This window comes from Martes martes, assembly GCF_963455335.1.
Source record: "Martes martes genome assembly, chromosome: 1".
Lineage (NCBI taxonomy): Eukaryota > Metazoa > Chordata > Mammalia > Carnivora > Mustelidae > Martes > Martes martes.
Window position 1 is genome coordinate 215,094,053 of NC_137888.1, and position 56,476 is coordinate 215,150,528.

The 56,476-nt window shown below is 58.7% G+C and overlaps 1 protein-coding gene across 3 annotated transcripts; it reads right to left on the reverse strand.

The window, feature by feature from the left end:
* Positions 1-1,687: 1,687 nt before the first annotated feature.
* CELF5 (CUGBP Elav-like family member 5) lies at positions 1,688-47,564 on the reverse strand (the record flags this gene model as incomplete). 3 transcript variants are annotated; one of them, XM_080818576.1, is made up of 13 exons in its annotated part: positions 1,688-1,870; positions 2,404-2,410; positions 3,911-4,058; positions 6,955-7,038; positions 7,615-7,677; positions 9,122-9,268; positions 9,364-9,505; positions 10,132-10,278; positions 12,294-12,373; positions 14,944-15,072; positions 16,962-17,013; positions 27,224-27,306; positions 47,306-47,564. In XM_080818576.1, 13 exons carry the CDS (start codon positions 47,562-47,564, stop codon positions 1,688-1,690), a joined length of 1,524 nt encoding a protein of 507 aa, XP_080674702.1. The 3 variants fall into 3 exon arrangements, with proteins under 3 accessions (XP_080674702.1, XP_080674703.1, XP_080674701.1); XM_080818577.1 differs by lacking the exon at positions 2,404-2,410 and having other exon boundaries at positions 1,688-1,815; positions 3,915-4,058; XM_080818575.1 differs by lacking the exon at positions 2,404-2,410 and having other exon boundaries at positions 1,688-1,898.
* Between the last annotated feature and the right edge of the window lie 8,912 nt (positions 47,565-56,476).

Consider the following 56,476-nt stretch of genomic DNA (forward strand, 5'->3'; position numbering starts at 1 on the left):
CACCTTCTCTTGGATGGAAGGAAGTCGGAAAAGTTTGGTCCCATGATCTATACTCAAAAAATATATATACTGTCTATAGCTCTATATATATATGCATATATATATATAGGAAAAGTTGTGATTTAGTTTGGGGAGCCATCAAGGAGGGGGCGGTGAACCTCCTGGCCCCCAACTCAGAAGCCCCTTCCCCCCAGCGCTGGGGCTGATCACAAAGCCCCCTCCCCGCTCCATGTGGCCTTCGGTAGTGTTTCACATTAAGGGGGGTGGGCAAAGGGAGATGGGAGAGGAGAGGGAGGGCTGGTGTCCAAACTCGGTTGTAATTTACGGAAAAGTCCGGGATCGGTTGGAAGCGGGAAGCCCTCCTGGGGTGGGAAGGCCCCTCACCTGGCGGAGAAGGGAGGGGCGTTAGGGTGCGGTGATGGGGGGGCCTCTGACATCGCCTCCCACCTACACCCCCTGCCCTGGCCAGGCTGGGTTCTGGGAACCCAAGGGCCCCTGTCCTTTCACAGACAGTCCATTTCCAGATCCGGAGGCCAACAAACCGCCTGGCAAGGGACCTGGGGCCGCTGAGCCCTTTCCTCCCGCAACCTGGGGCCAAGCGTCGCGTGTACTCTTGCCGAGCTCCCTGCCTCTGAAGCTCCCCGGGGGGCAGCTCCGCCCCCCAAGCCCCGCCCTGTGTCCGGTCGTGGGGCGTGGCCCCAAGCGCGGGGAAGAGTGCTTGGCGCTTAGTAGGTGCTCAGTAAGGACTTGCTGTCCCAGAGCGTTCAGGTGCCTGGGGCATTAGTCGCCTGATCCCGTGGCCGGATACCCGCGAATCTGGGGGTGCTGACTGGACAGTCGGAAAAGCACGCCCAGCCCGTAACTGAGCACCTACTCGGCGCCAGACCCCAGGCGCGGCGCTTTGATGACGACGGCGCTCGTGATGGAAAAAACAAAACCGAAATAAATGATCAAGAGCTTTCCAGGTGGCGGGTCCTGGGCTTGGTGGGGAAGACACCGCGTGCCCAAGCGGATCCTCCCGGCCTTGGGAGGCGACTTTCACGAACCCATTCCACAGAGGAGGCTCGTCAAGGCCTGCGGTCAGTTACGTTTCCCCACTGGCCCCTTAGGCTCACTGTTCCTTCCCCAGAGAAGGTGCTTAGTTGTTGATAAAGTTGTTCTCTCTGATGGCAAAATCCACTCTTGGGGGTGTGTCTGAGGGTACCTTTTTGGGGGGGGGGGCGGGCCAGTGAGCAGGGCAAACATTCCGCTTTCTCACCAGCCCGCAGAGCAGGAATTACACCAGAGAAGAGTTACGACCCCGGCCCAGCTGCGAGATTCACAGGACAGGACAGAAGCCCCTCCCCACAGCCCACCCCACCCCAGACCAAACCTGGCCTCTCAGGCGAACTTCTACTCATCCTTCAAAGCCTTCTTCTGGAAGGATTCCCCAACCACCCCCGGACCCTAGTTCCACCTTCCGTCCCAGCCCCGACCGAAGGGGGGACGGGGGTGCTCTAGTCTAGCTCTGGCCACAGCGACCCAAGCTGGGGACCCCTCATGGCCTCCAGCAGCACCCCCGGGGGCTGGCGAGGGTTCGGAGAATGAGGGGGGGTTTGGCCAAAGCGGGGAGGGGGTGGGGGTGGGTGGGGCCGCCTGGCGGCTCACCTGGGCCAGGCCCGCAGCCTCCGGGCGGCTGTGGGCGCGGTCAGTAGGGGTGTCCCGGGGCTTTGGGCCGCTTCAGCTGCACCTTGAGCCTCTTCGTGCCGATCTGGAAGCCGTTCATGGCCTGGATGGCGGTCTGCGCGCTGGCCGGGTTGTCAAAGCTCACGAAGCCTGCGGAGACCGGGGCGGACCCGCGATGGTGGGCAACGTGGGCGTCCTCCGCTTCCTGCAGTGCGGCGGCCCCGGCATCCCGGCTCGCGGGGTCCTGGGGGCGGGGCGTGTGCGCTCGCGGGGGCAAGTGGGCCCGGGGAGGCAGGAGGGCGCGCCAGGGCACACACAGCAGCCCGGCGCCTGGTTCCGACGCCCTCTGGACTTGCGCGCCGCCGGGGACCGGGTGCTTCCTTCCTTACCTGGGGTCTGCTCTGCTGAGACTTCCCACAGGTGGAGGGAACAGGTGAGGCCCATGGGGGTCCCATGAGGCCACATTCTCCCTCCCTCCCCATCCTGCCTGCCTGCCTCCTTCCAGGCCCTGGATGCTAACCCTTTGCCTGGACACTGCTGTCCATCTGGGATCCTGACTGTGGATCAGAGACTGTCTCTGTGTGAGTGTCCTTGTGTCCACAGAGTGTCCTTGTGTCGCTTCTCTCTGTCCTTCTCGCCCTCGTCCTCTCTCTGCCTTTTATCTCTGTCTCTGTCTCTCTACCCCATCTCCACCCCCCACCCCGCCTCGCTCCCCCCAGGCCGTCAGAAACATCCTACTCTGCCACTCCTCAACCTTCTACCAGCCCCGACTCCCTCCCCCTGCCGCCCCGGGCCACCCTGCCCCACTCCTGCCCCTCACCTCTAGGTCCTCACAGGCTTCCCGGGAGGGTGTGGAGGCCACAGGGGCCTGGAGCCCTCTGGGGTGAGGGACTGCATGCCCAAGCATTTGAGGTGGGGATCCCTGAGCTCTGGGTGAGAGGCTGGGTTGGGGGTCAGGTGGAGAGACAGTGGGGGCAGGGCTGAGCGGTCCTGCAGAGGCCCACTGGGGAGCCATGGGGGAATGTGGAGCTGGGGGGATAAGGTCTTCACATCTATCAGTTGCCCTAACACCTGGCCCCCTGCTACACTGATCAGGAAACCGAGGCTCAGGGAAGGCACAGGACTCCTCACTGTTGAGAGGGATTGAGTGGGTTTTCCCCCACACGCCGCCTTCTTCGTCCTGCAAGTGGGATGCTGAGGAGGGGCCTGGGCACTGGCAGAGGACCCTGATCCGAGTGACCTCGAGTGTGCTGTTTGACCACCCTGTGCCTCTCCTTCCTCCCTGGGTAAAATGGGGCCGCTCTTCCCTTTCATGGTTGGACACTGAGTATATACAGAAGGCGCCGGCTAAACAGGCAAGACTTGGCCTTTGGAATACAACAGGGTGAGATTAAGAGTCCCCATTTCAGAGTCAAACGGACTGGTTCCAATCTAGGTTCTGCCTCTTTGCTGCTGTGTGAACTTGGAGGCCAAGGCCCTGTAGGACCCGCCCCGTCCCCTCCCTGGCCTTCCCTCCTCCCACTTTCCCCCTCACTCTGCTCCAGCCACATGGGCCTCCTGGCTGGCCCTCCAACACACCAGGCATAGCTCTGCCCCAGGACCTTTGCACGTGTCGCTCCCTCTGCCCGGAACCCTGTACCCCAGACATCCTGGGGCTGGGAAATCTCATCGTTTGGGTCTCAGCTGAAACATTACCTCCTGCACACCGGCTTCTGGGTCCTTAGGAGCAGATGGTGATGGTGTTCTTCCTGCCATTCATAACCCCTGACCTACGCCCTGCCTTGTTTATTTCCACCTCCCACCCGTAAACCTGCGCTTTTCAACTCCGCAGTCGCTGGCCACGGGTGGGCATTTAGATCTGGATTCCTTAAAACTAAAACTTTGGTTCTGTGGTTGAACCGCCCCTCTCGAGGTGCCTGGCAGCCACGCGGTGCTCATAGCTCAGACAGCAGGGGGAGGAGAACATCTCCGCCAGTGGAGAAAACTCTGTTGAGCAGTGCGGCAAGACTGCAAGCTTTGGAGGGCAGGAATTTTGTTGGCTTCTTTCGCTGCCCTGTACCAGCACCCAGCAGCGTGCCTGGCACACAGCAGGTGCTTCATAAGTGCTCACTCTCACTTCTAAATGTGATTCTCTCGGACCACACCGGACCATGCCAACCACGCCCTCCCACGTCCGTGTTCCTGGCAGCACGCGGAGTCAGGGGGACAGGGCTGGCCAGCAGGAAGGGGTGCCCGCAGCAGGTACTCACCAAAACATTTGCTCTGGTTGGTGGCCCGATCCATAAACACCTTGGAGGAGATGATATTGCCGAAGGGCAGGAACATCTGCGTCAGCTCCGTGTCTCCAAACTCCTGGGGGAGGTGGTAGATAAACAGGTTACAGCCTTCGGGACCTGCAGGTGGGGGAGAGAAAGACATAAAGCCCCCAAGGAGAGGAGGCGGACCCCCCCCCGGGGGGGAGGGGCGCGGGACCGGAGCCCACCTCTGGCATCTCCAGCTGTTGGGGGAGGGTGCCCATGACACCAGGAAGCAGGGCGTGGAGACGGCTGGGGGAGGGGAGGCAGGGCGTGCTTACCCTGCCTTTCTGATCCCGCACTTGGGTACCCTGAACCTCTGATTATCCTCATGCCCCAGATAATTTACAAAACTCAGATGGTCCCTCCCCGCAAAACTGACATAAACCCCTCAATGCCAGACCCTGGGTAGTCCCCAAATTCCAGACACCAGGAAACCCCGGAAAAAATCCCTAAACCCGGAAACGCCAGACCATTTACGACAGTAGATGAATTGTATGTGGGGTATGTGGACACTCTGTATATCTCTGCACTAATTCTGTAAATCTACAACTGGTTTTAAAATAAGATGTTCATGTCTTACAAGTCCGATGATCACAGAATAAGGTCATTCCCCGGTCCCAAACCCCAAACATCGAGATAGTCTTCAAAACCGTGGATAATCCTCCAAGTCTTGAATAATTTTCAAGACTCAGATGGCACACACACACAAAAAAACTCAATTAAGATAAAAAAAAAGTTCTGTAGTCCCCAAGCCACCTGGTAATTTTATTACATTTTTATTTATTTTTAAGTAGGCTCCACGCCCAATGTGGAGCTTCAATTCAGGACTCCGAGATGGAGAGTTGTGTCCTCCACTGACTGAGCCGGCCAGGCACCCCTCCCCGTCCACGTCCCCTCCACGTCCCCTCCACGCCCCCTCCACGTCCCCACCAGGGAATTTTAAAATGATATACTATACCAACCAAGAATAACTTCTTAAAAGCACAGCTAAGTCTCAAAACCATCCCTTCCCCAAAGAATCCCCAATGGAGAGGTCACATAACAGCTACAAATAACAATCAAATTTTAAAACCTTCATTATTTGAAGCGATGAACAGTCACCAAACCTGCCCCTCATCCCAAACCAACAGATGACCTTCTCCCATGCCCCCCAAAACACGAACCCCCAAACCACCAAAAATCCCCCTTAGTCCGGAAGTGAGTATTCTCCATCCCAGGAAATAAAGATCCGGGATTACCCATTGACATCCAACCCTTATCTTCCTGGTTAGGACCACAGTTCTAAGCATGCTTGTTTTTAAAATGCAAGCGAGTTGCAACGTGATCGTCGCGATTGATGTGGATGGCGTGATCTTGACCTCGGGACAAACGTTACAGAGGCCAGAGCGCGATCCCATCTCCCAAGAAACATGGGGTGAAGGCGGAAAGCCGCACCCAGCTGAGTGGGACCCCATGAGAAGACAACGCATGCGCACACACTCCCCACAGCACACACACAGCGGGACCACCTACCACTCCCTCGGCTCCCCGCGTGTGTCGTGAGCCACGCGCATCCCCGTCTGGGGTTACGACTCCCCGTCTGACTTCAGACACGTCTCTTTCCGCCGCGTGACAGCAGCCACACCCACAACCCTTCCCATCAGTGCCACGTCCACGTGCAAGCTTGAGGTCTTTGCCGGGATAAAGGGCCACGCTGACCGTATTTTTTTAACCTGCTCGTGGGCTTGGCGCTGTCTACCATTTTTATCAGGGCTCTATCTTTTCTTTTGCTTTGACGTGTCGCGGACAAAGGTCTGGAATGGTGCGAGCGGGAGTCTTGTAGATTGTCCCTCGAGGTGGGGACTCTCCAAAATGCTCATGGCGAGTGACAGCAGGGCCCATCACCACTGCACTAGCTCTGACCGCCTCAGTCCTGGTGAAGGGAAGTTGGAGCAGGGACCGGGGAGGGAAACACCCAGGTCTGAGCCATCCATGAAACAGTGACCTGAGGCAGCTGGGCCCTCTCGGAAGCTCTCGCTGGCCCGGCCGGGGTGGGGTGGGGGTGCAGGGGGTGTTGGGAGGTCGCTGAAAGTCGCACTGGAGCCGCCAGCACCGTCAAATCCTCATGCCTGCCGTCTGTGACGATACCCACTGAGCCCCCAGAGGAATAAGACGGGGGACAGAGCAGCGGCTGGCTGGCCCGGCTGGGGACCCCCTAGCCTAGAGTTCGTCTCCAAAGCTCAGCTCCTGTTTTCTGGTGGCGGCCCCCTGCCAAGGGCCAAGGGCAAGGGCCAAGTGGGGCAGAGCCTCAAAGAACTCGGTCTGCAGGCCAGGACATCCACAGAGCTCCTGGCCATGGGGCCGTGGGTCACCTCTCCCCGACCCCCACTAGCTGGATGGACAAGGGAAAGGGCCCTCCTGGTGCTGAGCCACACTGTGGGTCAGGAACGGCCTTGCCTCCTTCCCAGTAACGCCTCTTGACCCAGACGGTCGCCCCTGTTGCCGAGGAGGAAACTGAGGCACGGGCAGTGAGTGCTTTCCTTACCGCGCACAGCCAGACCTGGGTGGATCTAAATCCTGGTCTGTCCGATCCCAGAATCCAACCCCTCCCTCCCTCCACTTTACTGGGGAGCCTCAGTTTACCCGAGATATCCCACCACCACCCGCCGCCCGCGCCCGACCTCAAGATGAGCGTCCTTTCCAAAAATTCAGAGGCTCGTCGGGTCCTGGGGAGGGCGGCTGGTGGTGGCAGGGTCACCCCTAGTCCCGCTAGTCCTATGGTTCCAACTTTCCAGAGGAGCGAGCCGAGGCTCAGAGAGGGTGATGCGGTTCCCCCAGAGCACCCAGGGGCCGCGTCAGAACTCGAACCCAGGTCTGTCCGGCCCGCAGGCCGCGCTCTTGGCCGCGGTTCCCCGAGGTCCCGCGCCAGGCCAGGCCAGGCCAGGGGTCCTGGAGGTCGAGGGGGCGGTCAGAGGGCGGGGCTGGCGCCCAGGGGAGGTCGCGGCCCCCTCACCTTCTCGCTGCTGCTGCTGCAGGAGGGGCGGCGGCTGGGGGACGCTGTGCGCGATGGGCGTGATGGCCGCGGTGGGGTACATGGCTGCGGAGACCGGGAGCGAGACAGGGCGGAGGCGGGTGTGAGGCCGGTGGGCGGCGCGGGGAGGGCGGGGGCGGGGCCACGGCGGTCTTGGGAGGGAGGCGGGGCGTGCCCGCGGCGGGGGGCGGGCCGAGAGGAGGGGCCAAGGCACGGGGAAGAGTGGGGCGGAGCCATGGCTCGAGGGGGTGGGGCCAACGTCTGGTATCAGGGAGGGGGCGTGACCACAGCCGAGGGCGGGCCTGAAGGCGGGGCCAAGGCCGCACAGGCTCAGAGTGAGCGGGGCCAGGGTTTGAGGGGCAGGGCCTCGGCTGAGAGCAGGGCCCTGACGGACAGGGGACAGGATATGAGGGGCGGGACCAGACGCTGCGAGGGCCTAGGAGGGGTGGGGCCAAAATCTGGGACAGGGCAGGGCCAGAAGTAGGAGGCGTGGCTAGGTACAGGAGAGAAGGCCAAAGGGCGTCCCCCTGGGAGGCGGGGCCAGAGTCGGGGTGTGGCCAAGGGGGGCGTGGCCAGACAGGAAGGAAGCCGGGGCCGAGGGGGCGGGGCCACGCCCGAGAGGGGGCCGGACTGCCCGCGTACCTGTGTACTGCTGGACTCCGGAGAAGGCGGGATGGAGGGTCTCGGCTACGGTCGGGCTCTGAGCTGCGGGGCAGACGGAAGGGCTGAGTGGGACGGGGGCGGCAGATCGTCCATCCACCCCCGATCCTTAGCGCCCGGAAGGAGAGCAACAAACATCCGCCCAGCTTCACCTCTGCATAAACGTTTTACAGGTATGGTCCCCATTTTACAGGTAGGAAAACTGAGCTTTAGAGAGGTGAAGCAACCGGCGCAGGGCCACTCAGATAGGAAATGGCAGAAGTCGAACGGGGCTCCAGAGAGGTTTAACCTTCACTCCCATCTCTCTGTCCCCATCCGGACCCCCTCGCTCTTCCCCTTTATTCTCCGGATTCTCCAGGATTTCAGACCTCTGCTCCTGACCACCCCCCTCCCCCATCCATTTCCCTCTCTCCCACCCCAAGCCCCCATGGATCTCCCATGTGGCTGTGACCTCCTGACTGCTCTCAGGGCAGGAGGTAAGGGGAGGGGAGAGGTTGTCCAGACCACTAGAGCTGCTGCATCAGGGGGAAATTTCAGCCAAAAGATTGGGCTCGAACGAAGAGAGGTTACTACAGGATGGGTGTGTTGGGGGGGGGTGACCATAAAGGGGTCACATGAATGAATCACCCCGTGGAGATGGAGCATTGTGGTGGCGGTTACACAAATCTCTGCCTGTGATCACATGGCACAGACCCCACACACACGCATGAGTGCACACACAATGTGGCACAGCGTCCATAAGGTGTCCAGGTCCTGTCGAGGTCATTGTACTGTACCAGTGTCAGCCTCCTGGTTTCGACAATGTGCTCCGTCATATAAACTGTTAGCATGGGTGGCGGGCCCGGCTGGAGGGACCAGGACCTCTCCGTACTACTTTTGAAACTCTCCGTGAGTTCCAGTCATTTCAAAATAAAACAAATTCTCCTCAATGGTGGATATGCAGATGACTTACTTCACCTAAGCAAGGCATTGGAGGAGGCTCGCCTGGGGATTGTGGTACAGGGTGGGGAGAGGTGGGAGCTCGGCTCCACGAAGGCAGGGCCCAGCCTAATTCGGTGCATGGCTGGATGCAGGAATGGATATGGGTCCTGATCTCTTCCTCAATAGTGACGGTTAATAATTAACATTGATGGTGCTGTTCTTGGTACAGACAGTGTGCTAAGCATTCAATATGCTAATTTAGTCAGTGCAACCTCATGAGATGATGGCATCAGCCCCATTTCCCAGGTGAGGAAACTGAGGCCCAGGGACTCACAGAGACCACCCAGGACCACCGAACTGAAATTTGACCCCAGATATGTCTGGATATAAAGTTCCTGTGTTTTGACCACTCTGCTATAGTCTCGTTCTCTTTGCCCACAGCTCATGTCTGTTGAGCTGACACTCGCTCTGGTTCCCAGGGACCATGGCATGGGAACTCCTGCTTGTCCCAGAGACACCCTCCCCACCCTCCCACCCCCCATAGGTCCCAGGGGACCACTCCAGTTACCTGGGTAGGGCACAAGGCCATTGGCATACACGGTCTCTAGGGCAGGGTGTCCCCCAGGGAAGGGTACAACCCCTGCGAAGCCATTGGTGATGGGAGCCACGAGCCCGGGCACGGCAGTGGTGCCAAGCAGCGGGGGTGAGTGCAGTCCTGTAGAACGGAGGAGCACCATGGGGAGCCTGAGCCTGGCCCTGGCCCTGGCCCTGCCCTGCCCACCCATCCTTAGGCCCCTGGCGGACTCTCACCAGAGGCAGGGGCGATGGGCGTGGCAGGCAGCCCGTTAAGGCTGACGGCGCCAATCTGCTGGATGTGGCAGGGTGAGAAGGCCACGCCAGGGCTCAGGTAGCTGCCCGACGTGGACAGGACCGTTGTCTGCTGCTGCATGAGCTGGGGGTGGAAAGGGAGTCAGTGTGCACAATGGGGGTGGCACCTGCCCTGAGGTCATGACTCATGGGAGGAGGCCTGGTCCTTAAGTGACTTGAGTGGGGGAGGGGGTCAGCCTGGCTCTCTTGGCTCAGGTTGGGGTCAGGGCTTAGCTAGGAATTGGGGCTCAGTGTGGGATCAAGGCTCTGTCTAGGATCAGGGCTGAGTCAGGAATTTGGACTCGGTCTGGGATTGGGGATCAGCCAACACTGAGCTCATCCAGGACTGGGTCTCAGTGTGAAGTCAGCCTTGATTTAGAGGCTCCTTTTGGCTTGGAGGCCCCGCCTAGATTTAGTGCCTAAGCATGGAGTCGTGTCAGTCCAGAGTTGGGGTTCAGCTTGGGCCTCAGTTCATGGCTGGGGGCTCAGCTGGGGTGGGGAGGGCTCAGGAATTAGCCTGATTTGGGGACTCAACCATGACCAGGATAGGACCGTGAGTCAGAGAGTAGGAAGAGACAGAAAGATGAGCTGAGAGGCAGAACCCCCAACAGATCATGCATGGAGAGAGAGAGAGAGAGACTGAGCCGGACCCCCCCGAGTGGTGTGGGGAGCCCCGCTGGAGGCGGAAGTACAGCCGCTGGGGTCACTCACAGCCTGGGCGTAGGCACTGTAGGGGCTGAAGGGCAGGGTGAGGGACGGCGTCAGGATGCCCAGCTGCCCCACCATCTGCTGCATGCGCCGCAGGGTCCGCTCCTTGTCCGTGTCGGCGAACTTGACCACCAGGCTGGAGGAGGCACCCTGCAGGGGCAGCGGCCAGCAAGGAGAGAAAGAAGGAGGGAGGTAGCCGGGACTTTGGGGTTCGTGGAACCACACCAGCTCTGGCCCTTGGGGGAGCACTGTACATGCCGGCAGCGGCCCGTCCTGCCCATGGGCCCCAAGCTGCAGGACGCGGACGTCACAGCGAGAACAGCTCGGAGATCAGCATCCTGGGTCTTGTACTTGACTGTGTGCAGCTGCCTGTGGGCACAGGTGGGGCCTCCCCGCCCAGGGGACCGCGTCTGGGGCCCAGTAGAGGACCCTGACTATCAGCCACGCTCTCAAAAATGGAGAGTCCAACTGGTGGGACCCGGGTGGAGGACCCTAGAGCTGTCACTCACACCTGAGGACAGGTGAGGCCCCAACCAGAGAAGGGACATGCCCCCTTTGCTGGAGAGCTCGCTCCCCGATGCGCCCCATCGCTGGTCAGCTGCGTGCGTGGGAGAAAGCCTGACCTCCTGGTGAGCCCGAATCCTGCCTCCAGGGGCTACAACTGAGGCCCGAGGGCCCAGCGTGCGAGGGCTGGAGGCTCTGACGCTGCCCTGCTCCTCACACCCATTTGAGAACAGCTGAGAGGGGAGATGGTTCTCTAGGGCCTGTTCCCCCTGTGGCAGATTCTGCGTTTTCTGTACCGCGACTGTGGCTCCTGGCCCCTCCCCCAGGGGGAGGGGCTACTCCCAGTGCTGAGCCTGTCCTCCTCCGCCTCTCCCCGCCTCTCCCCGCCTCTCCCCGCCGCAGGTCTGCCCCCTACCCATCCCCACTCTGGCCCAAGGGACATTTCCAACCGACCTGGCCCCTTCCTTGCCTTGTCAAAACCTTCCATGGCTCCTCATGACCCCAAGAACCCCGTGCTCCTCGGCCGAGGGCTGCAGCCCCTCCAGCCCTCTCCCCTGCTCCTCTGCGCGCCCCACCCCCATCCTTGTTGTCATGGCCCCCGCCCCACGTTCCCCTGCTGGCCTCCACAAAGCCACACCACCCCTCAGGTCCCGCCCCTCCAGGACACCCTCTTGTACCCTCATACACACATGCACACACACTCACACACGTTCCCCACACATGCGCACACTTAGCACACGCACATTCATACAGTCACACACACACAGTCACACATTCATGCGTCTAAAAACATAACCACACACACCACACCCCCCATGTTCATACACTCACACACGTACACACACTATGCATGCTCACATACCCATGTGCAGACTCACTATGCACACTCACACATACTTGCACACACACAAACACCCACACAAACTCACTCAGACACGAATAGTCACAAATGTGTGCACACATTTGCACGCACCATGCACGTCACACAGAGTTGCACACATGCACTCACACGGTACGTTCAGAGGCCCATATCACACGTGTACACAGGCAATCACATACACGCATATTCACACACACCGTCGCCCATCCACACACACTCACATACGTGCCCTCACAGATGCCCACAGAAGCGTGCTGCGCTCGTTCCCCCCACATCAGCCAGGCAGACCCACACACTCACGTGCACTCAGTACACACATGTACAAACACACATGTGCACACACCTACATGCACGCTGCACAAGCCACTCACACAAACACACCCGTTCGACACACTTACACATGTGCAGCAGCACACACGTATCCATATTCTCACATACACACCCCTCATTTGCACGTTAAGTCACCTACTAACAACCACACACACTCACATATCCTCTCTTACACACACACGCAGCCACACACTGGCAGTACCTCCAGGCGCACTCCCACACGTACCTGCATGCTCACACACGCGTATGCTCCACACATGCACAATCGCACACTCACCTGCATACCTGTGCCCACACCACCATCAGGGACTCCGCCTCTCTCTCCGCCTGTGCCTTACTGATGAACAGCAAGTGGCTACGGGATGGCGGGAATGGTAGGGAGAGGTTTTGTCCCTGTCCCCTCCCCGCTTCCGCACGCCCAGCTCCGTGGCCCAGGGCGGTCCCTACTCACCGGCATGGTCTGGCTGCCGTGCAGGGCATGGATGGCTGCCTGGGCCTCGGTGTGGGAGGAGAACTTCACAAAGGCACAGCCTGCCCCAAGAGAAGGAGAACGCGTGAGGGGTAATCGGGTCTTTCTGGGTGGGGAAGGGCCACCGGAGAGGGGGCTGGGAGCCCCGGGGGGCGGGTCAGATGGTCAGAACAGACAGACAGCCGGTCATGTGTTCAGACAGACAGCTGGACAATAAAGGGTCAGGCTATAAGAAGAGCACACAGAGTATGATGTCAGCCCGGTGGCCTCTCGTTCGCTCAGAGAGCCACCAGCTACACAGGTGTTGGTGGCTCGCGTGGTCGGACAGGCACCATGAGGCAGTGTGCGGTCTGGGGGAGGGGCAGGTCCTGCACTCTGGAACAACTGAAGGGCACGGGCTTAGGGAACACCCACCAGCCACCAGCCGCTGACACCGTGAGATCGAGTTGTAATCAGATATGCAGAGAGAAGGTGACAAACGTTCAGACAGAGGCACTGAGATACAGTCCTGTGGGCACACTCAGGCACACAGATACATTCAGACCTAGACACATAGGCCCATGTGACCAGAGTTGGAAAGATGGGGACAGAAAATAAATAAATAAATACCAGGCAGCTCAGACCCAGCCGGCTGGCCACACAGGAAGAAATCAGAAATCAGGCAGCCAAGGCAGCCAGGGACCACGAGACACAGGCAAATTCGGACACAGAGTCATAGGAGAGACTACTAGACGTAGTTCCAGACGGGCAGACTATTGTGGAAGAGCCAGGCAGACTGGGGGTGGGGTAGGACAATGGAATGTTCTAGAATTAGAGAGTGGCAATGGTTGCACAATTTCTTGAACATACTGGAAAGCACTTAACTGTACACTTTCAAAAGGTGGATTTTACAGTATGTAAATATCAATTAAAAAAGCAAAGAGGGGTTCCTGGCTGGCTCAGTCAGTAGAGTATGCTACTCTTGATCTTGGAGTCGTGAGTTTGAGCCCCACATTTGGTGTAGAGATGATTAAATAAACTTTAAAAAACATTTAGAAATAAAAATAATTAGAGAGACAGACAAGCAAATAGGGACCACGGGATACATTCTGTCCTAGAAGATAAAAAGTTTCCAGGGCCAGAGACAGGCAGGGCAACAGCTGGTGCCTGACAGGTGAACCCCAAAAGGTAGAACAGGTAGACAGACAAAGACCTCCAGACACACGAAGAGCTAGGCAGAAATAGTCATTTAGACACTAAGGCAGAAAAAGTCAGAGACTAAAGACGCAGGTGGAGTGATGCCCTTCGCAGTCACAGTCACGTGGGCAGACAGGGAAACAGGTCTCTGCGGACCATGAAAGTCTTTCCCAGATGCTCAGCCAGGATCACGCAGACGGTCCACAGGAAACTGTCCCACAGGTAGGTGGGCACAGGCGGCGCGCGGGTAGGACCAGGAGGGACTGGACAGTCTCCGCCCACACAGCCCACGCCTCCAGGAGCTAACCCCGCCTTCTCAAGTGCCCCGGCCCGCCCCCAGAAGCCAAGCCCCGCCCCGACGTGCCCCGCCCCTCCCCAGAAGCTAGTCCCCCCTTCTCAAGCGCCTGGCCCCGCCCCGGGAGCCGGCCCCGCCCCGTCCTCGCCCCGCCCCAGAAGCAAACCCCACGTCTCAAGGGCCCTGCCGGGTCCCCAGGAGCCAAACCCGCTTGCTTGCTTGCTTGCTTGCTTGTTTTTTAAAAAATATTTTATTGGGGCGCCTGGGTGGCTCAGTGGGTTAAAGCCTCTGCCTTCGGCTCAGGTCGTGATCCCAGGGTCCTGGGATCAAGCCCCTCATTGGGCTCTCTGCTCAGCAGGGAGCCTGCTTTTCCCTCTCTCTGTGCCTGCCTCTCTGCCTGCTTGTGATCTCCGTCTGTCAAATAAATAAATAAAATCTAAAAAATATATATTTTATTTATTTATTTGAGACAGAGACAGAGTGAGAAAGAGCATGAAAGGGGAGGTCAGAGGGAGAAGCTGACTCCCCATGGAGCTGGGAGCCCGATGCGGGACTCGATCCCAGGACTCCGGGATCATGACCTGAGAAAAGGCAGGCGGCCAACCAACTGAGCCACCCAGGCGCCCCCCGAACCCACTTTCTAAAGTGCTCGGCCCCACCCCCAGGAGCCAAACCCACCCTCCCACGTGCCCCGCCCCGCCCCAGAAGCCAACCTCACCTCAAGTCTGGCCCCACCCCCAGGAGCCAGCCCCGCCCTCCCACGTGCCAGGCCCCACCCCCAGGAGCCAGCCCCGCCCTCCACATGCCCCGCCCCGCCGCAGAAGCCCACCTGGTTTGCTCAAGAGCCAAACCCGCCCTCCCACATCCCCAGGCCGCCCCAGAAGCCAACCCCACCTTCTCGAGGGCCCGGCCCCGCCCCCAGAAGCCGAACCCCGAGTCCCACGTGCCCCGCCCCGCCCCGGAAGGCAGCCCCGCCTTCCCAAGCGCCGGGCCCCGCCCCGGGACCCAACCCCGCCCCGCCCCGTGCCGGGCCCCGCCCCCAGGAGCCAAACCCCTCCCGCCCCGCGCCCAGCCCCGCCCCCGGCCGAGCCCCGCCCCCCGGCCGAGCCCCGCCCCCGGCCGAGCCCCGCCCCCGGCCGAGCCCCGCCCCCGGCCGGTCACCTTTGCTGCTGCCGTCAGGCCCGCGCAGCACGGTGCATTCGTCGATGACCCCAAAGGGCTGGAAGAGCCGCAGCACGTCCTCCTCCGACTGCTGCTTGTTCAGCATCCCCACGAACAGCTTCCGGTCTCCTGTGGGCGGAGACACCCCCTCAGCCGCGTCCTGGCCTCCGGGAATTTCTCGGTCCCTCCAGCAGAACGGAGGCAGCAGGGCGTGGGGGGAGCACGGCTGGCCCCTGCTCTGCCTGCGCGTGGGAGGACACAGCCGCGCGCTTCCCTGCTCCGGGCCTCTCCATCCTCCCACGTGCCGCGCTCGGCTCATCTCCAAGCCTTGGCTCACGCGGCGCCCCCCTCCCGGACGCCCTCCCGTCACCCCTTCAGGGCCTCCGACCGCTTCCCTGCTCCCACCCTCCGGGCGGAGATGCCTCTCTCCTCGCTCGCGGAGAACCCACTGCGTGCCTTGCCTGGCCGGGGTCCCTGTCTGTCTGTCTGCCATCTAGAGTTCCCAGTGGGGGTGAGCGCTGATGGCCCCTTGACCCTCAGCAGGGGCCAGGCCGTCACTGTCTGTTGAATGAGTGAAGGCACCTGCGCGCCCAGGACCAGGTGCGGGAAGCCTGGAGGCCCCATCTGCTGGGGTGGGGGTGGGGTTCTGGCTGGAGGCCTGGCTGGCCAGCCTCTCCCGTATGAGGCACGAGAGTCCTGCTGCCTCTGGTGACTGGGCTGCTCCCCTGTAATCAGGAACATGGCAGCTTCGTCTCCCAGGGATGGTGAGCTGGGTTACTATGGAAACCTGTTCTCTGGCAGCTGTCACTCATGCGGATGGAAGAGAGAGTCACAGACGCAGAGAGACTGAGAGTCAGGGGAAGAGACAGATGAGAGAGCAAGAGAGACGGGGAGAAACACAGAGACAGAGACAGTCAGAGAGAGAGAGACAGTAGGAGACAAAGAGAGACACATAAAGAGTAGAGAGAGAACCAGAGGGACAGGAGGAGGAGAAAAGATGGGAGAGAAAGAGGTGTGGCGAGGGAGAAAGAGAAGTTGAGACAGAGAGAGACAGACAGACAGAAGGAGGAGGAGAAGAAGAGGAAGAATTATTAAGAGTGAGAGAGAGAAGAGAAGAGGCGGAGACGTGCAGACCTCCCCCCACCCCCACCCCATTCCAATCCCTGACCTACACCCGCAGGCTGCTTGGAGACCGTGAAAACAGGTCCCAGCCCCGACGGGCTGTACCAGGCTCCTACACATACACAGGAGTCCTAACAGCCCTGCCCCCCACACCACCCCCAAGGGGGGCTGCTCCCCCTCAGCCCCCCATCCTCCTGAAGTGGGGAGGGGGTAGGAAAATCTCCAAGAACGGCTGCCTCGGATGCCGCTGGGGACAGCCAAGCATACTCCTATGGCCACATCCCCAACGCAGTCCAGACCTACGCAGACGCCAGGCCTCCAGCCCACATACCTACACGCCCAGCCTGGAAGAGTCAAGCACACACAATCCTACGCACACGCCCACGCCCAGGTCAGGCATGCACATGTGCACACAGGCCAGCAGGAAGCCCCACCACATAAGCCACAGAAACACACGTGCACATGTGCCCTGCTCACACACATCTGCGTGCCAAGGTATGCATGCTCACATATACACAAACACGCACGTGCACACATACACAGTAATCCCCCTGAGGGGTCCCTTCAGGGATCCCAGCCCCTCTGCCTCAGAAGACCTCCCAGTATTGCACCCCACGGGGAGTGGGGCATTTTAAGATCCAGGGACAAGCAACTGGACCTAGCCAGCTGCCCTCCAACTCCTTCACTCCTAGGCCTGTGGCACTGTGGTTTGGAAGAGGGGACACACCCCCCCCCCTGCTCTCCTGTGCCTACCCTAGCCAGGGGACTCTGCCTCTCCCACCACCATGAGGTATGTGAGAAGAGAGGGGACAGCTACAGCCTTCTGATCAGGGATTCCCCTCCTTCCCCCATTCTTCTGCCACCCCCCAGCCTGGTGGCCACGGAGAGATGACAACTACCTCCGCGGCTTTCGCTGTCCGCCGGCTTCACCTGGATTGGCCGCGCCATCTGTGGAGAGAGGGGGAGGAGGAGGTCGAGGCTGACAGTGGGGACATCAGGGGTGAGGGCTTCACCTGAGCTCTGCCAGGCACCCTGCCCACCTCCCCGAGGCACAGCATCCCACCAACTTCCAGCAGCAAACCAGTCAAACAAGTGACACCTGGTCCCACCGACGGGGTTTTGCTCATTGCTGTCTGGAAAACTCTTACTTTACCTTCAAAACCCGTTCACAATATTTCTTGCTGTAGGAAGCCTCCTTGCCTTTCCAGGTATAGTAGGCTCTTTGCGAAGATGCCCAACCCCTCTAGTCTCTGCATATGATGTGACTTTGCAGTTTTTCTCATCAAAAACTGGAGCCTGTTTCCCGACCTTTCTGTATCTGGACTTGGCTTTGTGACTTGCTCCGACCAGTGGAAAGTCATGGAAGGGAAGTGGTGGGAGTTCCAGACTCTGGCCTTGAGAGACTTTGCAGCTTCCTCTTTTGGAAACCTGACATTGGGACAAGCCCAGGTGACAAGCCCAGGCAGAACAGGAGGACAGACCTCATGCCCTGAGAGGCCCCACTGCCAAACAGCACACGGAAGTGAGGCTGGCCTGTCCCAGCTCATCCCGGCAAGCCCCGTCCACCACTGCATGAATGACCCCGGGAGAAACCAGCAGAACCACCCAGCTGAGCCCAGGCTGAGCTTACTAACCTACAGAATCAACAAATAAAATGGTTGAGGTGTTTGTCACCCAGCAGTAACTGACTGATACGAGGGCAGGTACTTGCAGTCAGCTCTCTGAGCCTTGGGTGGGAGGACTGTCATCCCTGAGTGGCCCAGCTTTCAATCTGGACTCCTTGTTCCGGACACTTCTGTTCTCCACCCCACCCCCCTGCCCAGCACTGAAAATGATGTTTAATGGAAGAAATCCTCCTCTAATCCCCACCCCCAAACTGACCGGCCATAGGGGTGAGCTGACGTGGGTATTTGAGAAAAACTCAAGGGATGTGGGAAATGGGTGACACTGCTTCTCCACTGGTCTGAGAACAGAATCTCTCTCCAAGCCTCGTGGCTCCTGGTGAACTCCTATTCATCCTACAAAACCCAGCTCAAACGTCCCCAGGCAGGCTATCTTTCCACCCCGCTGGGTTCTTTCCTCCCTCTGCCTCAGGGCAGGAAGTGTCTACATCTTGCTTTCTCAGAGCAGGCACTTCTCCCCACACCAGGCAGGGAGAATCCAAGAGGCTTGCCAAATTGAACTGACCAGAAAGAAGTGGCCGGCACACACCAGCATGGAAGGGTGGCTGGGACGTCTGTGCCTGACCTGGGGTTGGAACGAGTGCCCGCCCCAGACCTCCTCCCAGGTCAGACCACCCCCATGGCCATTCAGAAAAGGTGCTTGAGGGATGTCAGCTTTCTAGACGCTATACAGACACCCAGCAAGCTTCGGAGAGAGGCTCAGTTTTCACCGGGCTTTACAGATGTCAACATCAAGGCCCAGACTCTTTGTCCAAGGTCATGGTGGGCGAGTCAAGGCACTAAGCCTTCCTAGACTTAAAATTAAAGGATCTTTCTACCTAGTCCTATGAGTAGAGGCCCCTCTCCAACTCTGGACCCCCAAATCTCCTTCTCCTTGTCTTAGACCCTATCTCAGTTCTGAGCCTCCCCACGCCATCGGAGGCCCCTCCCTCACTCTGCGCCCTCTTTCCTTGAGCCCCCTCCCCCTCTCCAGCTTCCCTACCCCATCCGCCCCTCCCATTCTGAGTGTTTGTTCCCCACCTCCTAATGGACTCCCTCCATTTGAACTCAGCCTTGGGAGCCCCAGAAGCAGAGAGGCCTTCCAGTGTCCCCAATTCCTGCCATCCAGCCACATCTTCAGAGAGACCCAGACCACCTGGGAAAGACCAAACCACGTCTCCCTTCCCCCACCACGTGTACACACACACACACACACACACACACACACACACACACACCCTCTCCACCTGGGTACCACACCCAGCTAGCTGGAGGCAGGAGCGGGGATTATTTTAACCAGATGGGACCAGTTTCTGGGCTGGGGGCAGACTGAGATTGTGAAGGGAGGTGGGGGGAGTGGGGGCACCTGAGCTCCAGCCTCCTGTTCGCCCCCACCCCTCCCACCCCGCCTCCGCTGGCCCTCACCTCCTCCCTCCTCCCAGCACCTTGGGCAGATGAGGCTGGGGTTGCCATGGCAACGCTGATTCACCACACGGAAGCTGGCAATTGTTGTTGCCATGGAAACCGCCTCTTAGGGGCGAGCCCAGCTCCTGCCTTGCACAAAAGAGATATTTAAATATAATCTTCTGGAGATGGATGAGCTGAGGGAGGGAGCGAGGGAGGGGGCCACGGGGAGGGAACCTGTCCCCATCACCGCACCCTCCACCCCCGCCCCATTCTCGCGGCCTGGGTACCTGCGCCCCATCTCCCCCGCCCGCTGCCGAGCCTGGGACCTTCCGCCTCCTCCCGGGAGACCCCTTCCCCCTCCCGGGTCAGCTCGGGCTCGGGCCAAGAGTCCCGGTGCGGTCCCGAGAAGCCGGGCGGGCAGTCCCCTCCTCCCCAGTCTCCCGCTCCAAAGCCGAGGCTCGGAGGCCTGGCCATCCGCACCCCGCGGCCCGCCTTACCCACCGGCCTGGAGACGCGCGCCAGGCTGGCCTCCACGTGCCGCCGCCCGCCCGGCCGGCCCTGGGCGCACAGGCGCGCACACGCCGCACGCACGCACCGGCCCCGCGCCTCGCTCCCCGCGCCCGAGCCCGACGCCCAGGCGGGCGCAGTCGATCCGCCCGCCAGAGGCCGGGAGGAGGCGTGCGGCGCGGGGCGGGGGGGGGGGGGGACTAGTGGGGGGGGGGGAGCTGGGTCTCCCCACACCCACCCCTCCTGTCGCCCCTGCCCGCCCATCTGGCTCTGCCCACCTCCTTCCGGCTCCCTCTCTCCATCTGTCCCACCGAGGTCTCTGCCTAGTGCCCTCCCTCCCTCCTCCACCTTCGCTGGCTCCCCATGGTTGCATCCCTTCCCTGCCCCCTCCCTTCCTCCTCTCATTTATTCAAGAACATTCCTGGTGTGCCCCGTGCTGAGTAATTTTGCAGCCCCAAGGAGGACCCTCTCATCTGGCATGAGGGGAGACAGAGGCAGATACAGACACTCCCAGACCTAAGCAGTCAGGATTGAGGCAGAGGTGGGGACAACCCCCTGGGAAACCCTAGAGCATAGAGCAGTGGAGAGCCAAAGGCTCTCCTGGGGCTTCAGTGAAGATGGAAAGTCTGTAGGGGGTTTTGAAGTATGAGTAAGAGTTTGGTGGGGGGGCAGTTTCTCATATTGGAGGAATACCTACCTCCACCGACTCATTTAGTCTCTAAACAACTTCATGAGATGGAAGTCTTCTTACTCTACAGACGGGCAAATCAGAAAGGGAACGGAGAAAGTCAAAGCAGAGGTCCAGCCAACCCTCCAGCCAAGGGGCCTGTGGGCCTGGGCTCTGGGGGAGCATCTGTGTCTTTGGGGTGGGCGTGCTTTAGGTAGATGAGACCCAGTCCTTGCTCTACCCCCCAACCTTTGATGGGTGACTTCGACCAAGCCACGCACCATCGAGAAACCAGGGTCCCTCATGTCTGAACTGTGTATATTACGGATGGGGAAACCGAGGCCACTGGGGGAGGGATGGCAGGAGGTGTGTCCCGCGGTCAGGCTGGGGCCCCGAAGATGGTCCTTTAGAAGGTGCAAAGTTGTGCCTTTAGAGGACGTGGGGGCCCAGCAGAGGCCCCCGCTAGGTCATCTCCGGGTGGTAGGGAGGAGGAGAAAGCCAGGTGGTGCCCAGACCACTACTGCAGCCTCCCGCCGGCCTGCAGCCCCGGCGCCTAACACCCAGCCTCTCTGCCAAACAGACCACGCCGCGGTCCGGCTCTAGGCGCTGCTGTGGCTCCTTCTGGCTCGGGGGTGGCATCCCGGCCTTCCTCCCCACTGGCCCCGAGTCCTGCAGGCTCCACGTGTCTGGGACAGTTTCTTCATTCGCTCATTCCTTCGTTCATTCAGCATCGATCTGCCGAGCTCCCACTGTGAGCTCAGCAATGTGCCTTGTCCCCTCACAGGAGCCTCAAAGCCCTTCCACAATCCCATTTCACAGATGAAGAAACTGAGGCCCGGGAGGGTCAGAGCCCTGGACATTTGGCACCGGAGTCAGGTCATGGGACATGGGAGGGGGTCTTGCAAGGGGACCACTTCAGAAATCCCTGTGTGCATAGAAAGGGGTCTGTGGGGGGACCCCCAGCCAGCCAGACAAACTTAGCCCTTTCTGGGGTGCAGGGCAGATGCCAGATCCGGGATGTCCTTTCCCCTCAAGACCCTCCCAAAGAAAGAGACAGTACCCGCGCTAGCAGCACAGCCTCTCAGAGACAGGGCTGGACCGGCCACCTGCCCCCCGCCTCACTGTCCCCACGGGCCTGTGCCATCTCCGGGAACCTCATCCTGGGGTTTGACAGCCCCACAAAAAGCCTCTGCTGCAATCAGTCCTCTGCCCAGCGTGGGTTCCAGGGGCCTGCGGTCCGTTCTGGGTTCTATTCTGGGATTCTGTTATTCAATTTAGGATCCTATTCCAGAATGCCGAGATTTGATTAAACCACATCCCCCACGGACGCCGCTGTCACACTCGGACATGGGAGCTGGAACTCGCTTCAGAAGCCGCATTTGTGGAGGGGGCTTGCCTGTTCCCTGGACTGGGGGGGGGCACGGAGCCAGCCGATGACCCAGCTCACCCTCCCCTCCCGGCTTAGAAAGAGATAAAAAGACGCAAGTGTCCACTCCACCCTGTCCCCCCCCAACACACACACACACACACACACGCACGCACGTGGGTTTTTGAGGGGAGGCAGGGGACAGGAAGGATGGTGGCTGCCTTGGTCTCGTGTGACCCCGCTGTGGCCCCCTAACTCCCCGGCTCCCTGTGCGGGCGTGTGGGGGCACGTGAGCCGCCCGGGGGGGCTCTTCCCGCACGGGGCGCACCTCATGAGGCTGCTGCTCCGTCTTCTGGCGGAGCCGCCTGGGGGGGGGGCTGGCGCTCCGAGATCCCTGCTTGGGTGCAGCTGACACGCACGGGGGGCTCCCCGGCAGCAGCCCCCCGGCACTCTTGCCGCAAGCCGCGAACGAGGCTCTGAGTGTGCTGACGGCAGATCTGTGGGTCCCCTCGGGGTGGGGGGGGGAGGAGGCTCCCCCACGAGTCCGACCCCTTCACTAGGCAGGGGGGCGTCAGCTCCAGAAGCCAAAGGCACGCGTACTCGGGGTGGGAGCTCCCGGCTGCGGCCGGAGGGAGCGTGGCACGTGCCCACCAGACCCAGAGCGCAGACGAGGGTCTCTGTCTGTCGTGGCAAAAGCCGGAAACGACCGGGGTGTCCACCAACGGGAGGACGGACAAGCCAATGTGGCTCCGTGGAGTGAAACGCCGGCCAGCCACGAAAAGGCACCCGCGGCTGGGGCGCGTGGCCCCGGCAGCAGATGCCGACCCTCTTCAGCGTCGTGCTAAGTGAAAAAAAAAATGCAGACGGTAAAGACTCCGTGTACTATGGGTCCGTCCACCGTGGGGAAAGAGCAAGATGGGGAAAAGCAGCCCCGTGTTTCAGAGATCCGGTCGTAAGCGCAGAGAACGTGAAAATCAGGGGTCAGTTACCACAGAGGTCAGGATGGTGACAGCACAGGCTTGGGGACGTGGCAGGGACGGTTTCTGGGTATTCTTGACAATTCCTCCCCCTCTGCCTCTCCAACCATGAGCTGGTATCAAACTGAGACCCACAATCTAGACATACTAAGATGACACTGAATCTTGTTCCTGGGTCTAGAACTTTCTAGGTCTGCACCAAGATGGTAGTGGATCCTTGGTCTAGAACATTCTACATCTGTGCTATCCAAGACAGTGGCTGACTTCTAGTTTAGGACATTCTAGGTCTGAACCCGCCAATACAGTAGGTGACCCCCCAGTCTAGAACATTCGATATCTGCCATCTAACACAGTAGCTGACCCCTGATCTAGAACATTCTAAATTTGAGTTGTCCAACGTGGTAGCCATGAGCCACATGTAGCGGTTTAAGTTTAAATTTAAATCAAATAGCATTAGAAATTGTTCCAGAGGGGATGCCTGGAGGGCTCAGTCCATTAAGTGCTTGCCCTCAGCTCAGGTCATGATCCTGAGGTCCTGGGATCGAACCCCACGTCTGGCTCCCTGCTCAGTGGGGAGTCTGCTTCTCCCTCTGCCCCTCCCCCCACTCATGCTCTCTCTGTCTGTCTGTCTCTCTCTCTGTCTCAAATAAATCAATAAAATCCTTTTTTTTTTAAATAAAATCCTTTTTTAAGAAAGAAGTTTTTCCCGAATCACACTTGCCACATTTCAAAGGCTCAGTAGCCACACCAACCTAGTGGCTGCCAAATTGGACAGCAGAGACAGAACATTCCATCACTCTGGAAAATTCTATCAGACAGCAGTGGCTTAGAATGGGGATCTGCCAACTCCATTCTGGGCCTCTGTCTGTTTTTGTAAAGTTTTATTGACACACAGCCACACCTACCCATTTCTGCATTGTCTGTGGTTTCTTTTATGTGATGCCACAGGGGGCCTACAGCCCGTGAGGCCAAAAATAGTTCCTCTCTGGCCCTTTACAGAGGAAGTTTGCCGACTCTCGGCCTCGACCGTTTTCGCGGGATACTGTCCAATATGGTAGCCACCAGTGCATGTGGCCTTCGAACCCTTGACACGTGGCTTGTGTGACCGAGGAACAGAATTCTAAATTTTGTTTAATTATAATTAAGGTCAATATAAACTTACATGTAAAAACTGACTTCTGACTCCATTCTTGGAAAGTCTCTTAAGTGTTTGAGAGCAAGCAGGTGTGTGAACCTACTTCTCCAACTGTCTGTTTTATAGAACGTAAACAGCAAAGGCAGATCGAGCATTTCCGATCACCACTGATGGTCCAACCTGAGATGGACCGAGGGGCGGGACCGCCTCCGAGGGACAAAGGGACGTGCGCTCTCCTTAACTATGCCAACTACCTGCTGAACTGATAATATCTTGGAGAGGTGTTGGGTTAAGAGGAAATCTAGCATGAAAATTAATTTCACCTGTTGCTTTTAATTTTTAGCTGCTGCTCCTAGAAAAATGGCAACGCCGTTTGTGGCTTGCGTTATATGTCCGTTAGCATTCGCTCTAGAACATTCACCAGCTCCTTATTCTCCCGATCACCGGATGCCAGTCATCTCTCCCGGTCATGACAATCGCAAATGTCCCCAGATGTCGCCCAGGGTCCTGTGGGGGCAGAATCGGCCCCCGGGGTTGGGACCCCCTTGTGACCTGATGTGAACTCCTCCATGAGACAGTGGAGGCTCTCGTGCGTTCCTGCTCTCAAAAATGTGCCTGGCATGTTCTTGCCTCCCAGTCTCGGCACACGCGGTCCCCACGCTACCCCCACCTCCATCTGCCACAGCCTCCCCATCTCTCCAGACGTGGCGCAAACGCTCCGTCCGCAAGAAGGCGCCTTGTTTGCCCACCACCAAGTCCTCGGTGCTGGGCCGGGCCCCCTGCTTCCCCCTGGGCCCCGTCCCCGAGATGTTCCCCCCAGCTGCCTCATACCCACTGTTCATCCTGTGACTTGAATGGGGGACCCCCCTAAAACATGTCCAGTCCTAACGCCCCAGAACCTGTGAATGGGGCCTTATTTGGAACAGATGTCCTTACGGGTGTCAGTAAGTCATGGACCTCGAGATGGGGTCATCCTGGATTGCAGGTGAGCCCCAAACCCACGGACAGGTGTCCTTATAGGAGAAAGGCAGAGGGAGAGCGGAGACGTGTAGACACGGAGGGCAGCCACGTGATGACAGAGGCTGATGCCTCTCCGAGCTGGAGAGCATCAAGGATTACGGGCGCTCCCGGAAGCTGGAGAGACGCGGGGCAGAGTCCCCCCCCCCAGAAACCCTGGAGGGAGCACGGCCCTGCTGACACCTTGATTTCAGACTTCGGGTCCCAGAATTGAGAGAGCGTAAGTCTCCGTTGCGCTAAGCCCTCTAGTGCGCGGTCCCCCATTCACTCCTGCCCAGGAACCCTTGCTCCCAAAGCATCGCAAACCCCCAACTTCTACCTCCACCGTCCCTGCCCCCGTCGCTTCCCGGGCAACCACATCTCCCTGCTGCCCCTCCGGGCCCGGCTCCCTGAGCGAAGCGGTGTCCCCAAGCACATTGTCTGAACGGATCCCACACCCAGAGTCTGAAAATCCCTCTGAACGTCCCCCTGCTCCTTGGTTCCCTGTTGCTCCCATCGCCGGATGCCCTCTCGTGGGGTCCCCTCCGGCCACAGAGCAGGTGCTCTGTACGTGTCTCTGGATGCACCACTGGGTACTGAGGACCCAGCCCAGCGCGTCTGCCCTGGAGGGGCCCCTGATCCCGGCTGCTGATGGAGCCCGGAGCCCATCTTTGTCCCCAACACGGAGGGAGCCGGGGCTCAGGTCAGGGCAAGGGAGGCTGGCTTTGGGTCTCAGAGACTCCTTCAGGAAAATCATGTTAGAGATGTTAGCAGATCTCCGTGAGGGTACAGATTGTTCCGGACAGAAGGGTCAGAGCTTCCAGCCCGAATCTGATCACACACACACACATGCACGCACACACAGGTCCAGTGGACGCAGAAGGACTGGGTGCCCGCGCAGGGTCTGCGGTCAAATCCCCATTCCGCTGTTTGCCAGCCGCCAACCTGGGACAGCAACCACTACAGCCCTGGTTTGTTCCTCTAAGTGCCTGACACCCCCGGGGCCCTGGCGCATGGAGACCCAGACACGCCGAGCGTCCTCCTTGTATCCTGGGGGGACCTGGCTGACCTCTCGACGGCGACGTCAGGAGAGACTCTGAGCCAGGACCGTGTGGCAAACTCAGTCCCTAATTCCTGACCCGGGGCCCCTGAAATAACTCATGCTGGTTGTTTGAAGCCTCTGGGCTGTGGGATAATTGTTCGGCAGCAGGAGATAATGAAGAAGATCCACAGAACTCCACTGCCCCCCCCGCCCCCCCGAGTGCTAACCTGCCCCCCCAGTTCCGGCTTGGTGTGGGGAGATGCTGGCACCACGTCCATGGGAGAGAGAACTGTGAATTCTCAGATGTCGCCTCCTCGGTGAAGAGTTCCTTGGCCACCTTCTCTACGGTTTCCTCTCTCCACCCACCCCTCCGTTATACTCTTCCAGTGCCAAAGATCAGAGAGGTTAAGTCACTGGCTCACGGACACACAGCAAGGATTGCTTGGGACCAAGCAAGGAGTCCACGGATGTGGCCGCCACAGCACTCTACCGCTCTTGTCTCCACTCCACGTCCCCCTCCCCCAAAGAGGGGCACCTTATTCTTCACTATGAGGCTGAGGCCAACCCCAGGACCATTTTTGGTGCTTTCAGCGTCAAGCCAGCCCCTGCCATGACCTCATGTTGCCGGCAGGTGCACTCTGATTACCCAGCCAACCATGCAGCACACGTATTCTCAGCATTTGTGGCTGCAGATGCCACCCAAGCTGCCCCCCAAAGCCTTTGATGCTGAAGAGTCCCCGAGAATCCCGGAGGGAAGGGTGGGCACCCCCAGAGGTCATGGGGTGCCATGGATCTCACTGTGGTTCCTTCAGTTTCCATCTCGAGGCACTGCCTGGGCTCAGTTGGCTCAGGGGGACCACCTTCCTTTCACCGGGGACAGGGACCTCCTGCCCTCCCCAGGAAGGCAGGGCTGACAAGGACAGCCAGCAGGGACAGAGCCTGAGCCAGCCCTGTATGACCTGCCCACTCCCCTCCCTACACTCCCCTCCTCTCTTGCTCCCTCTTGCTCCCTCTGCTCCAGGCACACAGGCATTCTTGCTGCTCCTCCAACACTCCAGGCACAGTCCTGCCTCAGGGCCTTTGCACGGCTCTTCCATTCGCCTGCTAATGCTTCTTCATCCTTCAGGTCTCAGCACAATGACACTAACGTGCAGGGCCAGGTGCCCTTGTGCCGTGTGCGACCTGCACGACCACACACAACCACTCTGGTGGGGAGTACAGAGCATAGCATGCAGTAGGCACTCAGTAAATGCTCTCTCTGGTGATCGCTTCTGTCTGTCTGCATCTTGTACCTCTTTATGAGTCCAGAGGCAAGTGGGCTTCGCCGCTGATCCCGGGAAGGGCCTCAGCCTTCCCCAGGCTGAGAGCAGCCCCCCTCCCAGACAGCACCCCGGACTCACCCCGGGCAAGGTCTTCTGTTCGTGCAGGGCAGTCTGAGCTTTGATGGCGGAGTCCCTGGCACAATAGGTGAGAAAGGCACAGCCTGGAAAGGAAAGAAACGGGGTGTTATGAGAAGGGGATGTGTAGACCCGTGTTCACGGTCACATTGATCCCAAAGGCCAGAAGGTGGAAATACCCCCAAATGTCCTTCAGTGGAGGAAGGATAAACACAACCTGTCCTTCTGGCCCCACGCGGGAACACGGTCCAGCCTCAGGAAGGGAGGGACCCTGCCGCCTGCCACAACACAGAGGACCCTGAGGACACGGGGCTCAGCGAGAGCAGCCAGACCCAGAAGGACACATCTCGCAGGACCCCATTCCCAGGAGGGCCCCGTCCGCACAGACAGAGAGGAGGGGGTGGGAGCTGGGGCTGGGGCAGGGGTGGGGAGTCCGTGCTTCATGGGGACAGAGTCTCCGTGTGGGGACATGGAAAGTTCTGGAGACGGAGGGTGGCGGTGGTCGCAGGACAGTGTGAGTGTGCTTCATGCCACTGAGCTATGCGACGCCTGGGTGGCTCAGTGGGTTAAGCCTGTGCCTTCGGCTCAGGTCATGATCTCAGGGTCCTGGGATGGAGCCCCGCATCGGGCTCTCTGCTCAGCGGGGAGCCTGCTTCTCCCTCTCCCTCTGCTCCTCCACCCCCACCCCCGCTCACACTCTCTGTCTCAAATAAATAAATACATAAAATCTTTAAAAAATCTTTAAAAAAAATGCCACTGAGCTGTGCGGAGATGGTTAAGATGATAAATTTAATGTTATGTGTATCTCACCACAATAAAAAAAAATTGGAAAAGAAGGAAAAATTGGTTAGGATGGTGGATTTTATGTTCTTTTTTACTACACGTTAAAAATAAAGAGAGCAGCCTACTTTTTTGGGGGGGCCGACAGCAGACGTGCAGTCTCCCACCCCCCCAAACCGGTGAGATAGGGAAGGGGAGAGAGGAGACCCAGCTGTTAATTAAATCCATGGCTGAGGCTAGATGAAGAGATACTGGGAAGGCTGGGTGAGGTGTGGTGGGGGGAGTGGGACAGCTGCTGCCTCAGGGAGGGGGTGGGGAGAGCCCCAGCAGCTCCAGAGCTGCAGATGAGAGGCACCGCGGCTCTGCCAAGACCCGTTTCTGGCCTCGGACGGGGCACCTCTCTTCTCTGGGCCTTAGTTGCTCCCATCAGCAAGGATGGTCCAAGTGCGGGGGGGGGGTCAAGGGGCGGGGGGGGCAGCTAGCAGGAGTGTGGCACAGTGGCCAAGGGCAGAGCCAATCAGGAGAGGGAGGGGAGGGCGGGCCAGCCTTGGAGTGGTCCAGAGCCAGGGTGTGATTGACTGGACGACGTCTTGGGGTGGTGGTGGGAGGGGGGGTGGGGTGAGTTGGGGGGTGGGTTGTGAAGCATGAGGACTGCAGAGACGAGAGACATGGAGAGAGACAGAAGCAAGGAGAGAGAAGTCCCCAGAGACAGGCTGATGAGATCAAAGGTGTTGGAAAGACGTTTGCTTGCCGGAGGCCAGTGGTGGGGAGGGGTTGAGGGGGGGGATGTGCGTGGGATGCAGGCGGGAGTCAGGTCCCCTTGGATGGACGCAGGGGACCAGGCGTCAGCCCTGGGCTTTGCCTCTAATCTCTGGGGGCCTCATTTTCACTGCGTGTGAAATGAGACCATCGTTGGCCATTCTGATGCTGTTGGACCCTGTGTCCACCCCGCCCCCCACCTCTCTCCCTCTGCCTCCCTCCCCCGGAGGACCCCCTGCAGACCCCCTGTGCAGAAGCCCTGGGAACAGCTTTGTGGGGCCCATTTTCGCCCCAGACAGCAGCTAATTAAAGCCGTTTCCTTCCTTCTGGGATGCGCTCACCAAGCCGCCACTCCCACAGGCCCCCGGTTGCTGGGGAGGGGTCTGCCGCAGGTCTGACAGGCTCCCTGGGAGCCCTGGGGAGGAGGGCACCAGGCAGAGCGGAGGATGGTTTCTAGCATTTAAAAAACATTTGTTGTGAGAATGTAAAATGGTGCAGCCCCTGTGGGAAACAGTTTGGCGGCTCCTCAAAAAAAGTTAAACATAGAATTACCATAGGATCCAGCCACTCCACTTCCGGTCTGTCCCCAAAAGAATTGAAACCAGGGACTCGAACAGGTATTTTGAACAGATACTCTACACACTCACAGCGGCGTTGTTCACAATGGCCGGATGTGGAACAACGCAGTGTCCATCGATGGATGCACCGACAGACGAGATGGGGTCCATTCGTACACTGGAATATTATTCTGCCTTAAAAAGCGGGGAATTCTGACCCACGTCACCACATGGATGAACCTTGAGGGTGTTATGCTCGGTGTAATAAGCCAGACCCAGAAGGACACGTCCCGCAGGAGCCCACTCCCAGGAGGTCCCCCAGAGGAGTCCCGTCCACAGAGACACAGAGGAGACGGTGGAACTCGGGGCTGGGGTTAGGGGGTCGGGAGTCCATGATTCGTGGGGACAGAGTGTCCGTTTGGGGAGATGGAAAGTTCTGGAGACGGAGGGTGGGGGTGGCTGCAGGACGGGGGAGTGTGTTTAATGCCACTGAGGTGTGCACTTAAAAATAGTTAGGATGGGGGGAGGGCGGGAGGCGCCTGGGTGGCTCAGTCAGTTAAATGTCCGACTCGTCTTGGCTCAGGTCGTGATCTCAGGGTCGTGAGATAGAGCCAGGGCTCCTGGCTCAGTGGGGAGTCTGCTTGAGATTCTCTCTCTCCCTCTGCCCCTCCCCCATCCCACCCCACTCTCTCTCTCTAAAAATCAATAAATCTTTAAAAAATGGTTAAGATGATGAATTTAGTGTTATGTGTGTTTTACCGCAATAAAAAATCATCATTGGGATATATTAAAAACATAACCCCCCCCCAAATTGCAGAACACATTAAGTGTACAATGTAGCAAATAATTATAAAATCTTGTAACCATCTCCCAGGTCAAGGAATAGAACATGGCAGCCACCGGAAACCCCAGCGCCTCGCATCCCGCGACAAACCCCTCCATCCCCTAGAGGTGACCGCTAGACTGGCCTTCGTGATAACCACGCCATTGCTTTTCATTACGGCTCCCGCCCCGCGTGGGTCACTGCTCAGTGTAGCTGAGAACTTCCTGCTTTTGAACTTACGTAAAGGGAATCATAGCGTATGTACACTTTGTGTCTGGCTTCTGCTACTCCACAACAGGTGGTTGGGGTATCAGGGGTTAATTCCTTTTCGTAGCTGTGTAATATTTTCTCCTGCGACTATACTGCAAGTTGGCCATCTGTACTCTTGTGGGGGGGCATCTGGGCTGTCCGCTGTTAGAGGCTATCATGAACAAAGCTGCTTTGGGACATTCTTGTACGGGTGCTTTGATGCACAAAGGCATATCCGGGAACGGGACTGCAGGTTATAAGGTAGGCTTATGTTTAGCTTTAAAGGATTCCTTCAAACAGTTTTCCAAAGTGGGTTGTACCAAAGAATTCTCCAATCAACGGGTCTGACGACATTAATGCTCATTTTCACCAACGCTTTTAAATGTTAGTCATTATGGTGGGTGTATCACTGTATTTCATTGAGACTTAACATACATTGCCATAGTTATTAACAAAGCCGGGCACCTTGGTGCACTGTAGGAATTCTTTGTGTGCTGTGTAAATCAAGAATACTTTGTATTCTTTTATGGTTCTATCTGATGCACACATCTTCCCCCAATCTATGGCTGGTCTATCTACTCTTTTTTTTTTTTTGGTGTTTCTATTTTCTGAATTTAATCCCCCAAGGTCTTCAGGGAAAGGAGAGGTGCTAAGACAACTAGTCTAGGGCCAGAGAGAAATTAGGCAGAGCCAAGAAACTGGACTGCAGGGAGATGTGAGATAGAGACAAAACCCTTCCTCCTTGGGCCCATTCCTGCCCGCGAGGCCTCATCTGCAGAACATGGAGTGCGCTGGTCCTGGGAGGCTAGGATAGGACCCCTGAGCCACCTTCTAGGCCGTCCGCCTCTGGGTGCAGAGCACGTTTTCAGCCAGAGGGACGAATGGACTCCACGTCGTGCCGCTGTCCCCGGTGCTGAAACGCTCGCTTGTTCTACTGACCTGCTCTCTTCCCGATGTCTCAGTTTCTCTTTTCTACTTGGGGAAAATGTGTGATGTTCGCCACTTTCTGGGTAAATACAGCCTTGATTTTCAGTGTCTGTTAGGGCTGAATTGGATCTCCCTCCCCTAAATTCATCTGTTGCTGTCCTAACCCCTCAGGACCTCAGAATGGGACCTTATGTGGAAAACGAGCCATTGCAGATGTAATGAGTTAAGGTGAGGTCGCAGGTTAGGAGGACCAGCCCCAGCGCTGTAGGACTAGTGTCCTTAAAAAAGGAGGACATTTGGGCACCGAGACACACATGCAGAGGGAAGCCCATGTGATTATGAAGGCAGAAATCTGGGTGATGTATTCACAAGCCCGGGGACAGTAGGGAGCTTCAGGGACAGTAAGGACTTCCAACAAACCACCAGAGGCTGGGAGAGACCGGAACCAGGTTCTCCCTCCATCTCAGAAGGAGCCAGCTCAAGCCACACTTTCATCTCAGACTTCTGGCTCCCCGGACGGTGAGCAAACATGGTTCTGTTTTTGAAGCCCCCTGGTTTGTGGTACATTTTCTCAGCAGCCCTAGCCAACTAATACCGTCCCCAACCAGTACAGACTTTTACTGGTATTAGTAAAGATCCCGGGCTTCTAATACTAATAAACTTGTACTCAGTAATGAGTCACTCAGTCCTTATAGCAACCCCACAAAGTAGCTGCTAGTATTGTCTTCATTTGACAGATGAGGGTCTGGGGCACAGAGTGGCCAAGTGACTTGCCCAGGGTCACACAGGTGGTAAGCGTGTGCTCATTCAGGCTCCACAGACTGTGCTAAACGCTGGGGTACACTGCCTGGAGCTTGCATCTTTTAAAAAATTTACCCGGGGCCTAGGGGAGGATCACAGGCCCCTGACTCACACCTCCCCAAAAAGAGTTTTAAAATGGTGCCAGGATCAAATGCTTGTCGAAGGCCATGGACCCCATTTTAATTGTTCAAGGTCTGTTTGCGGCATCCTAGTCCCAGAGAGACCTTTTGAGGGAAGCCACAACCCAACCAAAGCCTACACTGGGTGCACCTCTCATCTCAGTTTCAGTCCTGGCCACCCCTACCCACACATCAGCCTCAACAATGACAAGGCAACAAGGCCTGGTGTCCAGTAGCCCCTGCCCATGCTGGCCAAGCCCTGGGGTCCTTCCCAGAATGTTCAGCACCTGACCATCCCTTCACACCCACACCCATTTTCAAAGCCTGGACCAGGACGGACCTGGGGTAGGGTGCTGTCAATGCCCACGGATCTCTCTAGACCCAAAGACAGAGCAGGGACCAAGATGGGGGACTCATTGGGGAACAAGAGTATGTACATATGAAAGTTTCCTAATAACTAGATCTGTGTCATCACAGGTCCCTTGGGAGGCAGGGAGCTCCCCATCTCTAGAGGTAAGCAGCAGGGGCTCCCCAGAGAGGAAACTTCTTTGCTAGAGAATCCTGAGAGACCTTCCTCATGCTAAGATCCTCTGCTCTCTGGTCTGAGATCTGAGCTTCTGGGATTTCATGACTCAAAGTTGGAATGACGATAATAATAGTCAGTGTCCACTGAGCACCAGCCATCCTACGGGGCATGTCACCGCTATCAACCCTCAGTCCTCAGACTAGCCCAAAAGAATTGCATGATTGTGTTTATTATTAGTATTTTAAAGGTTTATTTATTTAGAGAGAGCGAGCACGGGGTGGGGGAAGGGCAGAGGGAGAGAGAATCCCAAACAGACTTCCTGCTGAGCATGGAGCCCGACATGGGGTTTGATCCCACAACCCTGAGATCACGACCTGAGCTGAAACCAAGAGTCAGACGCTCAACCGACTGAGCCACCCAGGGGCCCCGGTATTTAATTTATGATTATTTCCGTTTTACAGGTAAGGAAACTCAGACAGCAGCCACCAGGGTAACACAGTGACAGGGCCAGAGGCCAGATGGGAACCCCAGAGGACCAACTCCAGTCTGTGCCTCCTCGACCTCTATCTTCTCCCTCTTATAAAGACAGTAGTAGGGGCACCTGGGTGGCTCAGTAGGTTAAAGCCTCTGCCTTCGGCTCAGGTCATGATCCCAGGGTCCTGGGATGGAGCCCCACATTGGTTCTCTGCTCCACAGGGACCCTGCTTCCCCCTCTCTCTCTGCCTGCCTCTCTGCCTACTTGTGATCTCTGTCTGTCAAATAAATAAATAAAATCTAAAAAAAAAAAAATGACAGTAGTAGTGGTGACAATGGCTCCTTCACAGAGCACGGGGACAGGGTGACCACTCTCCTGGGGCTGGGCTCCACCCCCCTCGCCCCCTCCCCTCCTTGCAGGAACCCGGCAGGGCGGGTTACCTAAGACGCACAGCAGGAAAGGGCGGAGCTGGAGTTGGAGCCCGGGGCATCTGACATCGCGGGTTTCACTCCCATCCACTGCACGGAGAGGATCTGATCTCCACGGTGTGCATGTGGAGTGGCCGGGCTCCCAATTCTGCCATCTTCCCTGAAATTCACTCAAAACCTTGGATACATTAAGACAAACGTGGCCTTAAGAGCATCTATGAAAAGATAACATCCGTATCTGCGTGACCCCATTGCCCAGGGCTCTCCCCCCAGCGCACAAGGACACTCCTCTATCCGGCCCGGGAGATGCTGCCTCGGGGGCGGGGGGTGGGCAAAGGTGGCCATGGTCCCTCTGTAGCGCCGGTCTCTGTTCACCCTGGGCTCCGGGGACAACGTCCTCATTAATGGGCAATCCTAAGACTGGGAGGTTGAGAAGAGGCAAGTGTGGTCAGCCTGGGGCAGCAGAGGGCGGGACAAAGGGCTAGGGGAAGCCCAGGGGACTAGGGATGGCTCTGTCTGGCGTCGAGGGTGTAGGGAGCAGGCTGGGGAGTGTGGCAGGTGTCGAGAGAGACGCTGCTGGGGGGCGGGGAGCATAAACAGGGCCTCAAGGACGTTGAGCAGCAGGTGAGGAGAATGAGCTGAGTTGAAGGCAGTCGGGAGCCCCAGAAGATGGGCGGTCAGGGGAGGGCACAGGGGTGTGTGCTGGGAAGATCTGGGACCAGCCTGGAGGAGGGACTGGAGCACGGGCCAGAAGGCTAGAGGTCAGGGAAGGCGAAGACTGAGCCGGGGCCATGGAGGCAGAGAGGAAAGTTGGGTGGGACACTCCGAGGGGGTCTCTGGGGGGCGAGGGGCTGGGAGTGGAGGTAGACGGAAGCCCAGGGCCATCCCTGGGAGGGTGCAGCGGATTGCATGGTGGCCCTCCACGAAAGACGGCATATGTCCCAGATCCTCTGCGTGGGACCTTATTTGGAAAAAGGGACTGTGCCCATGTAATTAGAGATCCTGAGATGAGATCCATCCTGGATAACAAGGTGGACCCCAGATCCGATGACAAATGTCCTTGTAAGAGACAAGAGGAGACACAGAGAGAGGAGACACCACGTGAAGACGGAGGGACGCAGCCACAAGCTAAGGGGAGCCTGGAGCCCCTGGCAGCTGAAGGAGGCAGGAGGAGCCACCCCCGGAGCCTCCGGAGGGAGCACAGCCCCTTGATCTTGGACTCCGGGCCTCGAGGACTGGACAAGAAGTCCGCTGTCTCAAGCCAAGTTTGTGGTCATTTGTGACCGATGCCCCAGGAGGCTCACAGAGATGGAGACCCAGTAGGAAGAGCAGTTTGGAAGAAAGATGCAGAATCTGGTTTGCGTCCTCAGACCCAACTGGGGGCCTGGGGGACATCAGGGAAGGACCAGCCCCACCCCAGGACTGGCTAAAAGTCCCCCAAATGGTCTAGCAAGGCAGGACCCACTGAGCAGAGCCAAGCCCTGGGTCAGACGCCACAGCCTCAGGTGGAGCCCTCCTTCTAAACTGGCGGGTATCTGTATCCCGTGTTACAGATGCATGAAACCCGGATCAGAGAGGCTTAGCAATTTTCCTGAGGTCACACAGCAAGTCACAAACAAGGCCTAGAACTGAATCCAACCTGGGGGGTAGGCAAAGGGCTTCTGAGGTTTCAGAAAATCTCAGAGTGAGGGGGACTAATTGAGTGGCCTAACCAAAAACGTTTTTAAAATTTTTTTCCCTTCTTGGGGCGCCTGGGTGGCTCAGTGGGTTAAAGCCTCTGCCTTCGGCTCAGGTCATGGTCTCAGGGTCCTGGGATTGAGCCCCGCATCGGGCTCTCTGCTCAGCGGGGAGCCTGCTTCCTCCTCTCTCTCTCCCTGCCTACTTGTGACCTCTATGTGTCAAATAAATAAATAAAATCTTTAAAAAATAAAAATAAAAATTTTTCCCTTCTTAGTACTCATGGAGGTTATTTCCATGCCTAAGTGTAGGATTTCTGTCACTTCTGGGGAGCCGGGCAGGTCTGGGAACCGGCCGTGTCCCCCGGCACCCCGCGCTCGGGATCTCAGCCACCACCCTGGAGCTTGCCACGCCTTGGTCCGCACACGCCCACCTTCATCTGTGTCCCCATTCTTCCTCCTCCACCCCCCCGCAGCCCAACCCCAGTGTCCCTTCCAGAGGTGGGGGTCAGGCACCCCTGCAGCTCTCCCCAGCCTGTGTGGGTCTCTAACTGCCCATCAGGAGTTACTGTCCCACTGGATTTGGAGTCCCTGAGGGTGGGAACCGGGTGAGCTGGCCACCGACGCGTCCCCAGGGCCCAGCCCTGGGCCCAGCACGCTGTGTGCTCAGCAGAATTTGGCCGCAGCTCACGGCCTCCTTGCTGATGGAGCACCCGTGCAAGCCCTCCCGGACCTGCAGGGCCCCTCCGCCCCAGTCTCCCTGAGGCCACTGCGCCGCCCTCTGTCCCACAACCGGCCCTCCTCCCGGGGGCCACCAGAGGGCGCCCGCGAGCACCTCCTCGACCCACAGCCCCCCAGGGCTCCTGCCTTCCTGGGGTACAAGCCCGAGTACTCCCCACACAGTCCCCGAGGCCCCACATGACCTGCTTTGTCCCCTCCCTGTCCTCCCCTCCTCCCTCTCTCCCCCTAGCCCGCTCTGCCCCAGTCCCACACACCTCCGCTGTGCCTCCAACACGCCAGGCCCTCCTGCCCCAGGACCTTTGCACGGGCCATTCCAGAATGCACTCTGCCAGATCTCTGCACAGTTCATTCCCTTCCTTCAGGTCTTGCCTCAAATGTCACCTCCTTAGTGAGGCCTCCTTTGAGCACCCTGTGTAAGGTCACGGCCCTCCATCGTCCCCTCCCCCAGCTCTATTTTTCCGGTGCCCTCATCACCGTCTACATGACGCACACAGGCTTCCCTCACTATCCAGAAGTTGAGCGTTCCTGCGAAACCTTCCGACAGCCTAAACGGCATACAGCAAGGAAGCAAACACCATTAATTTACATGGAAAACTTCTTGAACATTCCCAGACTCAAAAAAATAACCTCTTAGGCTTTTCAGATACTTCAGGACACATCTTGCTAATGGATGCACAGAATGAATCGAGATAACGCACAGATGCTCACACAGTTCGGAGCCCTGGAGATTGATGCGTGGATGCCCAGCGTGGTCCTGGGGAAGGCGCCCGGTGGGGCAGCGTTCGCTGCTGGGGTGGGGGAGGGGGGGCATTGCCTCTGGGACAGCTCCCTGCAAAACCAGTGCATAAGAACAAAAATCCCCTTCAGGTTTCCTTCGGCTACCAAAAAGAGGTACTCACGGAGGCCTTTTGTAGGTTTTTACATGTTTGATTCGGGGGCTGGGGAGGACTTAAATATCACCAGGCACACAGCAGGTGCTCAGGGCACACTTGTTGGCTGAATGCTTGCATTTTCAAGCTGACCCCCTGATACCAAGGCAACTCTTCAAGGGCAGGGACCTTGGATCGTTTTCATCCCTCCCCTTTCTTAGCATGCGTGGCACGGACTTATTCAACATTTCCTGAGCACCTATTATGCACCAGCTGTACAGTGGAAACAGACGACGGAAAGAGTCCCTTGTTCAGGGCCGATCACCAGCATCTCCCGCTTCCCTCGCCAGCAAGGACGCGACCACAACTAGTTGTGCGAACCCTCCTCTCAAGTCGCTTGGGCCCCCAACCCCCTGCCCCCAAGGTGCCCCATGTTCTTGGTCTTTAACCTTGGCTCTGGGATCTAGCCCGGCCCAGGGCCGCTCTCCGCTCTGTGATCTTGGGTCACTTAACTTCTCTGAGCCTCCACTAATAATTACAGAAGACACTCCCCTGTGCTGTGGGGCCACCCTCCACCAGCCACCTGCCTCGGACGCCCTCTCTGCTCCCCTCCACCCTCAGCCCCGGGCTGTCCCCACTTGCTGACAAGAGCGGGGCTCACAGGCTCCGTCCCTCCCCTCACTTATAAACTCATTGGCTCACGCTCCTGGACCCCTCCGGCCAGGGGACCTCGCCCCTCCCTGCCAGGCTTCCTTAGTTTCCACTGCTGACTCCTCCTGTGCCCCAGACTTACGCACGGGGGCTTCCCAGGCCTCGACAGAACACGCACCCCCGGTCTCCTGCCCGCAGCCGTCTTGACTCCTCTCACTGACTGTCCCCACTGCTACACCACTGGTCCCTCCGCCCGTACACCCACCCACCCACCCACCTGTCCATCCATCTGTCCATCTAGCGAGCCACCCATCCAGCCATCCAGCCACCCGTTTCCCGACCTGCTATGTTCCAGGCACAATTCTAGGCCCGGGGGACACAGCAGTGAACACAAAAGGCAAAAAACTCTGTCCTAATGGAGTCTCCAGTCGGCGGGGGGGGGGGGGTGGTGGAGAAAGGCAAAATAACATAAGAAGCAAAATCTATGACCTGCTGTGTGTCAGGAGCCTCCTTTTCCACATGGAAGAAAGGAAGGCAGGGAGTCAGGGTTTGGAGTGCCGGAGGGTGGCTGTGCTTAGGGTGAAGGTTGAAAGGCAAGAGGAAGGCGGATGTGAGTATCTGGGGGGGGGGGGAGGAGCCTTCGTCAAGGCGGTGACCTCAGAGCCGGGACCTGGAGGAAGAGACAGAGGAGCCCTGCAGAGCTTTGGGAGAACAGCATCCCGGGTAACGGTAACGGATGGCTCACGCAAAGGCCCTGGGGCAGGACCGGCTTGGTGCGTTGGACAAAAGGCAAGGAGGTTTGTGTGTCTGGAGCAGAGTGGGTGAGGGGGAGAGAGGGAGGCGGGGAGGGCAGGGAGGGGCGGGGCAGGTCATGCAGGGTCTTGGGGGCTGCAGAGAGGACTCTGGTCACTCTGGAACAGGGCCACCCCAGACACTGTGGGGGCGCTGAGCAGCATCCCTGGTCCCCACCCACTGGACGCCAGGAGCACCACCAGTTGTGACAATCACAGACGTCCTGAGCATCACCCGGTGTCCCCTGGGGGCAGAACTGTCCCAGGTGAGAACCACTTTGCTAGATCCCTTCCTCTTCCTTACCGCCCCCCCCCCCCACTGAGAGCTGATGATTTGACCCTTTAACTATGTCTCCCCGGGACCTTCGGGTCAAAGCCAAGATTGCCCACCTTTGCAGCCCTTCCCAGCCTCACCGCTGCTGCCTTCCGGACTCTTCTCTCATTCCCTCCGCTGCGCTTCCCACCGATCCACTTGTAACTCCCCAGACACGCAGCCTCCAGGCCTCAGGTGCCTGACCCTGGAATTCCGGCCCCTCCCCCATAGCCCTGCTCTCCTCTAGGCTGTTTCCTCCCAAATCATTGTAGAATACACATAACATAAATCTACCATCTTAACCATGTCTAAGCGCACACTCACACTATCCTGCGACCACCCCCACCCTCCGTCTCCAGAACTTTCCATCTCCCCACATGGAGACTCTGTCCCCACAAAGCACGGACTCTCTACCCCCTGCCCCGGCCCCGGCTCGGGCTCCCACCCTCTCCTCTCTGTCCGTGTGGACGGGACTCCTCTGGGGACCTCCTGGAGTGGGGTCCTGCGGGACGGGTCCTTCTGGGTCTGGCTGCTCCCGCTGAGCCCCGTGTCCTCGGGGTCCCTCCGCGTCGTGGCAGGGTTGAGGGTCCCCCCGCTTCCTGAGGCTGGACCGTGTTCCCACGTGTATCGTTTCATCCATCAGTGGACACGGGCTGTTTGGCACATTTGGCCGCCGTGAGTTGTGCTGGGAACGCCCGTGTGCAAACAGCTCTCGGAGAACTTCAGTCCTTCTGGGTCTGTGCGAGCTGTTGGCTCGTACAGCAACGGGTGTCCGTGTTTTGAGGAACCGCCAGACCGTCTTCCCCAGCTCCGCCCCGGCGCGCATCCCCCAGCCGGGCGTGAGGGCTCCGGTCTCTCCACATCCTCGCAGACACTCCTGTCTGCTCTGTTCTCGAACAGCTGTCCCGGGCCTTGCGGGCTGGGGCCTCCTCGTGCTCCTGGCACGCGTTTCCGCAGCACCTTCAACCCCGTTCGCCCGCTCCGCCCGCCCCCAGCACACATCACCACCCCTTAGGGCCCGCACGGACGTCTGTCCGACTCCCAGAGCCGTGGGCTCCCCGTGGACACAGAGTGGGGGAGGTCGGGGGTGAAGAGGTGAGCCGCAGCCCTGACCATCTGTGGGTCCTTGGGGGGGGGTCTCCTCCCCTCCCTGAGCCTCCATCTCCCCCTGCGGTGAGGTGCTCTGGGCCCCCCCCGCCGCAATGGGGGTCCCTCACCTGCTCCTTCCTCCAAGCAGAGGGTCAGGGACAAGGACGCCCTCTCCCAGCTTTCCCACGTTCATCCTGACCGCGCCGCCGGGCAATCCGCCATCCTCAGGACGCCCTCGGAGGGCCTGGGGCAACGACGATGCTGGCAGGAAGCTCTAGCTGCTCTCCAAGACCTCTGTGCCTTAGTTACCCCATCGGGAAAATGCAGATTCTGAGCTCCCTAAGGGACCCCGTCTTTTCCCTGCTCACCGCCTTCAAGGGCTCCCACCTCACTCAGGGTAAAACCCACCATCCCAGCGTCCACAGGCCCACAGTCCATCCCAGCGCAACTGGCCCTGACCCCTCCTCCCTCCCTCCCCTCGCTCTCTCTGCTCCAGCCACATAGGCCTTCTTGCTTCTCCTCCAACAGGTCACACTCATTCTGACCTCAGGGCCTTTGCATGTGCTGTTTCTGGCCCTGGAATGCCTTTCCCTTGCCTTCAGAACCACAGCTTCCTCATCTGTCATTCAGATGAGAGGCAAGAGAGGCAAGGGGCGCTGTCACCTCCAGCGCACATCCTACTTTATCTCCTTCATGGCAGCTCAGTCCAATGTAAATCTTACAGATTTGTTTCCCCATTTATTATCAGCCCTCCTCTGCCTGGGATTGCTTTGCATCCCCAGAGCCCAGCTCAGTGCCTGACACATAATAGAGACTTGACAGACAATTGTTGACCGTATGACCGCCTGGCCCCGTATCGAGGAGCCCTACAATATGAAGGACATTACTCAGAGTCATTACACTAGTCACATGATACAAGTGAACTCTAATTTCTACAACCTAGTCTGGAAGACAGCTGTCAATATTCCTTCTCTTTTACAAACGAGGAAGCTAAGCCTCAGAAAAGATGATGTGGCTTGTCTAAGACCACCCAGAAGCAACAAAGCAGAGACAGGAACAGAAACCAAGCCTGTCCGACTGCAAACCCGACGGGTCACCCCCACCCATCATGTGAGGAGGAAGGCGGTAAACGCTGGGGAGGCATCCACCTTCCGCACACGCGTCCACCCGTCCGTCCATCCACCCACCCATCATCTGTCCACCCATCCGCCCTTCCCTCTACCACCTACCCATCTACTCATCCATCCATCCGTCCACCCACACATCCACCCACACATCCCTCCATCTATCCATCCATCATCCATCCATCCATCCATCATCTGTCCGTCCATCTATCCGTCCACCCACACGCCCATCCATCAGTCCATTCAGGCTTCCACTCACCTACCTGTTCTTTCATCTACCAATCCACTCATACGTCCGCCAACAAACTGTCATCCATCCATCCATCCATCCATCCATCCATGCCTGGGCCAGTCTACTCACTCACCCGTCCATCTATCCGTCTCGCAGCCAGCCTACCCGCCTGGACCCGCCCACTCCCCACCTTCCCACCCTCTCATTCCCCCATGCCCTCATCCAACCACATGCTTTACTTCCAAATGGCAAATAAGACACAGTCCTTGCCCTCCTAGAGCATATGTATCCGTGACGATCCCCATGACCCCAGGCCAACAGGACATTGCTAAGTCGGTGTCTTCCAAACCTAGTAGCCCCTTCCTCTGGCACTGGTCCTCTTTGGCCCAAGGACCGCCAGCCTCCTTCGATGACCTTTACCCTGAGCCTTCATCCCCACAATCACACCTCTGTCTCTGCTGCCTTCACTCCTCTTCCAAAGTGGGTCAAGCCTCAGTCTGGGAGGTTGCGATGCCTCGATACATTGCTGTGTGACTTGGGGCTGAGTGCTACCACTCTCCGAGCCCCAATTCCTCATGTGATCCATGTGGGGGAGGGGAGCTTGATTTTCTGAGGACACGAGTCTGCTTCTTTGCACTCCTCTTTCCCCACAGTGCGGGTCCACCCCACGGGGAAGCGTCCTCTGTTTTCATCCAGGTGCGTAGGAAGTGCATATCCTGAATGAGGCTGTGAGGCCAGAAAGAGGCTGGTGATGGCAGGGAAAGACACATGAAGCGCCCTTTCCACGCAAGTCCGACTTCCTCCCCTGCTCTGCATTTGTCCATGGCTCCCCAGTGCCCTCAGTCTGGGATCACAGGCCCCGCACGCCCATGCTGACTCTCTGGCCTCATCTCCCACGTCTCACCCAATGCTTTCTGGGCTCCAGAAGGACGTGCTCCACGCGCCCAGGCCTCTGTAAACCCGGTTGCCTCTGCCCACATGCACGAGGGCAGGGACGGCTGCCCAGCCCACTCTCTGCTGTGTCTCACGGGCATCGCCGGCCTGGGACACAGTAAGCGCTTCTGTGAACGAACAAATGAAATGCTTTCCCCGCCGCACCAACTCCTATTCGTCTTTCAAAGACCCTAAAGCCCTCCTCCACGTGGCCGGAGTCCACAGGCAGAGCCCCGGATTCCCTGTCCCGTTCCCCCCGCGCTGCCTCCCTGTCTCTGCCCCGGCCCTGACCATCGGCTCTAGACGCTCACGGCCAGCTCTGTCTTGGCGTCAGAGGGCCTTCATCCTGTCTCAGCCAGGACGAGACGAGGCCCCGGAGGTTTTCAGAAAGTGTTGGCTGAATGAATGAATGAATGAATGGGCACCTGAATGAATATTCAGGTGCGTCCTGACGGCCAGGTTCTCATCTGCCAGGATCAGGGGTGAGAGAGAGACATGAGCCCATGCCAGGCACAGCTCCTGGGCCCACCCCCAATGCCAGAGCCTCTCGGAAGAGCCCTGCCAGGTAAGTCCCATGTCAGAAGGGGACGCTGGGGCTCCGAGGACCCCTTCCTTCTTTCCCCACCAGGGCAAAACCTCCGCCCCTCCCCGACCAGAAGTTTCCAGAGTTAACACTGCTCTGGGCCTTTGCACATGCTGTTCTCTATGTCAGGAACACCTGTCCCCTCCAACAGATCCTTCTCACCCTACGGGTGTCAGCTCGGTCACATAATGAGCCCAGCCCGGTGCCAAAAGGCTTAACGGCCTACCATTCTGGTCCCCACCTTCCCCACCCTCTGAGATGGAAAGCCCCGCAGCTCTCCCGTTCCTGTAGGTGCCAACACGGTCTGCCAGTAAGATGCACAGAAACCAGACTCATCTCAATGCCAAGCTTGGAACGGCTCTTTCACACTGACCACCTCCTCCAGGAAGCCCTCCTGGTCTCCAAACCTGCAGGAACCAGGGCTCCTCTGGGTTGTCCCTGGAGGCGCGTGTTTCCACCATCACAACCCTAACAGCAATGCCTTTGACCTCCTCACTCCTCACAGTGTACCCCTGCCAGGCTGGGATTTGAAGGCAGGTCGGGTCTTGGGGGACATTCCTATCTGTGTTGTTCGACATCGTATCCTGGGTCTAGAACGGGGCCTGGTGCTCAGTAAATGTTGGTTATATGGGTCGGCGGAGACGCAGGTCTCCTTCACTCCATCGTGAATCCCGGACCGATTCCCGTTCCCGCAGATTCCCACGTCCCCACAAACGCGGCACACAGTAGGTGCTCAGCCAATGCTCTCTGCCTGAAGGAGGGCAGAAGCGATGCCACAGTCGCAGCCTGGAAGGCCCCGAGCGCCTTCTAAAAGCCTGTTAAATCAGGGAAGAACGGGCGGCTGGGGAAACTGAGGCACAGAGGCGGGGCATGCCTAGCTCGGACTCCGGCCCCCTGCACCGCCCTGCTCCGCTCTCACCTCGCCCTCTCCTCCCTGGATGCCCCCGCCAGGCAGCCCTCCGTCTCCCGGGGCTGGAATCTCACGCCTCAGAGCTCAGCGTGCTCCAGCCGCCCCTCCTGCCGCCATCCCAGCAGCTGGTGCTCCCATGGAAACCACAGGCCTCCACCCAGCGCCCCCACCTGCAGCGGGGGCCCCCTCGCCACCTCCGCTTTAAGATAAATATTGTCATTAACATGCAAATGCATATACGATTTCCGTAAATGCCCCCCGCCCCAGGGGCGGCCGAGCCCTATGGCGGGGAACCTGCCCAGGGCAGGGTGGGCATTGACGCTGGGCCCCCTCGGGAGAGAGGGACCGCGTGGCCACACCAGGCACCTCCGTGAGCCCCCTCTGAGGCACCGTCCCTGGCTGGGACCTGGTGGGGGGACATGGGGACACTGGCCAGTGAGAGGCCCCCACTCCTGGCCTGAGCTCTTGGTGAGGCACAAGTCTGAGTGGAGAAGCGGCCTTGCTCCCTCCTCGCTGCCCCGTCTCCCCCTGCCTCCCCCTGCCTCCCCCTGCCTCCCCCTGCCTCTCCCTGGCTGTGTGTGTGGGGTCCTCCCCTGCGCCTGTTTCTCTCAGTCCCTGTGTCTCTCTCCTTCTCTCCTTCTGCTCTGAGTCTCTCTCTGTCTCTCCTTCTGTCTCTGAATCTCTGTTTTTCTGTCTCTCTGTCTCCATCCATTTCTGTCTTAAAAACAAAACAAGCCGGCGCCCAAGGGCCTGCCCTCTGAGGACTGTCCTCCCCATCCTCCCCCTACCCTGCCACGTTCCCAGAGCCCCAGGCCGGACTGGACCATCCCTTGGTCTCAGCAGGGGCCCCAGCACACAGTCCCTGAGGCATCCGGGTACCTCCCCTCACAGCCCCTTCCCTCCCCAACACCGTCTTGGAGGGCCCTGACTTGGCCTGGGGGAACCTGTCACCCCTCCATCACACAGACAGACTTCCTTCCCTCCCTGGGCTGGAGGGAGACAGGTGGGGGACAGCGGGGGACCCAGCTCTGCTTGGTCCTCGAGATCCAGTCCCGGCGCCTCCGTGCCTCAGTTTCCCAAGGCGCTAACGCTCACAGCCCACCTCAGGGGTGATCCCTTCAGCCGGCGCTGAAACGGCCCCGGGTATGACAGTTAAGGATGAGATGATCCTTAGAACGAGGAGGACGAGGACGACGCTGGGTGGCCCTTGCTGCACGGGGAGCCGGTGGCACGGTGACCCACTTCACCCTCTCTGGCCCTCCAGCGCCCCTGCTGCCCCTCGTCATGGGATCCCCTAGCAGTCAGGAGCCCAGAAGGCTCTGGGGGGGGGGAGGATTTCCCTCCCTTCTCCCGGCCCCGCCAGGACCACACCCCCAACCCCACTACTCTCAGCACCAACAGCAGGTGTCCTGTATCCTGTTGGCTCCCCAGGAACTAAACCAGATCACCCCCGTTTCCCATTCATCATTCTACCTCCCTTTGGCTGAGACCCAGAGAGGGGCAGCCACGGGCCACAGGTCCCACAGCAGAGCCCCAAACGCTGTGGGTCCTCAAGACCCCCTCACCTCCAGCTTGCCCCCCACCCAGCCCCTTCCCACAGGCGAGGCCCAGCCAGGCCCAGCACAGGTGGGATCAGGAAAAGAGAACCATCCCCGACCCGTGGGCGTCGGAGAGTGGATGTGAGGACAGGCCCCCTGCCCTAACCACAGGCCCTCCATCCAGGACCCCTGGGACGTGGAGGGTGGCAGGCAGGTGTCTGTCAGGTGACACACTGTTTCCTAATTTTCCCCCACCTGAGAAAGCCCCTGAGGGGTCTCTAATCCAAGAATTTCCAGCCAGAAAAACATAACCGCACATTCAAGGGGCCTTGCTCTGTGACAGTGGGGGAAACCGAGGCTCCGGCCACAGTCCTTCTTTTCTTCCTGGCCAGGGGGCGGGGGGGGGGGAGGGCCAGGGGAGACTTAAAAAATGGGAAAAGGGGAAAAAAAGGAAGGATCACCCGGCGCGGCCGTCCCCAGCTCCCTGTAGACTTCCTCGATCCGGAGCTCACCGACAGCCTTTCAGCCAGACATTCGGGGGCCGCGCGGACACCCCCTCCAGCCTCCACCAGAATCTTTCTAGAAACGGGCCCTCCAGGCGTACTCGGGGTAGGGGCTTGTGGGAAGAGCCCTCACGCAGCCGCGGACCCCTGAGCGTGACTCACGGATGAATGGAACCCCCCCACCCTCCCAGTTCACATAGAAGAATTGGATTTTCCAAGCCCGATTTTTTTTCTTTTCTTTTCTTTTTTTGGTGATGGTTGGATTTGAAAAAAGGTGGGGGATGGGAGGGGTTTCTTTTCTCCCCTGAGATACCAGCTGGAGGGTCCAGCTAGAGTGCCAGGCCCTATCTCCATCCCACCGGACTCTCCCCACGGCCTGCCCGGTCCGACCCATGCATCCATCCATCCAACAAACATGTATTCATGCTTCCCATGCCTGCAACAGAGAGGAGGACGGAGACAAGCAGGGGCTGAAATAGGTCATGGGCCCTGGTCCATCCCCAAGGCACCTCCAGGGTCTTGTCAGGGGTGTGCAGCACAAAGCCTACACCGTCCCCACCCTCGGTCGCCAACATCTTTACAGGAGAGTCGTCAAAGCTACCGTAATTCAGACAGCGGGCCCACGATTGGAGCCCAGGGCTGGGGCCACAGTCCCCGGGCACCTCCTCCAGCATCCCATCAGAGAGAGAATCAGGTGGGAGGGAGGTGGGCAGGCCTCCCCACCCCTCCTGCCTCCCCCACTGGGCTCCCAGGTCGCCCACGCCTCCCGGTCCACCCTGGGATCTGGGCTTTGCCAGATGGACGGTTCAGGCTCATCGTCTTTGGCCTCAGACCTCAACACATTGCTAACAGGCTAGGCCAGTTTTAACTTGAGCCAAAGGTGGAGGCAGGGAGGGGGAGGGCAGAGAAACGGAGGGGGGACACTGATCCAAACAGAGAGGATGGGCAGAGGGGAGGGCAAACCATAGCGTTTTAACCACCCAAGGCTGGGGAGGCTGGCGCCACCACCACCACCACCCCCGCCTCGCTCAGCTCCCTGATACCCCCACCCCGCTTTCTTTGTAGTTACCGATTAGCCCGGGGTCCTGGGCATCCGTGTTCCCTGCGGCTGGCCGGACCTGCCCCACTGGCCTGGCTTTGTGAAAATGACCAAAGCAATGGAGTCCAGAGGTGCAAACTTTCCCGACGGGGCCTGGGGAGGCCGAATGAATGGGGCGGGGGGGGGGCGGGGAGGGGGGACGACGTTCAGGCAGCTCCCCCAGCAAAGGGGCAGGGAAGAGTGGGTGAGGGAGGGAGGAAGGGGTGGGGGTCCAGGGGGAACGGGAGGGAGAGGCAGAGAGAGAGAGAAGGAGGCTGGGGGGGGAGAGGATGGGAGGTCGAGGGAGATGGGAGAGGAGAGAAAAGGAAGGAGAGAGGGAGCGGAGCGGGAGGACGCCGGAAGGTGGGGAGGGAGGGAGAGGGGGCGGAGGAGGGGAGGGGGCCAGCTCGAATCTGTCAGCTGCACCCCCAGAGCGGGGAGGAGGGGTGGGTGGAAGGGGGGGGGAAGGAACGATGCCGTGGCAGAGGCGAGCAGAGGGAGGAGGTGAGGAGAGGAGGGCTGGGGGAGAGAAGATGCCGGAAGGTGGGGTGGGGAGGCCGACGGAGGGGAGGGGAGGGAGGGGAGGGGAGGGAGGGGGCCGGGCGCCCACCTTTGTGCATGCCCGTGTAGGGGTCTTTGAGCACCGTGAGCTCGTAGATGCGGCCGAACTGCTCGAAGAGCGGCTTGAGGTCCTTCTCGTCCAGGTTGCGCGGGATCTGGCCCACGAAGAGCTTGATGGCGTCCAGGTCCTTCATGCCGTCGGGCTGCCCCCCGGGGGGCTCGGGCCCGCTGCTGCCCACGGGCGAGGGCCGCGTCTGCAGGAGCTGCTGCTGCTGCCGGCGCGCCTCGCTCTCCGTCAGGCGGGCCATGGCGGGCGCAGGCGGGCGGCGGGCGCGGGACCGAGCCGGCGGCGGCGGCGGCGGCGGGCGGCGGGCGGACTCGCAGCTGGAGCGACGGACGCCGCCTCCCGCCTCCCTCCCGCCCCGTCCCCGCGCCCTCCTCCCTCCTCCGCGCGCCCGCTCGCTCCAGCATCAGGACCACAAAAGGGCGGCTCCGCAGCGGCCCCTGGCGGCCGGAGCGCGCCTCGCCGCCGCGGCGCCCCCCGCCCCCGTCCCCCGCGTGCCGGGCGCCCCGCGCGGGCGGGGAAACCGAGGGCAGGGCGGACCCGGCTCCCAGGGCCCCGCTCCTCCCGCGGCCAAGGACAGGAAACATCACTAGGCGAGGCGCGCAGCTCTCCAGGGCGCCTGCCTGGCCTTGACCGGGCCGTCCTTGGCACCTGGGAGCCTGTAGCAGCGTAGGGGGTACCGATAGCATCAGCGACGAGACCCAGAAGGAGCCCTCTGCTCACACCGTGTGCCGGGCACTGTGCTCGGTACCTCCAGGTTTATAGCTCCCTGGATGGAAACAGCCATCCTCGGCCGGGGTGCACACAAACACTCAACACAAAAACGGAAAACCAACAAAAAGAGACTGCAGCCCTGTGTCCCCGCCAACAGCAACCAGAACTAACATTTTTTCTCACACTTGCTATGTGCACATACCATTCAAAATACGTCAAAGGATACTGACACATTGGGTCCAACGGCTCCGAGACTATCCCGTCATCCTGCCTTAAAACTCTCCAAAGATGTCCCCAAATTAAAGCCCAAATCCTCCCCAAAGCCCCTGTAGGACCTGACCCCTCCACCCCCTGCTCTCCCACCTCCTCTTTCCCTCGCTTACTCTGCCCCAGTCGCACGGGTCTCCTCTCTTCCTGCAGCACACCATGTATGGTCTGCCCCAGGGCCTTTGCATGGGCTGTGCCATTTTCCTGGAATGCCGTCTCCCATGGCATGGTGCATGGCAGGCTCACTCGTTGGATCCTCACCACTTTCTCTATCCATCTTATCTAAAATCATTCAGCCATCGTCATCTCCTTTCTCTGGCTTGCTTTTTCCTCCATGGCATACATACCCTTTTAACTTAATTCTAATATGCTACATACTTGATCTTGGGATCATGAGTTCAAGTCCCATGTTGGGGGTAGAGATTACTTTTTAAAAAAATCTTTAAAAAACACTTAATGCAGGGGCATTAAGTCCACCCACCATCCTGGGTGGCTCAGTTGGTTGAGCATCTGACTCTCGGTCTCGGCTCAGGTCATGATCTTAGGGTCCTGGGATAGAGACCCACGTCGGGCTCTGCACCCTGCTTGAAATTCTCTCTCCCTCTGCCCCTCCCCCTGCTTGTGAGCTCTCTCTCTCTAGAGTGAATACATAAATCTTTTTAAAAAATAAATAAAAAGCACTTAATGTGCTATTTAAAACATCAAAATGCAAAAAGTTACAATGAACAGGATACCATAATTTTAAATAAACACAGAATTAGTATTACTGAGTTTTCCCATTGCTCAGCACGGCACTGTTACTCGTCCTGGTTTTAATTTTTAATTTGTTTTATTTTTATTTTAAATTAAAAATTCTGTTTTAAAACAAAGACAGGACCCGTCACAATGCCATGCTGAGCCAAAAGGGAAACTCGAGAACACTGGTTCTATTTAAAGTGTTGACATTTTGCTCAATTATGGATTTGCTGGTCATCAGTGTAGACTTTTAAAAATTGCATTAAAATAATCTTTATCTTGATGACTGGGTTTTTTGGAGCCCCACCCTGCCCCCACGCTTAAGCTTTCTCCCCACGTGAGCTCACCCTCGTCCATCCCAGCACAATCCTCAAAGCAACCAAACGTAAGAGGGGAGTACCGCTTCTATACCCATTCTACAGAGGGGGAAGCTGAGGCTCAGAAAGGTCCAGTCACACAGAGAGGGCTGGGATTTGAGCGCAGCCGGCTGACTCTGGAGTCCACCCACTTCCCACGATCCCACACCATCTCCCTCACACTATGGGTGGCTAAGCCTCGGTTTCCTTATTTGTCAAGTGACACCAAGGAGTGAACAGGGGGCTGTCCGTGGCATGGATTCAGTGAGCTAACTGGTGAGGCTTCGTGTAGCGCCTGGGACATTCTTAGCACTCGGGGACCGGCTGTTTTCATAATCATCGCCAGTAGCCCCCTGTCCAACCGCAGACAGAAGCAGGACGTCAGGGACAGGGGCAGGACATCAGGGTTAGCTGAGAGGCAGAGGTAGGGTGGGGCGGGGTGGCGGTGAGTCAGGGGTCCTCCTACCGCATCCCACCCCTCGGCCCTGCCCAGCCCCTGGTTCTCGGCTCAGCCCCAGGATCGGCTGGTGGAGCGGGGCTGGAGACAGGTTCCGTCTCCATGGAGACTAGAGCACGGCGCCCGAAGCCCTGTGGGCCTCTGATGTGCCAGGAGAGTTGGTAAAAAGGACAAAAATTAAACCCAGCAGGCACCCTGTGAGATAAAGATGCATTTTCCTCTTGCTTCTACCCAAAATGAACTGGTGTGGGGAGGAAAGGGGCTGGAGAGAGCCCAGTCCAGCTCCCGGCCGCGCTCGCCCCTGGAGTTCATCCCCTGACCGGGCGTACGCAGCTCAGCCCAGGGCAGGGCGGGGAGAGCAGCCCGTGCATCTGCAGTCCCCGCGGCCGCTTCTCTGACTTGTTTCCGGCCGGGGTGCAGGGGGAACGTGGTCGCCATCGGCATCACGGCAGGGGGCCCTCCAGCTGGGACATCACTGGAGAAGCAGAGGGTGGGAGCACAGCCTGCTGGAGGGGGCGGGGAGGGGCCTCCCGGCAAATCACTCGGCTCGCCCGCCTTCAGGGCCCGTCCACGCTGCAGCCGGTGTCTCTTCCGCCACGAGGATGGACACACTGTGGACGCTTGGGCTGCTGGGCGCGGGGGGATCTGTTTAAGTCCCTGCGATCAGCTTTTTAAAAAGATTTTATTTGTTTGTTTGTTTGTTTAGAGAGCGAGCAAGCGCAGGAGTGAGCACGGGGAGGGCAGGGGGAGGGAGGGAGAGCATCTCAAGCAGACGCTCCGCGGAGCGTGGAGCCCGATGCCCGGTGCGATCTCACGACCCTGAGATCGTGATCTGAATCGAAACCAAGCGTTGGACAGCCCAACCGAATGAGCCACCCAGGTGTCCCTCACCAGCTCTTTAAATACAAGACAAAACAAAGCAAACTTACATAAATTGATCTTAAAGGCTGGGGCGCCTGGGGGGCTCAGCGGGTGAAGCCTCTGCCTCCGGCTCAGGTCATGATCTCAGGGTCCTGGGTTCGAGGCCCGCAGCGGGCTCCCTGTGCAGCGGGGAGCCTGCTTCTCCCTCTGCCCCTCCCCCTGCTTGTGCGCTCTCTCTTCCGACAAATAAAGCCTTACAAAATTCATCTTAAAGGCAAAACTACGTTGCTGCCTTAAAAGGGAATGAGGTTGATTAGATCTATTAGATATTAGAAAACCATACTCGTCCGTGGGTTTAAACAGGACGCGGATGCTCTCGCTCTCGGTTCAGAAGAGCGACCAGCAGGCATCAGAGGCGCGAAAGACCCACTGGCTCCCGAGAGACTTTCTCCTGACTTCAGCGGACAGCCCGTGAGCCGGAGGAAGTGGGCCGTCCTCGCGCTAGGGTCCTTCCATCACCCCCCCCAAGTCACGGTGGGAGTCCCACCTTTTGGGAAACCCCGGTTGAGGGGACAGTGCTCTAAGCCTAGCGAAAGGTGGTTTGAGCTGTGTGGCCTTGGGTGAGTCCCCTGCACTCTCCGGGCCCCGCTGCATTATCACTACGCTGTGGGGAGGGGCAGGGACGGTTCTGCCAAACGGAGCTGCGAGGCTCCTGTGATACCGCGGACGGGCAGCGGGCTGAGCCCCAGCCCCAAAATGAGCCTCAACCACGAAATAACCAAGAAACACTGAGTTTTTAGACTCTTTACAAATTCACTTAAATCCCGGTTCTTGGCCCCCAGTCCTTCCCCTGGCTGGCGGGAAACCCTGGGGACTGACATTCCTGTGTCAAAACCTCCTTCTCGGGACACCTGCGTGGCTCAGTCGGTTAGGCCGCAGCCTCCGGCTCAGGTCATGATCCCAGGGTCCAGGAATCGAGCCCCGAGTTGGGCTCCTTGCTCAGAGGGGAGCCTGCTTCCCTCTCTGCCTCTGCCTGCCTCTCTGCCTGCTTGTGCTCTCTCTCTCTTTCTCTCTCTCTCTGACAAATAAATAAATAAATAAATAAATAAAATCTTAAAAATAAAAACAAAAACAACCCTCCTCATCCCCAAACATGCAGGAGGTGGCCCTGATCACTGCCTCTGGCCCCTTCGTGGACCCTGAGGACTCCCCCCGCGCCTGATTTGGGACCCCTCCCTTGAACACCTGGCAGCGTGCACTTTGCAAACTGTAAGGAGACGTCAAGAGGGGGCTGGGAGGCGCCGCAGTAGCTTTCTAAGGGGCGGAGAGCAAAGCCCACAGGAAAACCCCGATGCCAGGCGTGACAGGGACACCAGCCCGCCTTGCATCAGCTGGCCAGGGCCGCGTGACCACTTAGGGCAGACTCCGTGGCCGGAAACACGTTCACGGTCTCACGGCTTCCCTGGGCCGGTCCCTGGAGCACAGCGAGCCCCTGGGCTCTCTTCCGAGTCTCGCGAAGCTGCCGTCAAGCGGGTCAGCCAGGCGGCGTTTGGAACGTGAGACCCTCGTCCACGCTCCGGGGCCGTGGTGCCCACTGAGTCGCCCAGCTGCGTCCTCACCACGCGGCCCCCTCTCCGGGCAGCTCCGGGGCCAGCAGGCGACGCTCAGAGAATGTCCATGTGCCCATCTGGGCATCCTGCCGGCGATGTGGATCCCGAGCCTGCTGAGGCCCGGGACTCTGCATTCCCGATGAGCCTCCAGGGAGGGGCCGCAGGCCTGGCGCGAGGTCTGCGCTGTTCCGACTGGACTTTTCACCGGATGTGGGCATGAAGAGGGCTGAGCCCCAGGAGGAGGAATGAGAAACGGCTCCTTGTCCTTTCTGGGTACCTGCCCACCCCCCTGTCCCCCTTCCCCTGCTGCCAACATCCTGGCTTTCTGCTGGTGGGAAAATGGCCAGTCCGCGGGCAGGGGCACGGCGGTGGGTGACAGTCAGCCTCACCTCGTCCCGTTGGACCCCAATGCTCTTCGGTCCCGCCCCCTCCACACCCCCAGCCCCCCCATTCCCCCAGTGGGCCACAGACCCTGGGTCCAGCGGTGGACACCTGCCCCACCGGGCCGCTGAGTTCTCCCCCCGGGAATTGGAGGGCGAGAGCAAGGGGAGCCCTTTACGGGCCGGGCGCACGCCGGGCCGAACCTGGGAGTCGTCAATGGGGCTTTGGTTTTTTTTTTTTTTGCCAAGTAAGAATGAGAAAGGTGGGTAATAAATTCTCTTTTCTGAATGAGCCCCAGTGAGCTCCTGCACTCGTCATCCGAACCACATGGGCTCGGAACCGTAGGGTCCTGTGCCTGCAAGTGTCCGCAACGGCAACTCTGACACCGAAGGGGAACCTGCAGCGGCGCCTGGGGGGCTCAGTGGGTTAAGCCTCTGCCTTCGGCTCAGGTCATGATCTCAGGGTCCTGGGATCGAGCCCCGCATCGGGCTCTCTGCTCAGCGAGGAGCCTGCTTCCCCCCTCTCTCTGCCTGCCTCTCTGCCTACTTGTGATCCCTGTCAAATAAATAAACAAACACATAAATAAATAGATAAATAAAAGAAGGGGAACCTGCGGCTGCTGGGGGGGCCGGTGGGGGCGGGGCGTCCCTTGGGGTGATGGAATATTCTGGAATTAGGGCTGATGAAGGCACGACTCTGTGAATATACTACAAACCACTGCAATGTACCCTTGACATGGGTGAATTTTACGGTCAGTGAATCGGTCTCTATGACGCGGTTTTGTTTTGAATTAAAAAAAAAACCCTAAAAGCCAGCCCTGTCTCCCATTTGCCGTTCGACCTCAGGGCAAGACACTTCACGGGCTTAAATTTCTCTTTTGTCCTCTGTAAACTGGAAACACAAGTGGGCATTTAATCCAGCAGGTAAACGTAGGAGGGACGGAGTGAGAAGCGCCCCGGCTTGTCGGCCATCAGAGGGTCTCGGATTCGGGCGGGCTCCCCCAGCAGCTGGGTCCTTGGAGGGGCATGGCCCCCCCACCCCATTGCCTGGCCACAAAGGGGACGACGGTTACTCCCCGGTGGGGAAACCCCAGACGCCACATCATCCCCGCCGTCGGGGTTCATGCCCCGGGAAGGACACGGCATCTGGGCTGCGGATCCCCCGACACAGAAGCTGACCCCGATCGTGTGGGCACACCGGGACACTCAGCCTGTGGGCCACTGTACAAACACCCGGCCAGGACTCCTAAAAGGGTCCCGATTGTAAGACACAAAGACGGGGGAACATTCCAGGGTAGAGGAGGCTAAAGAGACAGGACCCGGAATGCAGGCATGATCTGGAATGTTCTTTCCCACGGAGGACGCTGTTGGGGACAACGACCAAGGCTTGTCTGTCATTAATCCGTGTCTGCTTCTCGAGCTGGGCGAGTGCTCTGTGAGGAGGGAGGGGCGCCGTGCAGTTTAGGAAATGCCCCGGGACAAATTTAGAAGTGAACAGGGTAGGGACAGACAGGGAAAGGGAGAAAGGGACGGCACAGATGTGACACGTTCGCGTTCCCAGAACACACGAAGAGGTTAGAGTTCTTCGTGGCTTTCTTGGAACGTTTCCTGAATCTGAAATTATGGCCAAATAACAAGTTAGGAAACAGGGTTTTTTCTTAAAGCCCTGGGCGGCGTCCCCGTCTGTCCCTCGAGAGCCCGCCTGGTTTGAGCCCCTCTCCCTGCTCCTCCCGGAGGTCTCTGGTCTGGGGGCAGGTGCCAGGCATGGACAGAGGATGCCCCTTGTGTCCTGGGCCACCGGTGGAGACATTTCTGCGGCCGCTTGGAGCCACGCGTCCTTGAGCGACCTCTGCCACCCCTCCTGGAGGGATCAGAGCGGCTCTCGGAAGCCAGGAGTGTGTGTTCTTGCCAAAGGACCAGAGGTCCACTCTGCTCTCTGGCAGTGGCCGGTTCCTCCACAATGAAAGAGACGAAAACCAGAGCACAGATGGGGGATCACAGGCTGTTCCTGGAAAGAGCTGGGTGGCAAACATTTTGGGTTTGGCAGGGCACAGGGTCCCTACTGCTCAGCTCACCAGCAGCTGCAGGGGAGACATAACCAGGTGGGCGGGCCACGTGCCAATAAAACTTTATTTAGAACCACAAGCAGCAGGCTGGACCAGGCCCGGAGCCCTCCCGGTGCTCCGAAAGGCCCCTGTGAAGGTCTGCGTGGCGGAAGTTGGGGAAAGCTGTGTCCGTCAGAAGGAAATTGGGCGAGTGATTCCAGGCACCTTCTGGGGACAGAATACCATTCGGTGGCGGAAAGGGTCGTGTATATAAGGAAAACTATAAAATCCAAGTTAATACAAACCCAGGACAGTATGACGTTTACGCAAAACGTTTAAACTGCACACAAAATACTGAATACGGTCCATATGTTCCTAAGGATGTATGTAGGAACGGTCTTTTAAATTTTTATTTTTTAAAAATACGTTAAGTCCTCTCTACCTGCAACCTGGGCCTCAAGCTCACAACCCTGAGATTGGGAGCCCCACGCCCCACTGGCTGAGCCAGCCAGACTCCCCTAAAAGTGTTTTTAAACAACAAAAAGGGGGCACCTGGGGGGCTCAGTCAGTTAGGTATCCAACTCTTGTTCTCAGCTCAGGTCTTGATCTCGGGGTCGTGAGTTCAAGCCCCGCGCTGGAGCGTACAGGGGAGAGAAAGGAACAGGAAGGAAAGCGACGGTGAACAGTGTCTCTGGGGAGAGACAGAGGGGGTCTGGAAGGAAGCTCACTTTGTTTTATCGCCTTAAAACACAGACCCCCGGGGAGAGGTCAAAGCCACCCCCTTGGGATCCTCATGGAGGCCACGGGGCCCTTGCTGGAGCACACCTTGGCCCAAGTCATTTGCTGCCGCTGCCCAGGGCTGATGACGCTGAAGTTGAAGCTCACCAGATCTCATCTTCCTAACCGCCCTCCAGGAGCCACTGACCTTTCCAAATGCAAGTCAGGCCACATGGCTCCTCCCCACGGTTCCCCATCACATGGGGTGAGATGCAAACGCCCTGCCGGTTCCCGCCAGCCCCTGTGTGGCCCTTCCCTCTCCCCTACTCCCTCTCCCCCCATGGCTCACTTGGCTCCAGCTACACCCACGAGGGACGGTCCTGCCCCGGGGCCTTTGCACACGCTATGCCCAATGCCTAGACCACTATCCCTAATTTCCACATGGCTTAATCCTTGTCATTCCAATTTCACTCAAAAGCCTCCTGAAGGAGTCTCATTGTCCACACCCCATCTGTTTTCACTTGTTCCCCATTTTCCCCAGTGCAGTGTGGCCTCCCACGTATCCCCAGGCCCAGCATGGCCCCTGGCATGTGGTAGGCGAGGCAAAGGGCAGCGAGGCAACAACTGTTCGAGCGTGACTGGGCCGTTCCCCGCCCCGGGGTGTTGACGGGATCGCGTGTGCTCGCAGGACACGACACGCCTCACACGCATGCCTCTCACGACGTGCCCGCCTCGCCTGCAAAACACCGTCTCGGTCCGAACGTGGGTTTGGACGGCGTGGGGCCACCTAGCTGGACCTTTTACAGGACGGCCCGGGGATGGTTTCCTCCTCCTGACTCGTTTACTGACTCTCTCTAGCTCGCTTCAGGGACACGGCAGGTAACACACGGGCCGACCGACGGCTCGTGCCACGGCGAAGGCGGACTCTGGCTCTCGACAGCCTGTGCTAAGGCTCAACCGTACCCAGAACCCACACGGGAACCCTATTCTCAAGATGAGAGATCCTGTACACCC